Source organism: Ochotona princeps, chromosome 24 (assembly GCF_030435755.1).
Source record: "Ochotona princeps isolate mOchPri1 chromosome 24, mOchPri1.hap1, whole genome shotgun sequence".
NCBI classification, from domain to species: Eukaryota; Metazoa; Chordata; class Mammalia; order Lagomorpha; family Ochotonidae; genus Ochotona; species Ochotona princeps.
This window is the reverse complement of record NC_080855.1, coordinates 26,459,457-26,525,999: the sequence shown is the minus strand read 5'-3', so window position 1 is coordinate 26,525,999 and position 66,543 is coordinate 26,459,457. Positions and strand designations below refer to the sequence as shown.

General features: G+C 56.1%; 7 protein-coding genes across 8 annotated transcripts in view; 5 read left to right on the top strand and 2 right to left on the bottom strand.

The window, feature by feature from the left end:
- The first annotated feature begins 2,324 nt into the window (after positions 1-2,324).
- LOC101524852 (2-acylglycerol O-acyltransferase 3-like) lies at positions 2,325-4,756 on the top strand. Its single transcript, XM_058680484.1, has 7 exons — positions 2,325-2,433; positions 2,646-2,753; positions 2,834-2,904; positions 3,152-3,356; positions 3,607-3,781; positions 4,311-4,513; positions 4,602-4,756. Exons 1-7 carry the CDS (start codon positions 2,325-2,327, stop codon positions 4,754-4,756), a joined length of 1,026 nt encoding a protein of 341 aa, XP_058536467.1.
- A 2,100-nt stretch (positions 4,757-6,856) lies between these two features.
- Positions 6,857-9,307, top strand: LOC105942677 (2-acylglycerol O-acyltransferase 3-like). The gene is made up of 7 exons (XM_058680483.1): positions 6,857-6,965; positions 7,178-7,285; positions 7,366-7,436; positions 7,684-7,888; positions 8,139-8,313; positions 8,862-9,064; positions 9,153-9,307. Exons 1-7 carry the CDS (start codon positions 6,857-6,859, stop codon positions 9,305-9,307), a joined length of 1,026 nt encoding a protein of 341 aa, XP_058536466.1.
- Positions 9,308-16,321: 7,014 nt separating this feature from the next.
- Positions 16,322-18,652, top strand: LOC101526296 (2-acylglycerol O-acyltransferase 3-like). Its single transcript, XM_058680482.1, has 7 exons — positions 16,322-16,515; positions 16,712-16,816; positions 16,896-16,966; positions 17,202-17,406; positions 17,554-17,728; positions 18,203-18,405; positions 18,498-18,652. The coding sequence occupies exons 1-7, from the start codon at positions 16,407-16,409 to the stop codon at positions 18,650-18,652; spliced, it is 1,023 nt and encodes a 340-aa protein (XP_058536465.1). The 5' UTR covers positions 16,322-16,406.
- An 8,353-nt stretch (positions 18,653-27,005) lies between these two features.
- LOC101519987 (2-acylglycerol O-acyltransferase 3-like) lies at positions 27,006-29,793 on the top strand. The gene is made up of 7 exons (XM_058680979.1): positions 27,006-27,218; positions 27,760-27,867; positions 27,949-28,019; positions 28,266-28,470; positions 28,666-28,840; positions 29,315-29,517; positions 29,610-29,793. Exons 1-7 carry the CDS (start codon positions 27,110-27,112, stop codon positions 29,762-29,764), a joined length of 1,026 nt encoding a protein of 341 aa, XP_058536962.1. The 5' UTR covers positions 27,006-27,109; the 3' UTR covers positions 29,765-29,793.
- Positions 29,794-47,983: 18,190 nt separating this feature from the next.
- On the top strand, positions 47,984-50,567 carry VGF (VGF nerve growth factor inducible). Its single transcript, XM_004586958.2, has 2 exons — positions 47,984-48,099; positions 48,606-50,567. The coding sequence occupies exon 2, from the start codon at positions 48,628-48,630 to the stop codon at positions 50,473-50,475; it is 1,848 nt and encodes a 615-aa protein (XP_004587015.2). The 5' UTR covers positions 47,984-48,099; positions 48,606-48,627; the 3' UTR covers positions 50,476-50,567.
- Positions 50,568-51,479: 912 nt separating this feature from the next.
- On the bottom strand, positions 51,480-57,520 carry AP1S1 (adaptor related protein complex 1 subunit sigma 1). 2 transcript variants are annotated; one of them, XM_004586957.3, is made up of 5 exons: positions 57,448-57,520; positions 55,770-55,948; positions 54,576-54,684; positions 53,112-53,249; positions 51,480-52,239 (listed from the first exon to the last, which is right to left on the bottom strand). In XM_004586957.3, exons 1-5 carry the CDS (start codon positions 57,448-57,450, stop codon positions 52,192-52,194), a joined length of 477 nt encoding a protein of 158 aa, XP_004587014.1. In that variant the 5' UTR covers positions 57,451-57,520; the 3' UTR covers positions 51,480-52,191. The 2 variants fall into 2 exon arrangements, with proteins under 2 accessions (XP_004587014.1, XP_058536961.1); XM_058680978.1 differs by lacking the exon at positions 57,448-57,520 and adding an exon at positions 57,024-57,047.
- An 8,296-nt stretch (positions 57,521-65,816) lies between these two features.
- The window catches only part of SERPINE1 (serpin family E member 1), a 5,521-nt gene continuing 4,794 nt past the window's right edge, over positions 65,817-66,543 (bottom strand). Inside the window, exons 8-9 of the mRNA XM_004587183.3 lie at positions 66,170-66,253; positions 65,817-65,921 (exon numbers count right to left, since the gene is read on the bottom strand). Coding sequence (XP_004587240.2) covers positions 65,884-65,921; positions 66,170-66,253 — 122 coding nt within the window. The 3' untranslated portion in view covers positions 65,817-65,883. The remainder of the gene's footprint in view (positions 65,922-66,169; positions 66,254-66,543) is intronic.

Genomic DNA, 66,543 nt, shown 5'->3' with positions numbered 1-66,543 from the left:
CTGTGCAGATGAGGAAACTGAGGCCTGGGACTCAGCAGCTGTGACACCTGCCTTCTGACTGGTGCTGGATGTTCCAGTTCTTGCTGCAATTGGTGGGGGGAGGATGGCAGTGCATTGAGGCTCCCACTGGCTCCGTGACTTGGTGTAACTTCGGGCCAATCACTTTACCCTTTGGTCTCTGGTTCCTGCTGGCCTACTGATGAGGTTGTGAAGCCTCCCACAGGTACAGGATTCCCTCTTGCTGGTCTTTACCTTGCTCTTCTTACCTCTCTGCTCTCTCCCACAAGAGCTGCTCAACCCCAATCCCAGTGCGAGTGTCAGAGAGGGGAAGCAGTGGAGGGGAAGAGGTCCAGAAACACACGGGGAAAGAGCAAGGGCCAGATCCTCTGAGTCCCTGGATGCAGAGACACCCTGTCCACCACCCAGGAGGGCAGGGAGGATGACTCACGGCTCCCATGAGTTCAGTGAGAAGGAGCCAAGTCTTGCAGGGAGACCCCCAAGGACCAAGTACACCACCTGCCAATAGCAAACCACATTAGGTTCAGTCAGGGAGCCAACACTGGCCTGAGAGACCAGTCAGTGACTTTTGGTCCCAGCTGGGCCTAGAATTCCTCCTCCCAGCTTCCATCCCTGTGCCCACATGCATGGGTCTCTGGAATACAACCCTCTACCTCCAACTTCCACCCCTAACTCAGGACCACACCCAGCAGGATCAGCCCACCAGCCTTTGAGGCTGTCAACCTAAAAGCAGATGGCACAGGGACACACTGCTGGGGAAAGGGTCTGAGGATATGTGAGAGCTGGGCAACCCCCACAGGAGGTCCTAGGCAGACCCCAGGAGCTTCCCCCATCCCTGCCACCCTCCCAGTACTGCACAGTTAGAAAAGGGCTGTGTTCTGCCTGTCAATGTCTTAGCCCCTGATCAGGCGGATTGCAGGCGTGCTTCGTCCAGTGCAGGAAGAATGTGGAGCCCTGCCCACAGTGCCCACTCCTAAGAGCCACAGCAGCTACTCCCAGGCCTTCCCGACAGGCTTTGCAGGCAGTGGGGACCTCTGCACAGTAAGACTAGCAGTGCTGGGAGGGAGGACATTAAGGAAGCCAACATTGTCTTTCCAGCACCCCAAGGCGCTCCTGGTAAGTTTCCAAGCCAAAGTTCTCCCTTCACACTAGACCCTGCTATCCAAGATCCTTGCTGAATTCTAAGCCCTGCCCCACACAGAGATCAGATCCCTCACCCCACCTAGCCCCTGGTCATTTCCTGGGCTCTTGTGAGTCACAGCAGGTGAACCCTGCTTCCTAGCTGTATTTGCCATGCCGGGGAGCAAAGAGGGTGGAAACGAGGATGGGACCAGGGCCAGTGGGTTAGGCTAGGAGGGGCGGGGGCTCAGAGTTGTGGGTGCCTCTATGGACAGCCCCTCCCTCCTGTCTCTCTATGGATCTCATTCTTGGGGTAAGATGATCTCCGTGTGCCAGGGATGCAAGTAGATCCCAGCACCAGCCAAGCTGATTGCTGCTTCCTGTAACAGAGATGGCCAATGGATGCTGGGAACCCTGCAGTGTTTTGGGAAGAAGGAGGGATGGAAGGGTCAAGGACCCAGGGAGGAGACGGAGGAGTTGCTGCACCAGCCCAGGTTTCTGCATGTCCACCAATTGCCAGTCTACCTTAGTCACTGCAGTCTCGGCTGACCTGCCTCCATGGGGACAGGGACACACGGAGGGCAGCAGGGTCCAGCCAGGAGCAGGTCCATGTGGAGCAACCCATACAGCAGCTCAAAGAGCAAGTTGTGCTAAATTCCCTGAATGTGACCACATGGCACTCACCTAGGTGCCTGGTAGGCATCTGTCCCCAGGGAGTCTCCTCTACAGAGTGAGGGGAAACCATCAGGAGGGAAGCTCGTATGGCATTTGTAGATTTGTGTGCTAACTGGGGGCGGTCTGGGGAAGTATTGTTGGACACAAAGGGTTGATGGCTCCTAAAGAGACCCAAGAGATCATCACTCAACATCCTACTCGGCCGAGTCACCAGTTGGCTCCTGCACCAGCCTGCACCTGGAGACCGTGGGCGGGCTGACCAGTTGCATGTATCCTCCCTGCACAGTTGCTAGGACCCAGGTACCGCCCCTCTCTCTGCACACCCCAACTCCGCCCTGCTTCTCCCAGGGGCTGGCTAAGACTGACAGACCCAGGATCAGTTCAAATTAAACCTCAGAGAAACCTGGAGAATCTGGGGCTCCATCCAGACAACTCCCATGCCACATGCTGGACACTGACACAGGGGACACCTGAGACCCGGCCTGACCCTTCAGGAAGAGACAGCTGCTGGGATGGACATCCACACAGCACCTCCACCCTCCCACCCCACCAAGACCCTGTGGAAGCAATGGCTGGAAGCACTGGGCGCCCTCCACTATGTGCTGGCTTTCCTGTTTCTAGGTGAGAGGAGGGGGAGGCCAGGGTGCCTAGGGACAGCCCAGGGCAGAGGGACTGAAGGAAGGATGGCTGTGTGGTGGCTGGAACACCTGGACCAAGGCACAGGGACAAGGCCAAAGGAGATGCTTCCGCCAGGTGCTATGTGAATGCAGAAGGAGGAGTGGGCTGAGAAATTCAGTTCTGGGGGACTCATGCTACTTCCTCCCCTACCCCAGTCCCTTGTGCTGCACTTCTACTATATTACCTCCTCTTCACGCGGCTCTGGCCTCTGACTGTCCTCTACCTGATGTGGCTCTACCTGGACCGGGACACCCCCAGCCAAGGTGAGCTCAGGCAGGGTTCGAGGTGGGGAGAGATGAGGAGGCTGTCTAAGGCAATCGGCTACCAGGATTTTGGTCCACAGGGGGAAGACAATGGAAGTGGCTAAAGACCTGGTTGATCTGGAAACATCAGAGGGATTATTTTCCTATCAAGGTGATGGTTACCCACCCCAGAGTCACCTCTTACCTCTTGTCCCATCCTCACCCCTGCACCTGCTCACCTTTCCCTGTCCTGCAGCCTGAGCCCTGCTGCCCAAGGATACAGAGGGGCAGGGGTGGAGAGGTGGACCCTAGGACCATCCCAGAACACTGAGCTCTTAGGTCTGCAGGGACAGAGGGCAGCACCTCCAGCTGTGTCCTGTTCTCTATACCTTCCTTCTCTCCTGCCCAACTGTGCAAAGCTGGTGAAGACGGCAGAGCTGCCCCCCAACCAGAACTATGTGCTGGGATCTCACCCCCATGGGATCATGTGCACTGGAGTCTTCTGTAATTTCCTCACTAATTGCAACGGCTTCTCCCAGCACTATCCAGGAATACAACCCTGGCTAGCCACCCTGGCCGGCCTCTTCCACCTACCAGTCTTCCGGGACTACATCATGGCTGCTGGTGAGCTCCAAAGTTAATGGGGGGAACAGCCCCTGGCCTGAGTGCTTTCTCCAGAAATCCAAAACTCCTGAGGCAGAGGAGACCAGGACACCTGTCCTGAACACTGAGTCCACTCTGCAGGAGCAGGGGAAGAGTGATGGATGGGGTTGAGAGGAGGGAGAAGGGGCTCCCCATCCGTGCTAAAGGGTTGGGTGAAAGACTAGGAACCCCAGGTGCACTGCTGACTGCTCCCCACCTACTCATGCCACAGGACTGCGACCCGTGAGCCGTCACAGCCTGGACTTTGTCCTGTCTCAGCCCCAGCCTGGCCAGGCAGTGGTCATTGTCACCGGGGGTGCCCAGGAATCCCTGTACACAACCCCAGGACAACACTGCCTCGCACTCAAGAGACACAAAGGCTTTGTTCGCCTGGCACTGAGGCATGGGTGAGTGGATTGTGAGACCCCATGCTGGGCTGTGCTCTGTGTGTCCACCCCTCTGAATGCCTGCAGGTGATGCTGGCGTGTCCACAACTGAGCATCACACTCACATCACACATTGGACTTACTTGTCAGCCCCTCAGGTTCTGGTGTCTGCCCTGTGTGGTGCCAAAGTCCCAGCCTCCCTCCACTCTCAGCAAGCAGGACCACTTATTAGAACAAGGCCTGTGGGACGAGAAACTCTGGGTTCTCTTTCTGACTCTGCCTCAAAAGCAAACCCTTGCATTTGACCTTTCCCTGAACACAAGGCTGTGCTGGCCTTGCCCCAGGGCTACAGGTGCAAACCCTGAGTGAGAAGGTGCAGGTGGAAAGCCCGCTGCACAGGCATTTCTCAACAAAGGTGAGGCATCCTTACAGAACCTTTTGTACAGACATGATCTTGAGCTTCCAAGAGAGAACTAAAGAGTGATCTGAGTCCATAAAGTGTCCATTGAAGTGGTCAGTGCAGCACCCAACCATCCCAATCTCTCTGCAGGGCATCCCTGGTGCCTGTGTACTCATTTGGGGAGAATGACACCTTCAATAGTAAAGTTTTTCCAGAAGGCTCCTGGCAGTATGTGTTCCAGGTCATCTTCAAGAAGATCATTGGTTTTCCGCCCTGCATCTTCTGGGGCCGCAGTTTCTTTTCGCCCAACTCCTGGGGTCTGCTGCCTCTTTCCACGCCCATCACCACCGTGGGTGAGTGAACACCTGCAGAAGGGAGAGATCATGGGGGCAGAGTGGACAAGGGCAACCTTGCACTGACCTGTGTCTCACTCCCCTGCAGTGGGCGCCCCCATCCCCGTGCCCCAGCTATGCACACCCACTGTGGAGCAGGTTGACCACTACCACAGGCACTACATGGAGGCCCTGGAGCGACTGTTTGAGGAGCACAAGGAAAGCTGTGGCATCTCTGCCTCCACCCACCTCACCTTCCTCTAGGCCTGCCCTCACCTTCCTGGAGTCCTGAACCTGTGCCCTGAGTACCCCAGCTCCTGCTCTGCCACACCCTCTAATAAAGACTGTGGTGGAAGTGAGCACCTTCAGACACAGTGCTCTACCCAACCTTCCTGTCCTGTCATGCTACAGAATCATACATGGGATTGGCACTCAGGACCCTGATTCCCCCACCAGGGAGAGAGGACTCTGCCACAGGACCTGGGACTAGTCTGTCCCTCTATGAAGAAAGGCTCCTGCTTAGCCACAGACCCTCCAGGGTCAGCAAGGAGTGGTGAGGAATGCTGTGAGGAGCAGGCCTTGAAATGCGAGTAGGATGGAGGTCCTTGCCGCTGGATTTAGCTGGCCCTGACTCGTACAGTCATTTGTGGACTGATTCAGCAGATGGAAGATCTCTCTATATATGTAGCCTTAACTTTCAAAATAATTAAACAAATCTTTTAAACAAAAACTGAGTACCAGGTTTACAGATAGTTGGGGTCTCACAGCCCCCTCCAAATCCCTGTCCATGGCCCCAGTTCTGCTCCTGAACCGAATCTCTGAGAGGTGCACACTCCATACCCACTAGCCCTGGTCTGCATCCTTGGCTGGCCTGGAATCTTGGGCAAGAAGAAACTCACAGGGTGCTCTAGATACATGTTCGTGGTGATATGGCCACCACAGGAATCATTCTGAGGTTACTGTGCTGGGAGGGGTGGGGCTTCGATAAAGACCGGGGGCTACCTCCAACAGGCACAGTCCCAGGACAGCAGGGGTGGGCACCCTTAGCTCAGTGGCATCCTTCTGGACCCTCCTGTTACACTGCTGCCCCCACGTGGTCCTGATGCAAAGGGCCTATGGCCTGGGGGTTCTCCCACCTGGACCTGGCCTGGGGCTGTGCCTGTCCCTACTCTCTCTGATAATCCCAACTCCACCACCACCACCTCCACCTCCACCTCTGCTCATGGGCACGGGTGAGAGCCTCGCCCTCCTCCCACATGGATGGGGCCAGGAAACAACTTCTGGTCCCAGCACTACCTGCACAGTGTCCTCCTTGCTCTTCCCTTCAAAACCCAGCTGCCTGTCTGCTGTGCAAGCCTAGGGCCGTCAAGGGGTTGTGCTGGTTGAGCGAGGCTGAACACGGAGCCCTGAGCCAGCAGGTCCACTCTCAGAAGGGATAGGTGAGTCATTGTTGGAGCAGGGGTAAAGGGAAGCTGTGTCAGGGTGCACCTGAGCTGACTGAGCAGAAATCTCACTCCCCTAGGGCATCCTTGATTTCCATCTTTTCCTTCCAGGAGAGCTAGAGCCTCCAGCTGCTCTGGGACACAGTGGGCAGGGCAGGGCTGGGTATGGGAGCCCTGAGTACCAGCTGAGCATGGTCCGTGACCACTGGGGCTTCCTGCTGCCCGTTGCTGACTGTGAGGGTCTTGTGGAGCATGGACCTCCAGCTCTGAGCTGTAGGAGTGGCTTCTGGTTGTGCTGCTTTACTGGCAGGTAGGTAGCCACCCCAGAGCAGCAGGGTACAGCTGGCACAGGTAGACGCAAAACCCAAGCTCCATGGGGAATGATTTCTTTAGCAGCTCAAGGAGTGAGGTGTGCTAGATTGTTTCTGTCCATGTGCTAGTGGCTCTCACCTAGGCACATGACAGCCACTAGGCAAGCATGAGGAGGGGGTGATCATGGGGCATTTGTGCATTTCTCCGATCAGTGGGAAGAGTCCCTCTGGCCTCAGGGCCAGCAGTAGCTCTTAAGGAGAGTCGAGAAGTCACTATTCAACATCCTACTCAGTCCAGTCCAGTCTCCAGTTGGCTCCTGCTGCCAGTCTGCACTTGGAGATTGTGCGCATACGGGCAAGCTACTTGACCCCTCCCAGTATCTAGGGCAGGACCCAGGTACCGCCTCCTCCCCCTGCACACATTCACCCCTGCCTTGCTCCTCCCAGGGGCAAGCCCAGATTGACAAATGCAGCACATTTAAGATCAGTTCCAGAAGAGATTAGAGATTTGGGGGGCTCAAGTAAAGCCTGCACCCATGCCACATGCTGGACACTGACACAGGGGACACCTGAGACCCGGCCTGACCCTTCAGGAAGAGGCAGCTGCTGGGATGGACATCCACATAGCACCTCCACCCTCCCACCCCACCAAGACCCTGCGGAAGCAATGGCTGGAAGCACTGGGCGCCCTCCACTATGTGCTGGCTTTCCTGTTTCTAGGTGAGAGGAGGGGGAGGCCAGGGTGCCTAGGGACAGCCCAGGGCAGAGGGACTGAAGGAAGGATGGCTGTGTGGTGGCTGGAACACCTGGACCAAGGCACAGGGACAAGGCCAAAGGAGATGCTTCCGCCAGGTGCTATGTGAATGCAGAAGGAGGAGTGGGCTGAGAAATTCAGTTCTGGGGGACTCATGCTACTTCCTCCCCTACCCCAGTCCCTTGTGCTGCACTTCTACTATATTACCTCCTCTTCACGCGGCTCTGGCCTCTGACTGTCCTCTACCTGATGTGGCTCTACCTGGACCGGGACACCCCCAGCCAAGGTGAGCTCAGGCAGGGTTCGAGGTGGGGAGAGATGAGGAGGCTGTCTAAGGCAATCGGCTACCAGGATTTTGGTCCACAGGGGGAAGACAATGGAAGTGGCTAAAGACCTGGTTGATCTGGAAACATCAGAGGGATTATTTTCCTATCAAGGTGATGGTTACCCTCCCACGAAATGCTTTGTCCCTCCTCCATCCCCACCCCTGCACCTGCTCACCTTTCCCTGTCCTGCAGCCTGAGCCCTGCTGCCCAAGGATACAGAGGGGCAGGGGTGGAGAGGTGGACCCTAGGACCATCCCAGAACACTGAGCTCTTAGGTCTGCAGGGACAGAGGGCAGCACCTCCAGCTGTGTCCTGTTCTCTATCCCTTCCTGCTCTCCTCCTGCCCAACTGTGCAAAGCTGGTGAAGACGGCAGAGCTGCCCCCCAACCAGAACTATGTGCTGGGATCTCACCCCCATGGGATCATGACCACAGCATCCTTCTGTAATTTCCTCACTGAGTGCAACGGCTTCTCCCGGCGCTTCCCGGGGCTGCAGCCCTGGCTAGCCACCCTGGCCGGCCTCTTCTACCTACCAGTCTTCCGGGACTACATGATGGCTGTTGGTGAGCTGCAAAGTTAATGGGGGGAACAGCCCCTGTCCAGTGGGCTCCCTCCAGAAATCTGAGACTCATGGGGGAAAGGGACCAGGACACCTGTCCTGAACACTGAGTCCACTCTGCAGGAGCAGGGAAAGAGTGATGGATGGGGTTGAGAGGAGGGAGAAGGGGCCCCCCCATCCGTGCTAAAGGGTTGGGTGAAAGACTAGGAACCCCAGGTGCACTGCTGACTGCTCCCCACCTACTCATGCCACAGGACTGCGACCCGTGAGCCGTCACAGCCTGGACTTTGTCCTGTCTCAGCCCCAGCCTGGCCAGGCGGTGGTCATTGTCACTGGGGGTGCCCAGGAATCCCTGTACACGGCTCCAGGACAACACTGCCTCGCACTCAAGAGACACAAAGGCTTTGTTCGCCTGGCACTGAGGCATGGGTGAGTGGATTGTGAGACCCCATGCTGGGCTGTGCTCTGTGTGTCCACCCCTCTGAATGCCTGCAGGTGATGCTGGCGTGTCCACAACTGAGCATCACACTCACATCACACATTGGACTTACTTGTCAGCCCCTCATGGCCTACTAAATACCTTGTGCATTCACAATTTCCCATGCTTCCAGCCTCCTGACCCGGGCAGGGTCAGTTAAACAGAGCAAAGCCCCCTGTATAGAATTCCATGGGTCTCTACTCCTGTCTCAGAGAAAAATTCTTGGACTTGACCTTTACTTCTACCCAACAGTGTGTCTGCCTTGCCCCAGGGCTGCAGGTGCAAACCCTGAGTGAGAAGGTGCATGGGGAAAGCCCACTGCACAGGCATTTCTCAACACAGGTGAGGCATCCTTCAGGAATATTCTGTACACACATAGTGATGAGCTTCCAAATGACTTGGAGAGGTTAACAGGAAGTCAGAGCAGAAACGTAGAACCCCCAGCGTTCCAGTTTCAGATAGTCCAGGACCTGTCCATAACTCTGCTGTCTCTCTGCAGGGCATCCCTGGTGCCCACATATTCCTTTGGGGAGAATGATGTCTTCAATAGCATGACTTTCACCAAAGGCTCCTGGCAGTATGTGTTCCAGGTCATCTTCAAGAAGATTGTTGGTTTTCCGCCCTGTGTCTTCTGGGGCCGGAGTCTTTTTTCGCCCAACTCCTGGGGTCTGCTGCCCCTTTCCACGCCCATCACCACCGTGGGTGAGTGCCCACCTGCACAGCAGGGAGTGATCATGGGTGTAGAGTGGACAAGGGCAGCCTCTGACTCACCTGTTTCCCTCCCTTGCAGTGGGCGCCCCCATCCCCGTGCCCCAGCTGTGCACACCCACTGAGGAGCAGGTTGACCACTACCACAGGCTCTACATGGAGGCCCTGGAGCGACTGTTTGAGGAGTACAAGGAAAGCTGTGGCATCTCTGCCTCCACCCACCTCACCTTCCTCTAGGCCTGGCGCCCGGGGGAAACCTGAGTCCTTACTCCCGCGCTTGCCTTGTTCCATCCTCCAATAATGACTCCAGGTGCCTTTTATTGGCATGAAGAGCTCCTGTTAGCCCAGCTGTGGGCCCAACTTCCTAGGTTACTGTGGAAATTCAGTGAATGAAGACTGGAAGCCTTAGCACAGAGTTGGGCTCAGGCCAAGAGCCAGGGGACACTCCTACACTCCTGCTGCTGTCATCACTCCTGGGTTACTTGTTCAGATGGGAGAGAATAATGGTTGCAGATCTGTCTCATCAGCTTTGCTCTCTCTCTGACAGCACCTGGCACAGGCTCTTGGAGAAATCCCGTTGCAGGTTCAAGGTCATGGCTCTTGTGTCAGCTCAGGTTCTGCTCACACCTTCATGAAGAGTGGGGGATTGAGTCCCATCAGGACCTGGATCACACACCCAGCTCCCTGCAGATAGCCTGGGAAATCAGCAGCAAATAGCCCAAGTATTTGGTTCCTTACATGGACATGGGAACCTGGATAGAGGTCCTGGCTTTTGGACTTAACTGGCCCTGGCTCGTGCAGTCATATGCAGAGTGAATGAGTAGATGGAAGATCACTCTCTCTCTCTCTCTCTTTGTGTGTGTGTAACAGTCACTTTTAACATGATTAAATAATCTTACAAAAAATATAACACAGAGACAAGAGTTTGGGTCCCACAGCCCCTTCTAAATTCCTTAGTTAGCTCCTGGCACAGGGCCTGGTTCTCAGCTCTCCACACTCACTCCATGCAGTGCTGCCACCTTGGGGACTGATGCCCACACATGGTGTTTAAGGGGATCCAAACCATATGGGAAGCTCAGCTCAGCATTGTCTGACTCCGGTGGCACCCCTTGCTCCTTGGCGCAGAACTCCAGGACTGGGGAGGAAGAACTGGTGGGAACACCCCAAGGTGCTCCTGGAGCCTCTCTGTGCAGTGTCCAGGCCAGAATGCTCCCTCATCCCGGGAGCCGACTCCAGCCCTGCCAACTCCTGGGTCACACCTGGGGCAGTGCGTTGTGGTCACTAGAGATTGCCCTTGGAATCATGTCCCTTCCCCCTCTTGGCCTGGGGGTGTGAAATCCCCCATACTGGCAAGGGAGGCTGCAGGGGCTTCTCCTGGGCCTGGGGTGGGGACGCCAGGAGAGCGAGCAAGGGTGACCTCCTCCTGCCCTGTCCTTGCAACTGACTGTTGGCAAACCCGATGGGGGTAGTGTGGAATAGAAATGGGACATTAGGGTCCATTCCTCCAGAAGTGACAGGGATGGGAGAGTTGCACCAGCTCACACGCCTTACCCTTGGGGTCCCAGTCTGGGATCTGGTCCCTGGGAGGCCCCTGGGCAGCTCAGAGCTGCTTGGCCTGATGGCAGTCTTTGGTTTTCTTTGTGGAAATATCCTTGCTCTCTGTTTGAGAGGCACTGAGACTGAGACAGAGATATGGGGCACTCCCACCCTCTGGGTCACCCCCAAAGGCCCATGAAGGCTTCAGGGAGCCTTGGCCCCCACGACAGCCTGGGAACTCAACCCAGGTCTCCCAGGTGGGTAACAGCAACCCAGTCCTGGGGGGTCATGCCTGCTTCACCCAGACTTGCTACAGGCAGGGAGCTGGGCAGGACTAGAGCAGCTGATTAGTCCAAGTTCTCAGAGCTGGGAAGAAGGAATCTCACACACCAGCCAGAGTCAGTCCCATACCTGGTTCTGTCTGTGCACCTGCTGGGCTCTTCTGTGGGAGACTCCTTGTCCTTCTAAGGTGGGGACAGGGGAGCCCAGACGTCTGGGCTGGAGCCCACTGGGGACTGGATCTGCTCCCAGTCCCTCCCATGTTGTCACTGCTGTGGGAGTAAGGGCAGTAGCAAGCTTTCCCTACACAGCTCCTGTTGCAAAGGTTTGGGTCTCTCATGCATCAATAGCACCACCTGCTGACAATAAACCTCACTGGGCTGTGCAACATCTAAGCCCACCTGGACCTAGAATGCTTCCTTCTCTGGCTTCCATGCCCTGGACCCAAGCTGTGACCATCTGTGGCCCTGGCACAGACCTGACTCCTGACCAGTCAAAATGCAGGGTGCACCCTCCCCAACATCCAGACTCCATTTCCTGGCAATGGGAGCCGCCCCCTTGTGAGAATAGCATTGCTGTTGGTGGGGACCGGCAATGATGACACCAGCCAGGGACTCAGCCACCCTGGTCGCTGCCCGAGTCCTGGGACTCCTCTCTGCTGCCCAAAGCTCCACCTATAGGGCGCTGGAATCCCCTACTGAACTGCAAGCCGAATTGGATGGTCCGCAGCGAGGCCACCTCTGGGTCGAGACCACCTTGGGTCTGTGACGGCATTTTTATGAGTCCCAGTCCTGTCCTCAATCATTCCCCTCCCCAGCGACACCTGCACACAGCTTCCTGCGGCACTCTGCCTCTCCGCCTCCTGCTCCTGCTATTGTCCCCATCCCCACATCGCAGACAGATGCCACAGGGCATCCCTGCCTACACCTCCAGCTCTCCTCTCCTCCCTCGATGATTCCGCCTCCCTGTCTGACTTTCAATCTCCTTTTCGTACTCTCTCTTGTCCTTATCCCCCAACTCTGTCCCACCTGCTTTGCTTGAATGGACTCCTGGGGAGGGTCTGTGAGCTAGAAGTGTGGACTCTACCTCTGAGTAAGGTCACCTGCTCTCAGTCCCTCCGTTTGATCCTCACCCTCACCTCAACCCAATGCCTTTGGCTACAGGCCGCCAATACTGCAGGAATGTGGGGTGCAGAGGAATGGCAGGGCTTTCAGAGTGCCTGGGTCACTTCCACCATCCCGTCCTAACATCCACTTTACCAGAGCCCTGTTCCCCTGCCTGCTAACTCTCCCCACATGCGCACAGTTCAGACCTTCCCCTGGGTTGGCCTTCACTCCCGTCCCTGATCATTTCTGGGGCTCCTGTGACCCCTCCCTTCCTTGGTGGGCCTGCTGTGCAGGGCAGCAAAGAGGTTAAACATGAAAGTGGGACCAGAGCCAGTGGGTGAGGCCAAGAGGGGGACTGCTCAGAGCTGTGGGTGCCCCTGTGTACAGCCCCTCCTGTTAGAGTCCGGGCCAAAGCCCCCTGACGTCAGGGTGCGAGCTAGTCAACTTCTAGAGAATGACAAAGAGTCTCACTGGTAATGCAAACAGCAAACAGAGTTTATCGCGCCAGCATGCTGGGGTCAGACCGCACTTGGGGCACGCAGGCTAGCCAAGCCGGGCAGTCGGACCCCGAACAGCCCAAGACAGTAGCTTATATAGGCCCTTTGGGGTTGGGAAATACATCAAAAGTAACAACCTTAGACATGTTCATTGTTTTATGGCCTTTAGGCACAGGGAGCCTGTTCCGTTCCCATACCTATTATCTTTAAGGCTCATCTCATTTTTACACTCTTATCTTCCTCTTGTTTTTGGGACCAGAGAAGAACTGTGCCCTTGCCTTTACAAAGTTGTAAGGCAGCAAAGAACAGATTTATTGCCAAAGCGGAATCCTCCCAAAGTCCAGGCACCTCCTGGCCTAGCAAAGTAGCAGTTGTTCAGTACAAAGGAATCTCACACTGCCCAACAATAGCATTTTACCTATACTTTAACACTCCCTCTTGTCTCAGTGGGTCTCCTCCTTGTTGGGGTCCTGCCTGTTAGATTTGCCGACCACCAAGGAAGGTATATATCAGCCAAATAAGAATTTAAACGGTTTTATTTCAGGGAACTGTGGTCACGGACTTCACTTCTCCGTGCAGCAGAAAAGCAGACCGAGCCACAGAAGATGGAAAAGCCAGGAAAAGATGCGCAAGGGGGTTTTATAAACCCCTCTTGACACAGAAGTCGAAATGGGGGTCTCCTCGGCCCTTATTTGGTTGGGGGGGGATATGGATTTGTGTCCCTTCTTGGTGTAACGGTGATTTCACGGCCCCAGGCACCTGACAGAATTCTGCCGTCCCTTCCAAGGTTGCCACCTGGGACCAGGTTGGAGGCAAACTCCACCCTACTATGGTTACCATGGTAACCATCACTGCCTAGCCCTACACAGCATGAGCCAGGGTGAAGAAGGAGAGGATACATTAGATATAAAAGGGGCAGAGACACTAAGCATGGATTTTATGGGTATGGGGAAGAAGAGGAAACTGGTCCCAGCAGTTTGCTGAGAGTATCCAATTTCTCTACTGATGGGGCAATCTCTAAAGGCACCTCTCCACCTCCTTCTCATGGCAGACCAGACCCTGAGCCTGCCCAGCAACCCTGGAGAGCATCCTGACCAAAGGGAGGAGGAGGACAGGATTTCAGGCCGCGCTCCCAAGGATCCTTCTCTTCTCTTACACCTGCCACAAGGCCACAACCTTTGATTACTTGCTGCTTTGTTGACTGAACGGTCCAGCTGAGTTCGCTCTGTCTGCTGAGGTCAGAACTGTGCCCATTTCACACTGTTGATCTCCACCCAGAAGAGTCTCTGGCAGGAAGAGTGACCCCCCCACACACACATCTTGGGAAGGCAAAAGGACCGCAGCACTTGCGGTTTCTGTGTGTCCTTTACTTGATGTGGATCAACCTGGACCGGGACACTCTCAGCCAAGGTCAGCCCAGGTAGGGGAGACATGAGGAGGTTGCCTCAGGCATTCTGCCACCCGAATCTCTGCCTACAAGGGGAAGACAGTGGAAGTGGCTTATATACTGTCCAAGAGGGAACAGCAAAGAGATTATTTGCCTATCAAGGTGATGGGTCACCATTCCCAGAGATGCCTCCCCTTACCCCCTTCTCCTCCCTCCCTGTCCCTTGCTCACCCTTCCCTGTGCTGCAGCCTGAGCCCTGCTGCCCAAGGACACAGAAGGGCAGGGGGTGGAGAGGTAGACTCTGAGCCCATCCCAGAATCCTGAGCTGTGAAGTCTGCTGGGGCACAGGGCAGCACCTCCAGCTGTGTCCTGTCCTCTATGCCTTCCTTCTCCCCTCCTGCCCAACTGTGCCAGGCTGGTGAAGACGGCAGAGCTGCCCCCCCAACCAGAACTACTTACTGGGATCACACCCCCCACAGAATCACAAGCACCACACCCTTCTATAACTTTCTCGTCAAGTACAAAAACTTCTCCCAGTGCTTTCTGGGGCTGCAGCCCTAGATGACCACCCTGGCTGGCATCTTTTGTGTCCCCCTGTCCCAAGATTACATCATGTTTATAGCCAAGCCTCATGTTGAACGGGAGGAAACAGGCCTTGGCTAAGTGTTGCCCCTACCACCAGGATCCCCGCCCCATCAAGAACACTGAATCTTCCTGGAACTTTGGTCCCATTCTGCAATGGCCAGCAAAGACAGGACAGAGGGTTGGGCTCTTACTTCTCATGTGATGACTGCTGCTCCCCAACCCCCCTCTTGTCACAGGACTGCATCCCATGAGCCGCCGCAGCCTGGACTTTGTTTCAGTCCTGGCTTGGCCAGGCGGTGGTAGTCACTGCAGGAGGCCAGGAATTTTTTTCTACCTCCCACCGCCGGCAGCACTGCCTCAAACTCCTGAATCACAAAGGCTTTGTACGCCTGGTGCTGGGGCATGGGTGAGTGCACCTGCAGGTATGGATGATGGCCTGTCCTCTCTGTGTCCACTCAGCCGAGTGGCCGCAGGTGGCATTGTGGATTCCCAGAGCAGGTCACTGCTCCTGGCATGCAGCTGGGGATGCCTTGGTCCCTCCCCTGTCCCTATTTCACTTCCCCTACTAGTGGCCCTCAGCACTGTCCCTTAGTGAGGCATATTCAGACTGAAAGGAATGGGGGACCTGGGCCCAGAATCCAGTCTCTAGTTCAGATCCTGTCCCAAAGCCCTTTAACTTGGTTCTGTCCAGCTTCAATACCGTCATCTTTCTGTCTCCATCTTCCTGTCTAGGGGGCAGGGACTTTCCCTCTCATCTTCCCACACCCAGCTATGAGTCTCCGAGGTCTGCTCTCCTATCCAAGGCCAGGCTTGCCCTTCTGCTGTCCAGCCCCAGGGTCCCAGACACCAACATAGCAGCGTGAGGAGCAGTGTGAGGAGCAGCGTGAGGAGCAGCGAGGCCAAGGCCAGGGCTTCACTGGTTCCAGCTACTCTGTCCTTTGAGTTGGGGCAAACAGCTCTGCCCCAACTTCCTGCTGCTTGGGGCTCCAGCCACTGAGTGCAATGCAGCAGTGATTCCTGAGCCCCAAGGCTACCTGATGCCCTTCAGGGCTACCCACCAACAGACCCTTGGTGAGTCCCTGGCCACAATTTGCCCAAGGTGAGCTGTTTCCAAGCTCTGAGCTGTGTATGAGTACAGCCTCCAACCTCAGACCCACTTCCCTCAACTGATGTCTTCCGCTCAATCTCCCTCCCCCTTACTACCTGAGCCTTGAACTCTGTCCTGGTCACTGCTGCCAGCCAGAGCAGCCCAGGTCATTTAAGCTCAATTGTTCCACCCCGGTGCAAAATGCGGTGCTGGGCAGCAGAGCCAGGAGGGCACCCTGGGCACCCACAGAGCCATGGGAGCGCTGAGCAACTCCAAGGTCCCTGCAGCCCAGCACCACACCCTGCCCTGGAAGCCAGCCTTCTCATCCTTCACAAGGCCCTTCCAGAACTACACAGTACACAGAGTGCAGTGGTGCAGGCTGGGAGGGGCTGTGGCAGTGCAGGGGCTTGTGCACAAGGAGAGGCTACCTGTGCCCAGGGCCACACTGGTGCACTAGGCCTGCACTGCCAACAAGGCCTGCAATGGCTGCCCAGGGAGCCCCAACATTCACAGACATCTGCAAAGAGCTCAGCACTCAGGCTGCTCCACAGCCCAGTCTCTGAGGGCTCTAGGGCACCAGCCCAACAACGCCTGGGGCCCTGTGAGCAGACTGGCCAGCCTCTGTTCCCTCCCTGCATAGTCTCTGGACACCCAGGTGCTGCCCCTCCCCTGCATATCCCACCCCCAGTCCAGCTCCTCCCAGGACCAGCCCAGCCTGACAGACCCAGGATTCTTCGAGATCCGTCTCAGAGGTGCCTGGAGACTCTGGGGCTATATGCAGGCAGTTCCCCAGCCACACACTGGACACTGGGATAGGGGACACCTGTGACGCCACCTGAGGGTAAAGGGAGCTGCTGGGATGGATTCCCCCACAGCTCCACCTCCCTCTCACCCAAAGAAAACCCTGCGGAAGCAGTGGCTAGAAGCCCTGGTCTCTGCCTACTATGTGCTGGCTGTGCTGTTCTTAGGTGAGAGAGAAGGCAAGAATGCCAAGAAAATGGAGTGCAGAGTGCATGGCTGTGCTGCTATATGGGACTCCTGGGCAAAGGAGCTAGGGCAGCACTCAAGGAGATGCCGTGCCCCAACATGCCCTGCAGGTAGGAGCCAGGACTGGCTAGGTTGAAAATCCTAGAAAACTCACTCTTCTTTCTCACTTCCCCCCAGGCCCTTGGTCCATCCTTCTCATCTTCCTCCTCTTTACGCGGCTCTGGTCCCTAACTGTTCTCTACCTGATGTGGCTCTACCTGGACCGGAACACCCCCAGCCGAGGTGAGCTCAGGCAGGGCTCCAGGTGGGAGAGACAGGGAGGTTGCCTCAGGCATTCTGCCGCCCGGATCTCTGCCCTCAGGGGGAAGACGGTGGGAGTGGTTAAGGACCTGGCAGATGTGGAAACAGCAAAGAGATTATTTTCCTATCAAGGTGATGGGTCACCCTTCCCAGGAACTCTTCCAAACTTGTCCCTCCCAATGCCCTGCCATTGCCCCTGCTCACCCTTCCCTGTCCTGCAGCCTGAGCCCTGCTGCCCAAGGACACAGAGGCGCAGTGGGTGGAGGGGTTGACCAAGCTCTGAGGTCTGCTGGAGCAAAGGGCAGCACCTCCAGCAGTGACCTATCCTCTATACCTGCCTCCTTTCCTTCTGCTCAACTGTGTCAAGCTGGTGAAGACGGCAGAACTGCCCCCCAACCAGAACTACGTGCTAGGGGCCCATCCCCATGGAATCACGTGCACTGGACTCTTCTGTAATTTCCTCACTGAGAGCAACAACTTCTCCCGACGCTTCCCAGGGATTCAGCCCTGGATAGCTATGCTGAATGGTTTCTTCTACATTCCAGGGTTCCGGGATTTCATTATACTTCTAGGTGAGCCTCAACTGAATGGGAGGAAACAGCCCTTGGTCAGAGTGTACAGAGACCTGGGACCCCTCTTCCCCTGCTAAAGGGTGAAGTGAGGAAACAGGAAGCTCCAGGCAGTACTGACTGCACCCCTCTCCCCCGCTCATGACACAGGACTGCGACCCGTGAGCCGTGCCAGCCTGGACTTCATCCTGTCTCCCGCCCAGCTCGGCCAGGCAGTGGTCATCGTGCCTGGGGGTGCCCAGGAGGCTCTCTATGCAGCCCCAGGGCAAAACTGCCTGGAACTCCTGAATCGCAAAGGCTTCGTTCGCTTGGCACTGAGGCACGGGTGAGTGGGGAACAGCTCCCCAGGCTGGGCCATTCCCCCTAATCCAGCCGTCCAGGTCCCTGTAGGAAAGCACTATGCCTGCATCCCGGCTGCACCTGTCAGCCCTTCCCTGTGGGGAGGTGGGGCCCAAATTGACACAAGGAAGTTTCCTGTCCTAGCGGTCCTGGGTTCTCTTCCCAAGCCCACACAGAGGCAGCCCTGGGCTTGACCTTTCACTCTCCACTAGGCTGGGCCTGCCTTGCCCCAAGGCTGCAGGTGCAAACACTGAGTGTGAAGGCACCTGTGGAAAGCCCACTACACAGGTCTTTCTCAATACAGGTGAGACTTCCAGAACATTCTGTGCAGACACAGTCGTGCATTCCCAAAGGCCTGGGAAGTGGCATCAGTTGAGATGGGGAGGAAAGGGCACTCAGCCCCTGCTGTGCCCATTGTGGGAGTCAGTCCAGGACCTGACTATGGCATTTGTCTCTGCAGGGCGTCCCTGGTGCCTGTGTATTCATTTGGGGAGAATGACACCTTCAAAACTAAGACTTTTCCCAAAGACTCCTGGAAGTTCCTGTGTCAGGTCATCTTCAAAAAAATCTTTGGTTTTACTCCCTGCATCTTCTGGGGTCGCAGTCTCTTCTCACCCAACTCCTGGGGTTTGTTGCCCCTTTCCACACCCATCACCACCGTGGGTGAGTGCCCACCTGCACAGGAGGGAGCAGCCAAGGGTAGTGTGGACACTAGCAGCCTCTGACTCACCTGTGTCTCCCTCCTTCCCTTGCAGTGGGCGCCCCCATCCACGTGCCCCAGCTCAGTGCACCCACTAAGGAGCAGGTTGACCACTACCACAGGCTCTACATGGAGGCCCTTCAGCGACTGTTTGAAGAGCACAAGGAAAGCTGTGGTGTCCCCGCCTCCAGCCACCTCACCCTCTGCTAGACCTGGCCTTACCTTCCCATGGTGCCCCCACCCCTCTGCTGCCCTCCTCTGCCCTCCAATAAAGCCTGTGGTGGAAGTGAGCATGACCAGGCACTGCACCCTACCCAACCCTCCCATCCTGTCCTGTCCTGTCCTGTCCTGTCGTGCTGCAGAGTTGTACCTAGGATTGGGGCTCAGGACCCTGATTCTCCCACCAGGGAGAAAGGACTCTACCACATGACCTGGGACAAGTCTCTCCCTGTCCCTCTGTGAAGGAAGGCATCTGCTTAGCCAGGCACTGCCAAGGGTCAGTATGGATTGGGGAGGGGGGCTGGGGGTGGGGTGGTCGTCATTAAAAGGTGAGCAGGATGGAGGAGGCGCAGTGAGGGTGATGGGGACCCACAGGGCAGGAGCTGAGCCTGGTCAGGGCCCTGCAAGAGGCCGGGAGGGGAGGAACCCAGACCCAGAGCACACAGTGCTTGCTCCTGCACCTGTCCCTCTTGTGGGAGTTCCTGGGACTGGTGGACTGCATGGGTGCAAGACAGACTCTTCCCAGCATTTCTTGTTCCTGCAAGCCCAGCTCTCAGCTCAACCTCCCAGGCTGCTCTGGACAGTCCATGGATGCAGATGCAGAATGAAGGCCCCTCTTGAGGAGATGATGGTAGGACCATATCCCAACTGGTAAACTCCTTCACATCCCAAGGGTTTTGTTGGCAGGTGCTCAACATTGATCCTTCGCTGATGCACATGTCGAGGTCAGCACAAGGTCTGTGTCATCAAATTCATTGTGACCGTCACAGTCACTGTCCTATAAACCTCTCTCAGTTCTTCCCCAAGAGCCAGAGGCACCAAGTACATGGGGGGGGCTGTGAGCAAGCACTGGGGTTTGGGGTTCCTGGGTCCCTCTCTGGGGACAGGGTGGGGCTTTTTTTGTGGAGCTGGGGGAACCTGGTAGAGGATGTAGAACTGACCCTGGAGGCCAAGAGCCTCACCTGGTCTTGTGAGGTTGATTAGAAAGTGGCGGGGTCAGAGGTGAAGGGGTAGAGGGCACCTGGTAGAGAAGGAGCTTTCTGTGAAAGTAGCAGATTTTGGGGAGAGACTCCCTCAGAACCCACAAGGATATAGACAAGGCCCTACTTTGGAGAGAAACTTGTCTGTAATTATGCTATGTGTGCCCCGTTCAGATAAATAACATTTATTAAATGCCTCTAAGTGTGTGGGAACACTTTGCTGCTTTTGGTAATGTAACCCAAGAACTTTGCTAATATTTTAGAACTGCAAGTTATGTTTCCTGTGATAAGGGTTTTACGGTTACATGTAAGTTTATTTTTGACATGTATTTATTTGTGCGTATGAGAGGCACAGGGTGACAGAGTGCTGTAAGATTCGCCGACCACCAGGGAAAGAATAGCTCAGCTGAACATATAAAATGAATTGAGATGGCCTTTATTCCAGGAAACCATGGTCAAGGGCTTCCCTTCCCCGTGTATCAGAAAGAGAGATGTGAAGGAGAGGGACACAGAGGAAGAAGAGCCAGGAAGAGAGGTGCAAAGGGCTTTTAAACGCCCCCTGACATGGAAGCTGAAGAGGGGGTGGCTTCAGCTCTTCACGGTGATTCTACTGCCTCTGGGGCCTGCCAGAATTCTGTGCTTCCCTGTTGCAGCCTGAGTTTGGGCTCTGGAGCAAGCTTAGCCCTTCTCCAGTTACCAGGGTAACCATCAAGTGCCAGGGGAGAAAGCCCTTTGATCTAGTCATTCACTCCAGACATGTGGTGAAGACCCAAGCCAGGAGCCAGGAATTACATCCCTAGCCTCCCTCATGGGTGGCAGAGAATCAAGTACTTGCACTACTCACAGCCACCTACCTGCCCAGGAGCCAGAACTGAGATATGCAATGCCAGAATGGCAACTGAACAGAGGCCTGGAGCAGGGCTGAAATCGTGAGCTGGAAACCCAATCCTGTTCTTGTGTGTGGATGCCAGAGATTCAGTGGCATGGACTCTCACCTCTGCCTTCTAGGATACGCAATGAGTGGATGCTGGAATCAAGAGGTGGGGCTGCATCTCAGACCCAGTCACTGCAACTGTGGGACTCGAGCATGCGCAGGGGAGCCTTGCCCGATAGGCCAGAGACCACTCCATGGGTGTTGGTGAAGGTCAACTCTGCTGAACTACTTGACAACAGAAGTAGAATCGACCAGGCCCCTTCTAGGCACTGCAAAAGCATCAGTGAGAGGCTAGGGCAGCCACTGCTGGTCTCTGTGAACTAGAACCTGCTACTGGGGAGAGGTGTGAGGTAGAGATTCAGGTGTGTCCATGCAGAGTGGTCACACTGTACCTGGGACCTTTGCTGTGGCACAGCACATTAATCTGCTGCCTGCAACGCTAGCATTCCATATGGGCGTTGGTTTGAGTCCCAGATGCTCCATATGCATGCAGCTCCCTGATAATGGGGTTGGGGTAGCAATAGCAGATAGCTCAACCAGGACGGACTGCAACACTCATTGGTTCCGGTGGAGGTCGGGGCTGAGAATAGAACCAACCCAGCGGTTGCAATGTCAATCAGTGAACTCTGCACCAGCCTCATCATACCTGGAATGGCGAGATTGGCAGGGACTTATGACTGGTGAACTATCGGAACCACTTGAGCAAGGATCTCAGAGATGTATAGAACCCATTGTATATAAACTAAAATTGAAATGTCAATGAAGTAGACACAAGATGTGGTTAAGAACTCGCATGTATTTTTAACATATTGGTTACTCAGTACTATGTCAATTACTTCCATAACGTTATAAATTGTTGCTGATGGTATGTTGGAGTTTTTAATTGATCTGGATGATACTCTGCTGGCTCTACCTTCAGACCAGAGAAGGTCTCCCTAACAAGCTGTTGAACATAACTAGACAAGATGCTGGACTCTATGCTTGGTATATGCTTGCAATGAAGGAATCTCAACTGAACCTGAACTGTGGTTATGCAACAAGGTGGAGGAATCCACCATGGGGGAAGGGTTTGGGGAGGGGGTGGGGGGAATCCCAGTACCTATAAAACTGTGTCACATAATACAATGTAATTAATAAATAAATTTTAAAAAATAAAAAGAAGATGGCTCAAGAGCTTGGGCCTCTGTACCTACATGGGAGACCTGAAAGAAGATGCTGGCTCCTGGCATCAGCTTGGTCCAGCCCTAGCTGTTGTTGCCTTTTGGGGGAGTGATTGGGTAGATGACAGATCTCTCTGTGTGTATCTCCCTCTGTCTTTAAAATAAAGAAATACTTTTAAAAAATGAAGAGTGTGAGGCTGGGCTGTGTGTTAGCTAAGGGCAGGGTGACTGGGAACTTGGTTTTACTTACTCAGTCTTCTTGGGTATCCTTGGATAACTGACAGGTCTGGTATCACCATCCCTGTTATGGGGCTGAGGAGGACTTGCCTCTGCGAAGCTCCTACCAACAGTTAAATCTGATGCCTTTGTGTGACTGACAGATGGGCTAGGCATTAAACCCTGGTGTGTGATGGGGCTGGGGAGGTCTGTACCTCACTGGGGGTTTGTCCTGGGGGAACAGTTCTCATGAGAGGGCTCATTAGGATTGGAGTACAAATTCTGCTTTGTGGAGAATCAAAATGGTGGGATAGGGTAAGGACACATTTAAACGGATGGAAAAACATTTAATCAGGATGAAGCAGAGAGGACACATTTCAGGAAATAGGAAAGGACAGAACAACAGCAGAGGGGTACCTGGAGACTGACAGACACAGGAAAGCAGCGGGCACAGCAGTGTGGTGTTGCAGTGACTGATACTCCAGCGGCATTCAGCTAACAGCGATCTGAACTACACCAGCAGCCAGAACTCCACCAGCAACCAGGAAAATAATACCGACTGTGACATCATACAGGTCAAAATAGGTCCGTGTGACACCCAGACATAACGTCCAACAGGTTCCAGCAAGATCAGTGCCACCAACAACCTAGCTATATAGGACACCTGGTGTCTCTCTAATCCTGGGACCTGCTCCAACCGGAAGTGGGAGAAAGGTTGCAGAGACAACGGTGCAGCCTCAGCACGGCATCACAGGAGGTGGAGACTGGTGAGCCAGGAGCTGGGGCTGTGGAGACCATGGTGGAAATCTGACAAAAGAACCCAGACCTGGAACTCGCTGGAGGAAGTGGCACAAGTGGCTGCAAGCAAAAAGTTGTGTACCAACTGCAATACGTAAAATCGCATTGTAGACCTGTGGGTGACACAGCTTAGAAACCTGCCCCAAGGAGAAGACTCTGCTAACCAGAAGTACAATGACCAAGAGCAAAAGAATAGACAAAGGCACAATAAATATTACCAAAAACTCCCCTGCAAAGGAGCAAAACCCTATGCCAACCTCCAAGTTAACTGAGGAAGACATTGGGAAAATGGGGCACACAGAATCCATAAGACTCATTTTAAAGATTCTGATCAAAAATGAGAAGCTCTTGCAAGAGTTCAAAGAAATTAAGGAAGCAACAAAGCAAATCAAGGCTGATATATCAGAAATTAAGAGCACAGTAGAGCAAATTAAAAGTACAATGGAGACTCTCCAAAATAGAATGAAGCAAGCAGAAGAAAGAATCTCAGAATTGGAAGATATTTGCTGTCACCAGGGGGAAGCAAACAAAAAGCTGGAAGCAGAGCTGGATCAGGCCAAAAAAAGTATTCAAGAATTGAAAGACACTATTAAGAGGCCAAATATAAGAGTTATGGGAGTCCCAGAAGGTGCAGAAAGAGAAGCTGAGTTTGCAAATGTATTTAATGAAACAATGAAGAAAATTTCCCTAATCTAGAGAAAGAATTGGGAAACAAGATTCAGGAGGGGCACAGAACTCCCAACAGGCTTGATCAAAAGAGATCTTCACCAAGACACATGATTATCAAGCTCTCTTCAGTTGAACATAAGGAAAAGATCCTTAAATGTGCACGTCAAAAAAATCAATTGACATATAAAGGAATGCCAATTAAACTCACATAAGATCTCTCACAGGAAACTCTACAGGCAAGAAGAGAATGGAGTGACATATTCCAGATTCTAAAAGAAAAAAATTGTCGACCTAGGATAACATATCCAGCAAAACTTCCTTTCGTTTTTGAAAATGAAATAAAATTCTTCCACAGTAAAGAAAAGTTAAGAGAATTTGCCTCTTTCAAACCTGCCCTACAAATAATACTTCAAGATGTTCTCTTGACAGAGAAAAGGAATAGCACCTACCAAAACCAAAGGCAAACGGGAAGAACATCCCAGTAAAATGACAACAGAAGACTAAACCAATGAACAACCCATTCCTAAAATGACAGGACCAAAGTACCACCCATACATAATAAACTCTGAATGTAAATGGCTTAAGTTCAATCAAATGTCATAGATTAGTAGACTGGATTAAAAAGCAAAACCCATCTGTTTATTGTCTGGAGGAGACACACTTCAACAAAGATCAGCGGAAACTGTGTCACATGGGTTTTGTTGTTTTCTGTTGGTTTCATCTCTTCAAAACACTTTCTTCTGATTAAATCATTCAGTGACTCGTAGATCATGCAGTGGCATCATTTTCTTCTAGAAGGTTCTTGATTTTCATTTCTTCAACTACACGTTAGTCATTTAATAGCATGTTATTTAACTTCATGGTGTTGTTAATTTCTTTTTTCTCCCTGATGTTGATTTTGCTTTGTGGCTTTTCATTTAAGGGGATGTATAGTAGCTGTGTAATGGAGACTGTCATATCTAGTAACATGTCATTTAACTTCATAGCATTGTAAATTTCTATTTTTCTTTCTATTGTTGATTTTGTATCATGACTTTTCGTTTAAGGGGATGTACAGTAGCTGCGAAATGGAGACTAACATCCAGATGTGAGGATGCAGTGTGGTATGCATTTCTACTTCCAGACAAAGATGGACTTACAATGAAACTGTTTACTACATCTTGACAATAGGATTCTGGACTCTCTCCCATTGTCCATGCCTGCAATGATGGACATATGACTGTGTATGAAGAACTATATGTTAGTAATGACATAGAGGAACTAGGTGCGGGGGTAGGGAATTGGGGAGGGGATAAGGGAATATGGAAATGTATCATAAAATGATGATAATAATAATAATAGAATGTTTTAAAAAAACTATTGTGGAAAACAGTAAAAATGAAATATAAATGAAAATCCTAATAAAAATTAAAAAAAGAAATCTTTGCTTTGCTTGTCTGTATCAATCTCCCTATGTCCATCTCTACCTCTGTCTCTGTTTCTCCCTTCATCTCCGTCTCTGTCTTCTCTCTGCTTCCTATATCCTGCTTATGATCATCCTTCTTCATCTACCACGACCAACACCTGCCCAGGTGAACTATGACCCCACAGACTGTAGGCTGAAATTAGCCTTTTCTTTCCCAAGAATCTCCTCTCAGATATTGAAAGTATCAAAATGCAGATGAATACCTGGGCCAAATGTAGAGTCCCTCTTTCTTCCGTGACACACTCATTGAGTAACAAGAGGTAGGAAGATAGCTGAGACATCCAAAGAGTTCAGTGTGGGAGTGGCATGGTGACCTAGTGGGGTTCAGCCTCTGCCAGAACCCTGGTTATCCTTATAGGCACCAATTGGGCCCCTGCTGCTCCACTGCCAAACCAGCTCCCAGCAAACAAACCTCACTGTGCTACATGTGCCAATGGCCACTCCCGTTGGCCAGCGGGTGGCCCCACCAGCAGTGAAATTTCTGCACCCATCACTCGCTGTTCCAGCAGGTGATAGGTGCAGGTCATGCACAGACAAGGAGAGGGAGACTTCAGACACAGCAGGGGTTGGGCCTACAGTAATGCCATAGCCTCCTGCCAGCCCCACCTCCTGTGCCAACCTCCCCCGCAGGGCCTCCCTCTGTGTCCACTCTGCCTTTCTCCCTCCCCAGGAGAAGGGAGCGTGTCTCCTGCTTTCTGTTTATGGCACTCCCGGGGTGAGGGAAGGTGTTGCAGGCCAGGATCTGCTGAGATCCAGAGTCACGAGGTATCTTATCTGGGACTCCCTAAGACACCTCTTCCCACCCTCCCCCACCCCTTGCGGCACTGCCCTGAGTGCCTTTGTCTCCTGCCCTCTGGATCTGTCCTTTTCCTTGCCTCTGGGGACACTCTGTGTGTTGGCCTGGGCCTTTGCCTCAGTGTCCACCTCCTCCAAGGGCACCAATGCTTCCATAAGCTCAGCTAGAGGCCGCTGGACTGGGAAGGAAGAGCCAACCCCATCTTTAAGTTGCCTCACCTGGGGAGCTTGAGGACCCTGGAACCCGAGTGTCCCCCCCACCCCCTGTAACAGGGAATGGGAGAGACAAGAGCTCCAGGGAGCAAACAGGGCGAGTGGGAAGCTCAGGTGACTTCCAGTCTATGGGCTATCCCTTCACCCCTTAGGTGCTGGGGGGCGTTGCTGGGGTCTTCAGGGAACTCAGCTTGAGGCTTGCCTTTCCCAGCACCCAGAAACAATTGGTCCAGGCTGCCTGGGGTTGTGGATGAGCCCAGGAAGTAAGAAAACCATGGGGTTGCACCTCCCACATGCTGTGTGCTCTCCCCACCCACCTCCTGCCTGGCTGGTGACCTTGACAGTCCTTTTTGCAGACCAGTGTGGGTCCTCCTGTCCTTCTTCGGGCTAGACCTCCTTGCTCTGGGTCTCTGTCTGAAACACCACAGTCCCACCCCCATCCCTGCCATTGTGAGCCTCTTGGACAACTAGGTCATCCAGCCCTGAACTCTGTCCTGGTCACTGCTGCCAGCCAGAGCAGCCCAGGTCATTCAAGCTCAGTTGTTCCACCCCAGTGCAAGCTGCAGTGCTGGGCAGCAGAGCCAGGAGGGCACCCTGGGCACCCACAGAGCCATGGGAGCGCTGAGCAACTCCAAGGTCCCTGCAGCCCAGCACCACACCCTGCCCTGGAAGCCAGCCTTCTCATCCTTCACAAGGCCCTTCCAGAACTACACAGTACACAGAGTGCAGTGGTGCAGGCTGGGAGGGGCTGTGGCAGTGCAGGGGCTTGTGCACAAGGAGAGGCTACCTGTGCCCAGGGCCACACTGGTGCACTAGGCCTGCACTGCCAACAAGGCCTGCAATGGCTGCCCAGGGAGCCCCAACATTCACAGACATCTGCAAAGAGCTCAGCACTCAGGCTGCTCCACAGCCCAGTCTCTGAGGGCTCTAGGGCACCAGCCCAACAACGCCTGGGGCCCTGTGAGCAGACTGGCCAGCCTCTGTTCCCTCCCTGCATAGTCTCTGGACACCCAGGTGCTGCCCCTCCCCTGCATATCCCACCCCCAATCCAGCTCCTCCCAGGACCAGCCCAGCCTGACAGACCCAGGATTCTTCGAGATCCGTCTCAGAGGTGCCTGGAGACTCTGGGGCTATATGCAGGCAGTTCCCCAGCCACACACTGGACACTGGGGTAGGGGACACCTGTGACACCACCTGAGGGTAAAGGGAGCTGCTGGGATGGATTCCCCCACAGCTCTACCTCTCTCTTACCCAAAGAAAACCCTGCGGAAGCAGTGGCTAGAAGGCCTGAGCGTTCTCCACTATGTGCTGGTCGTGACATTCATAGGTGAGAGTGGGAGTCAGGAGTTCCTGGGTCTGCCAGGAAGAGGGACTGCAGGGAGATTGGCTGTAATGCTGGAATGTACCCCTGGATAAAGAGACAAGGTCAGGACCTGGGAATTAGCCTGCAAGAAGTTCGGAGGGGGCGGAGGGGAGGTAGGAGATGGGATGAAGAGCTGTGTGATTCCATGGAGAAAGGATTTCTACTTATTTGAAAGGCAGATTCACAGGTGAAAGGAAGACAATTAAGAGGTCTTTCATCCACCGGTTCACTCACCAAATAGTGGCAGTAGATGGGACTGGGTGAGGCCAAAGATAAGAACTAGGCACTTCTTCCAGAAACCCATGAGACCTAGATGGCAAGCACCAGGCAATAGGCATTCTTTAGCTGCTTCCCCAAGCACATGAACAGGGAGCTGGATGGGAAACAGAGCAGCCAAGAATGAAACAGTGTGCAAATGGGATGCCGGTGTAGAAGGCAGCAGATCAAACCACTACGTCACAATGATAGACTAAGGAACTCAATTTTCTTTCTCACCTTTCTCCAGGCCCTTTTTCCTTGTTTCTTCTCTTCTTTCTGCTCTACACACCACTCTGGTTTCTGTCTGTTCTCTACATGATGTGGCTCTACCTGGACCGGGACACCCCCAGCCAAGGTGAGCTCAGGCAGGGCTCCAGGTGGGGGGGAGGTGGAGAAGTTGCCTTAGGCATTCTACCACCCAGATCTCTGCCCGCAGGAGGAAGATGGTTTCAATTTCACAGGACCTGGTGGATGTGGAAACACCAAAGAGATTATTTTCCTATCAAGGTGATGGGTCACCCTTGCTTGAATGCTTCCTCCTCTCCACCAGCCCCTCCCCTGCTGCTCACCCTTCTCTGCCCTGCAGCCCCGAGCCCTGCCGCCCAAGGTCACAGAGGAGCAGGGGGTGGAGCGGTGAACCCTGAGCTCATCCCAGGACCCTGAGCTCTGAGGTCTTCAGGGGCAGAGGGCAGCACTTCCAACAGTGACCTATCCTCTATACTCACTCCTGTCCTCCTACCCAACTGTGCCAAGCTGGTGAAGACAGCAGAACTGCCCCCCAACAAGAACTACGTGCTGGGGGCCCACCCCCATGGGATTCTGTCCATAGGAGCCTACTGTAACTTTCTCACCGAGTGCAATGACTTCTCCCAGCGCTTCCCGGGGCTGCAGCCCTGGTTTTGTACACTAGCCGGCCTCTTCTATGCACCCGTGTACCGGGACTACATCATGGCTGCTGGTGAGCCTCACGGTGAATGGGGAGGAACGGATGATTGACTCCATCCTCCCAACAGGACCCGGGGACTTGCTCTAACTGCTGTTGGGGTTTGAAGGAACAAGGTGTGAAACTCACACACCCCAAGCTGAAGGGTAGGGGGAGAAAATAGATAGTCCCACATGGAGTGGTGACTGCTCCGATCTGCTCATGACACAGGACTGCGACCCGTGAGCCGTGCCAGCCTGGACTTCATCCTGTCTCCCGCCCAGCTCGGCCAGGCAGTGGTCATCGTGCCTGGGGGTGCCCAGGAGGCTCTCTATGCAGCCCCAGGGCAAAACTGCCTGGAACTCCTGAATCACAAAGGCTTCGTTCGCTTGGCACTGAGGCACGGGTGAGTAGGGAACAGCTCCCCAGGCTGGGTCATTCCCCCTAATCCAGCCGTCCAGGTCCCTGTAGGAAAGCACTATGCCTGCATCCCGGCTGCACCTGTCAGCCCTTCCCTGTGGGGAGGTGGGGCCCAAATTGACACAAGGAAGTTTCCCGTCCTAGCGGTCCTGGGTTCTCTTCCCAAGCCCACACAGAGGCAGCCCTGGGCTTGACCTTTCACTCTCCACTAGGCTGGGCCTGCCTTGCCCCAAGGCTGCAGGTGCAAACACTGAGTGTGAAGGCACCTGTGGAAAGCCCACTACACAGGTCTTTCTCAATACAGGTGAGACTTCCAGAACATTCTGTGCAGACATAGTCGTGCATTCCCAAAGGCCTGGGAAGTGGCATCAGTTGAGATGGGGAGGAAAGGGCACTCAGCCCCTGCTGTGCCCATTGTGGGAGTCAGTCCAGGACCTGACTATGGCATTTGTCTCTGCAGGGCGTCCCTGGTGCCTGTGTATTCATTTGGGGAGAATGACACCTTCAAAACTAAGACTTTTCCCAAAGACTCCTGGAAGTTCCTGTGTCAGGTCATCTTCAAAAAAATCTTTGGTTTTACTCCCTGCATCTTCTGGGGTCGCAGTCTCTTCTCACCCAACTCCTGGGGTCTGCTGCCCCTTTCCACACCCATCACCACCGTGGGTGAGTGCCCACCTGCACAGGAGGGAGCAGCCAAGGGTAGTGTGGACACTAGCAGCCTCTGACTCACCTGTGTCTCCCTCCCTCCCTTGCAGTGGGCGCCCCCATCCACGTGCCCCAGCTCAGTGCACCCACTAAGGAGCAGGTTGACCACTACCACAGGCTCTACATGGAGGCCCTTCAGCGACTGTTTGAGGAGCACAAGGAAAGCTGTGGTGTCCCCGCCTCCAGCCACCTCACCCTCTGCTAGACCTGGCCTTACCTTCCCATGGTGCCCCCACCCCTCTGCCCTCCAATAAAGCCTGTGGTGGAAGTGAGCATGACCAGGCACTGCACCCTACCCAACCCTCCCATCCAGTCCTGTCCTGTCCTGTCCTGTCCTGTCCTGTCCTGTCGTGCTGCAGAGTTGTACCTAGGATTGGGGCTCAGGACCCTGATTCTCCCACCAGGGAGAAAGGACTCTACCACATGACCTGGGACAAGTCTCTCCCTGTCCCTCTGTGAAGGAAGGCATCTGCTTAGCCAGGCACCCCCAAGGGTCAGTATGGATTGGGGAGGGGGCTGGGGTGGGGTGGTCGTCATTAAAAGGTGAGCAGGATGGAGGAGGCGCAGTGAGGGTGATGGGGACCCACAGGGCAGGAGCTGAGCCTGGTCAGGGCCCTGCAAGAGGCCGGGAGGGGAGGAACCCAGACCCAGAGCACACAGAGCTCAGTACAGTGCTTGCTCCTGCACCTGTCCCTCTTGTGGGAGTTCCTGGGACTGGTGGACTGCATGGGTGCAAGACAGACTCTTCCCAGCATTTCTTGTTCCTGCAAGCCCAGCTCTCAGCTCAACCTCCCAGGCTGCTCTGGACAGTCCATGGATGCAATCCAAAAGTGCTTAGGACAGAGATGAGCTCAAAACACGAGCCAGGAAGATGCTGCCACATCCCTCACTGTGGTCTTCATTGCAGGATAGTACTGGGGAGGGGAGCAGAGACACTCATATTCCCAGAGTTTGTCTTTATCAGTGTTATACTGTAACCAATGGCCCAACACAGGCTGAGAGGACAAGGAACTTGGTTCAGCTCAAAGTGTTGCAGGCCAAACCCACAGCAGCTGTATCAACTCAAGTTGTGATTGTTACTCCCTGCACAGGGGTGGATGGCAATTCCGTCCATCCAGGATCACAGAGATACTGGAACTGTACCTTTAAGGCCCAGCTAATCACCTGCAGCACCCTTCCCCCAAGGCCCGGCCTCCAAACACTGCCCCTGGGCAGACTGAGGGACCACAACACAGCAAGATGTTTAAGGAAACTCAAACCACAGGAAAAAAACACAGCAGAGCATCCCTTGGCCTCTGCCAGCTCATGCGGACCCCTTTGGTTTTTGCTAGCACCCAGGCCAGAAACCAGAACTGACAAGAAAATCTCGAGAAGGCAACCCTGCCTTCCACTGTCTAAGGAATTCTTTCGGTGGAAGATTTTTCTCTCCTCTCTCGAGCCGACTGATGACTCCTCTGGGTGCCACCCCGGGAATAAAAATCTGCAATTTGCTGTACATTGTTCATGGAGTGATTTCTTTCAAAACCACACTCCAGGGCCCGGCGGCATGGCCTAGCGGCTAAAGTCCTCACCTTGAAAGCCCCGGGATCCCATATGGGCGCCGGTTCTAATCCCGGCACCTCCACTTCCCATCCAGCTCCCTGCTTGTGGCCTGGGAAAGTGGGAGAGGACGGCCCAAAGCTTTGGGACCCTGCACCCGTGTGGGAGACCCGGAAGAGGTTCCTGGTCCCGGCATCGGATTGGCGCGTACTGGCCCGTTGCGGCTCACTTGGGGAGTGAAACATCGGATGGAAGATCTTCCTCTCTGTCTCTCCTCCTCTCTGTATATCCGGCTTTCCAATAATTATAATAATAAAATCTTTAAAAAAAAAAAAAACCACACTCCAGTCTTTGTCCAGGACTGGGATTTCTCTTCTGCTAGTAAGGGCTGCCTCTCAGAGCTCACCCACTCCCACCACTGCCCGCCATCCGGCTAGAACCAAGAGTGGAAGTCCGGGAGGCGGGGAGTAGACAGGGGTGAGGTCACTGAGGATGACAGGGCTGGTGTGGCCCCCATGCAGAAGATCCATCAAGTCCTCAATGTGCCTAGAACGTGGAGCTCCTGGGAAACCACATCTCTAGCTGCCAATTTTTTGTCTTTGCTAAATTGATTTTGGAAGGCAGAGTTACATAGAAACAGGGAGATCTTCCATCGCTGATTCACTTGTCAGATGCCTTCCATGGCCAGGACTGGGCCCGGCTGAAGCTAGAGGTCAGGAGCTTCAGCTGGATCTCCCACTTACGTCTTTGGTTTTCTTTGTGGAAATATCCTTGCTCTCTGTTTGAGAGGCACTGAGACTGAGACAGAGATATGGGGCACTCCCACCCTGTGGGTCACCCCCAAAGGCTCATGAAGGCTTCATTGCCATCACCACCACCTGGGAACTCACCCCAGGTCTACCAGGTGGGTGACAGCAATCCTGGGGGTCATGCCTGCTGCCCCAACTTGCTACAGAGAGCTGGGTGGAGCCAGAGCAGGTATTAGTCCAAACTCTCAGGGCTGGGAAGAAGGAATCTCACACACTAGGCAGAAAATCAGAAGAATTTCAGCCAGACCATTCAGAAATCCCAGACAGACTTGGTTCTGTCTGTGCACCTGCTGGGCACCTCTGTGGGAGACTCCTTGTCCTTCTAAGGTGGGGAGCCCAGATGATTGTGGCCTGGAGCCCACTGGGGACTAAATTTGCTCCCAGTCCTTCCCATGTTTTTCCTGTTATGGGAGCAAGGATGGTCACAGAGCAGACACTGCATATTCTTGCTGGGTACTTGCCCCAAAGGCTGGGCTGTTGGAGTTCTTGAACCTGCAGCATGGCTGCTGATCCTGTCCAGGTGGCCCTGCCATGTGGAGGCAGGGCTCCCGCCTCCCAGGGTTATCCCCAAAGCTTCTCTGCTTTGTACCTAAGCTCCGGGTTCTTGCCCAAGGGGCAGAGTTCAGGGGGAAGCTGTGAGCTGGGGATGGGTTAGATGCCCTCCAGCCCTGCCCTCCTCCCTGGGAGTGGAGGGGGCCAGGTGAGGATTGGGAGAGTGTGGAAGGGAATTCCCTTCCCATCATGCCTCTGTGTGAGGTCCATGTCCACAGGGGCGGGGTGTGGGAGTGGGGCTGGGCCTGTCCTTAGGTTGGGGTGGAGTTCAGAAGGCAGGTAGCCCAGGAGGGAGAGAGAAGCCAGGAGAACATGGTGGAGGAGAGAGCAGAGTTGACCTTGAGGCCCATTCAGGCTCCTAACTGGACAAGTTCATCCGGGAGGTGAGTGGACAGAGAAGCAGGACTAGGAGGGAGCCAGTCTTTGTGGAAGCTGTGGACGCAGGCAGGTGTGAGGGGAGTAGACCATGGCAGGAAGTAGGACAGTGGAAGAGGTCAGACCAGAGACTGGCGCCTGTGCTTGTGTAGCTGTGGGGGTTTAGGGACCAGATAGGCAAGTAGCAGGTGCCCTGTGACTGGTAAGGGTGATGCCAGAGGGTGCTGGGTAGAGTTCTGTTCAGACTGCAAGAGACCTCAATGGATTCCTGCCTCAATGCCCCATGGTTCACATTCACCAGACAGGGGGCACAGTCCCCTTCATCACAGCGCTGGGATTGGAGGACTCTGACCCTGGGATTGCAATCCCAGGGGAAGCCCTCAGAGAGGCAGAGGAGGGTGGGAAGAGGCATGGCCGGCAGCCAGACTGGCAACCATGCCTGGTTGGTTGGTCAATTGGTGTCACTTGGTCTGTGAGCAAGACCAGGGCTTCCACTCTGGGCAACACTGATGGGGCCCCCGGTGGGAATGGAGACCGCAACCTGGGCTGAGCATTGTTCACAGCCACCAAGATCCAGCCTGGGATTCATCCCCGCATTTCAGAATGCGGTCAAGCTCCAACTGTCCCCCAGCATCAACATCTGAACACCTGCCACATTTTGTGGGAGCCCCAAATAGCAATCTGGGCCCCCAGATGTGGCCTAGTCCACCCCCACTGTTGCAGACAGTTGGTGAGTATGGGAGCAAATGGGGGAGCTCTTCTTGTCTGCCTCTGTTCCTCCACCTTAAAAAAAAAATGTGAGCCGTAACAGGAGTCTGTGCCAGGAGTCAGGGCATGAGACCCAGCTCATCCTGTTCTTGCCTCCTGGGCTTGGCCTCTCACCTATCCTAGGCCACCAGCTCTCTGGTCACTGGGACAACTGACCAGAAGCAGAGCCAGAGGGGGCAGGTGCAAAGCCCTGTGTCGAGGCATGACGCAAAAGCCAAGGTTGGAGACCGGTACGGGGCCTGAGAACCGTCTCAGCAAGGACAGAGGACACCCACACGTCAGCCCACCTGTGTGCCAGCCCCACTGACCTGGAGCTGAGCCTGCCCCCTAGCTCACTGACCTCAAGCTGGACCTAGTCACTTCACAGCTCCCAGGCTCAGTTCTCCCCCTGGCAACAGAGAGCTACCTACCCCACAGCATCTCTGTGTGTATGTTAGTTTTAAGCATTTATATGTTTATGTAAAAGTCAGAGTTACAGAGAAAGGCAGACACAGAAAGCTCTTTCACCTGCTGCTTCATTTTTTTAAGATATATTTTTTATTTTTATTGGAAAGGCAGATATGCAGACAGGAAAAGAGACAGGAAGATCTTTCATCTGCTGATTCACTCCCCAAATCACCGCAACAGTAGGAGCCGAGCCGATCCAAAGCCAAGGGCCCGGAGCCTCTTCCATGTCTCCCACACAGGTGCAGGGTCCCAAGGCTTTGGGCTGTCCTTGACTGCTTTCCCAGGCCACAAGCAGGGAGCTGGATGGGAAGCAGGGTGGCCGGGATTAGAACCAGTGCCCATATGGGATTCTAATGAGTGCAAGGCAAGGACTTTTGCAGCTAGGCTACTGCGTCAGGCCTGCTGGCTCATTTTTCAATGATTGGAGTTGAGCAGATCTAAAGCCAGAAGCCAGGAGCTTCATCCGGGTCTCCCACATGGATGGAAGGACCACCGAGGACTTGGGCCATCTTCTTCTGCTTTCCCAGATGCTTAACAGGGAGCTAGATTGGATCTGTAACAGCCAGGACTCCAACCGGCTCCCAGATGGGATGCTGGCATCTCAGGTGGTGACCTTACTATACTACAGCAACATCAGGAGATTTAAAAATTTTAAATGTCCCTTATGTGGTATTTTCCCTGCTTCTGAAATTGTTAACACATGAACTAACAATTATACCTTAGGTGTGAAATGATATTGTTATATGTGTTTTTTATTATGTATCTGTGTATTTGAAAGGCTCCAGTGACAGAAATCAAGGTAGAAACACAGAGATACAGAGAAAAGCAGTCTTTAACCTGCTGGATGCTCCCCAATGACTCCAGCAGCATCAGGAGCCAGTCTCCCCCTAGTGGTGGACTGAAGTACGTAAGCCATCATCTGCTTCCTGATCCGAAGTGAAGTAGGGGTCAGCATGGTGGCTCAGTACACTACTCCTCTGCCCTTGTGGGTGCCAGTTCGAGTCCCAACTGCTCCACTTTCAATCCCGCTTTATGTTAATGTGTCTGGGAAAGAAGAAGGGGATGGTCCAAGTGCTTAGACCCTCATAGGAGTTCCAGACATTGTTCCTGGCTCCTGACTTCAGCCTGGGCCCAACCTCAGTGGTTGTGGTCATTTGGGGAGTGAACGAATGGATGGAAGATCAGTCTCCTCTCTCTCTCCTTCTTTCTCTCTCTCTCTGTAACTCTGTCTCTCAAATAAATATATCAATCTTTTAAAAAGAAGAAATGAAGCAGCCAGGGAGGGTTCTGATAAGGGATGCCATCTTCTCAAGTGCTGCTTAACCCAGCAACAAATGGGCCAGGAGCCAGGACCTCAACCCTACTGTCCTTTTGGTGTCACGGCAGCTCAACTGCCTTCCAAGATGTGCATCAGCAGGAAGCAGGATATATAGACTGGAGCCACACGACAAGCCCAGGCCTCAGGATGCTAAGAGGGCCTAACTGGGTAGGCCCCCCACACAGAGGATCATTTCCAATGATCAGCTAGGGTGGGCTGCTGGAAAGCAGATGGGGCATTGGTTAGATCCCTCAACGGGCCACTGTAGTTTTCAGAGTAAAACAGCCAGGAGAGGACATGACAGACAGCATTGGTCTCCCTGAACTGGGACAGGGACCTGCTGACGGGGAGAAAGCAGAAATTCAGGTGCACCCCTACAGAGGGGTCACACAGGTGACTTTTCATTCATGTATTTGAAAGGGAGAGTGACAACATGAGAGCAAGAGAGAAAGAGATCTTCTATCTACTGTTCAGTTCACTCCCCAAATGGTTGTGGAGCCAGGCCAATTCAGCACTGCACCATCCTCCACTGCTTTCCCTTAACACCTTTGCAGGGAGTTGGAAGGAAAGTGGAGCAGCTGGGACTTGAACCGGCACTCCTAGGGTGTACCGACAATCACAGGCAGTCACTTACCCTGCTGTGTCACAATGTTTGGACACATGTGGGCTTGGGCTGCCTATTAATTTGGGTGATGGTCTGGTTTTCTTCTGCCAATTTGGTGACCTTGGGCAAATGCCCAATCTAGTCTGAACAGGATTCATGGTACCACATCTGCAAGACTGGTGGTGAGAGGTGACCTAGCTGGGGTTGCCAGGGCAGCAGCTGGAGAAGGCCTGCAGGTCACTGGGGGGCTTGCCACATGATCCTGAACTGTAACCTTCAAATTGTAGGCTGAAATCAGCTATTTCTTTCCCGAGAATTAGTATTTTAGCATGAGTCCAGAGAGGCAGATGAAAGCAGGTGCCGGACACAGGTAAGTGGGAGTCTCTCCTTCCCCCACCACACACTCAGTGAGCTTGTACTTGTGTGCAGAGAGCCCAGCTGAGAACGAGAGACATCCTGTGCCTGAAGAGTTCCAGGGCAAGGTTGGTGGCATACCCACTTCCTGTCCTCAGAGGTTGGCTGCAGGATGCGGGAGAGGCTTCAGTGCATGGATTGGGATATAGGGACAATGACGCCCCCTCCAAGTGAGAGCCGCCACCCTCAGTTGGTCAGAGCATTTAACCTTCCGTGAATCTGATTTCTAGACAGAAATGCCATCCTGGGAACCCTACACACAGGGCCTTCTTCCTGCTGATTGGAAGTAAGGAGCAGGTCCTGAGGAGGGAAGAGACTGGGTGAAGCAGCGGGGGGTGAGATCATGGAAGCTCTGCCAGCTCCATAACTTTACAACGGCACCTGAACCCTTGAACCCTGGTGATGAAGCCTGCGAGGCCTAGAGAGTCAGAGGAAGAGGAGGGAGCAGAGATGAGGAGGCCTAGAACCGCAGGGGCAAGGAGCAAATCCAAATCCTCTGAGTGCCTGGATGCAGAAACAACCCCCCCACCCCCGCACACACATACACCTAGGGAGGAGACAGACCCTGGGCTCCTCCAGAATACAGATGCAGGGAGCAGGGGACAGGCAGCAGAGGACCAGCACTAGAGCATGTCTCCCCCAATGGTCACACTGACCCCTTGTCCCACCATGTGAAATTTGCAGAGTGGGTTCCCAGGCTCGAGTCCTCTCCACCTCTGGGGTCTCTCCTGGGTCACTGGGGGTCTCCTGCCCCACCTGTGACCACGCAACTCTGCCACCCAGGGACGGAGGAGACATTCCAGAGAGTCCTGTAGGTACAGGGGGCACAGAAACTGGGGGGCCAAGCCAGGCCTCCTCCCTCTCCCATCCCCAGATCAGAGCACAGGTGAGCATCCCTGCCTGCTCTGAGCCACCCCTCTGGGGAGGGACAGCTGAGACACCAAAGCCACCTTTGACATCAGCACTGCCCACCCCCTGTCCTGGGGAAGCCGGGGGGGCGGGGGGACATTGGCTACCCCCAGAAGGGTGGAAATATTGGGCAGCTTTACTTTCTGATTGTCTGGAGGACCTGGAGGTGGAGAAACGTTGGACCAATCCAAGACAATCTGGAGGCAAAAGGTGAGGGTTCAGGTGGAAGGGGCGGGATCACAAGCTGATTGCCTCTCCCTTGGGCCAATAGACTTTCCCCTGGGAATCTGGAACTTGGTGAGTGCTTTCCCCTAGGGCTGCACTCCCCACTCCACCCTTACTCGGGTGAAAGGTAGAGTGTGGCCACTCCCGGAAGTCAGAGAAGGGGAGACATGACACAGGAACAGGCTGAGAGACTGGTCCATGACTCCTGGCCACACCTCCTTCGGCTTCCATGTCTGTGGCCATGCTGTGGCCATATGGGGGCCTCTAGGACATGAACCCGCAACTCCCACCCCATCACAGGACCATGCCCAGCAGGATCAGCCCACCTGCATATAGGACTATGGACCTAGAATCAGATGGCAGAAGGACGCACTGTGGGGAGAAGGGGCTGAGGACAGGTGAGAGCCGGGCAGCCCGTACAGGAGGTCCTGGGCGGACCCCAGGAGCCTCCTCCATCTCTGCCACCCTCCCAGCACTGCACAGTTGGGAAAGGGCTGTGCCTGTCACTGTCCTGGGTCTTGAGCAGGTGCAACCACAGGTGTGCATCCTCCCCTGTGGGTGGGGTGGAGCCCATGCATTAGGCAGTAGAACTGCTGTACTCACTGGAGTTCCACGTCCACCCTTATCCACTTCCCCAGAACTGACAAGCCCCAGATTGAACATACTCGAAAGGGAGGCGATGGGCAGGAAAGAGACAAAACCGGCAATTCCTCTTGCACCAAAGCCCAGCCAGTGCCACCTGACAGTGTAACCCCAGGCCTGCCTGCAGCCCACACCGCCACCCACTCCAGACCCTTGCAGATGCTCCCCGGGTTTCCACTATCTCACTGCTTTCTCCACTCCCTGGGAACCCACAAGCAGCATGGCTGAGTTCAATGTGAATGAGGAGCTGAGAGCCCAAACGGCTTCCCATGTGTCACCATCACTGGACCCGCGCACCTTGCACAAGGTAGGAGCCCCCACCCACATCCACCCCCCCCCCGGGTGAGGTGGCAGGTCGGGAGCGTTTGCCCCCTAAGTGGGGAGGGAACACCACAGCGCTCCATGCCTTGCTATCATCCCCTTCTCCCAGACCCACACTCAGCCTCAGGGATCCAGCTGTGTCTTTCCATCATCCACCTTCTCACTTCCACCACCCCCCACCCCCCCAGCGCCATTTGGCTTCCTTCCATCTTGAGGTCCAATGCCCAGGGGCACTCCGGCCCAGCAGACCGCTCCCATGGCGCCCCCTCAAATGCTCACTCGTGAAAAGGGACGCAGGGGAGCCCCCACGTGCACCCTGGGGACCCTGTGGGACGCTCCTCCCCTGCCTGACGCTCCACACCTCCATTCCCATGGCCTCTGCTCTCAGTCTCCCCTTTCCTCCTCTCCTCCCCTCGGGAAAGGGGTGTGTTGCCCACTTTCTGTTTTTGGCGCCCCTGGGGCAGGGCTGTACGGTATGATCTTTGTGGGTTTCCTGGGCCGGCAACCATGAGTTCTCTGGGCCCGCTTGGCCTGCTCATCCCCACGACCGGGGTAGCTCTGTCTCGGACCACCTTTGTCTCCTCCCTTCTCCTGCGTTCTGTTCCATCCAAATCTCCCTGGTCCCTGGGCGCTTTGTGCCATGGCCTCTTTGTCTCTGCCCCTCCGCTCTCGGCTCCTCTTTCTCCCTTTCCAGCTCCCTGGCCCCAGCCTAGGCTCCAGGCAGCCCCCATGAAGGGCAGTGCCAGTAGGGTGCGGACATAGACTCCCAATGTCCCTCCTCCCCAGAGCTATCCTTCCAGACAGGGACCCAGGGTGGGGTAGGGAGCCCGCTCCTGGGGCTGGTCCAGGAGGAGCCTGAACTCCCCTGTACAGGGCCCACCCAGAGTGCACCTGAGCTTCCCAGGGGCCTGGCTGGAGGCTGCTGGGCTGGCAGGGAAGGGACAAGGCCTACCCATGACCTGCCTTGGACCCTGTCTCACCTCCCCAAGTGCTTGAGGATCCTGGAACCTGGTCTGTGTCCCCCTGCCCCCCCATCAAGGGGTATGGAAGAAGAAGGAGCTCCAGAGAAGCAAAGATGGGGTGAGTGGGCACAGAACCCGCTCTTCCCTGCCACCCCCCCCCCGAGAGCTCTCCACCCCCCATCTGCCTCTCCCTGAGACTCAAGGAGGGAAGTTGTGGGCTGACACCTCATTGGTGGTCAGGTGACTTTCCAAGCCCCGCAGCTGAGCCTGCTCATAGGGAAGGGGGATGAACCAAAACACAGGAAGAGGTCCCAGGGTGGTCCAAAAACAAAACCTGGGTATTCAGTGATGGTGAGACCAGGGCCCACAGCTGCTCAGGCTTGTGGGTTTTTTTGTTTTTTTGTTTTTTTTTTTTGGTGGGGGGGAGTGATGGCATGGCTACACAGAGGGGATCCTGGGTCCCTTATTCCCCACTCCTGACATATGCCCTGGGGTGATCTGGGGCCTTGGCAGCAAAGAGATTGGGTCTGGGTTTCTGCTCCTTTCTGGGGAGCCCTCCTGTAGGCAGGATGAGGCCAAGGGAGGAATCTCCCCTGCCATGTCCCCCAAGGCCTCTTCCCCTCTAAGCTCCTGTGGGACAGGAAAGACAAGTGTCTGTGCAGGACAGCTTGGAGGGGATATGAGGAGGGTGGCAAGGCAGGAGTGTATATAGGCACAGAGCAGAGCCCTTGGGTTGAATTCTTTCTCTCTCTCTTTAAAAGATGTGGCTCTCTAGATACTTACTTATTTATAAAGCAAAGTTACAGGAAGAGAGGGAGATGGGGTGGGGGTGGAGGAGAGGACCTTCTGTGCACTGCCTCACTCCCCAAATGCACGCAATAGCTGGGGCTGAGCCAGGTGGAACCTGGAGCCAGGAGCTTCATTTGAGCCTCCCACATGGCTACCAGGGACCCCAAGCACCTTAGCTACCACTTGCTGCCTCCCATGGTACACATTAACAGGGAGCTGAAAGAGGAGAGAGTGGGCCAGGGCTGGAAGCAGACACCCTGGTACTGGGGCCTGCATGCTCCTAGCACCCCTCAGATTCTTTCTCTTCTTTCTGCAGAATCACGAAACTGGATACTGCCCTTCAACCCTAATCAGAAGTCTTGCCACATACAGAGCCCAACTCTGAGCCTGAGAGACAGGCCAGGTCCAGAACCGGATCATGGCTAAGGGCTGAGGCGTGAGTTACTGGGACTCAGCCTCAGTCGGGGTGAGGGTCCCAGGCACAGGCTGAGCCAATGGACTTTGTATCAGCCAAGGAATGGGAGTCCAAGGAGGTGCTGGCTCCTGTGGCACATTCTGCAGGAGTGTAGACTACCTCTCCCCACATCCAGGCACCCAGAGGAGAGGTGAGAGCCAAGGCCCAGGTGCCCAGGGATGGGGGTGAAGGGTGAGGAGCAGTGTCAAGATGCACAGGTCTCAGAGATGACCTGGGCCTCTGTTTGTCCGAAATCGAGTAGTCAGGCACAGGCAAATCCTGCTGAAGGGTGGACATGGAGGACTATCAAGAGCCAGAGCCTTGGAAATCCATCTGGAGCATGTCTAGTGGAGGGGGAGCAGGGGTAGGAATAGGACCCTCGAGTGACAGAGCTGTCCCACACAGGGAAACTGGAGAGCTGGAGCAAGCTGGGGCTGGGAGCCCAGCTCAGAGGAGGCGGGGTGGTAAGGTGCCAAGGGGCGTGGTGAGCACATTAGGGTGGAGCCCATGAAAGGGGGCGTGATGATGAGCCCAGGGATCTGGCAGAGGAGCAGGTGGAGCAACCCAGAGGTATTGGGAAGTGAGCATGAGCACATGCTGAGAGCTCCCTGGGCAGGGCCGTGTGACCTGGCACTGCCTCCTGCACCAAGATGACCCCGGTGTGCCTGATGGGGTGGAGATGGCAAGGAGGCCGCCCTCACGGCCTCAGTCTGCAGCTGGCACTGGAGTTGGTGAACTGGAGAGATGGAGCAGGTGGAGAGACTTGGCATGGTGCCCAGAAGTCCTACGAAAAGAACGACCCACAGGGCCCCCGCAACGTGGAGAGATAGCCCTCATCATCAGGCAGGTGAGGAAGAAGAGGAAGGAGCACCCGGGCCCGGCCTCTCCGTGCAGGCACACCGGACTGTGCACCTATGCCAATGCGACATGCTCACCCCTTCTTCTTCCTTCAGGGCGGGGATGGCACCGCATGGTGATCTCTCCGTGTTGACACCTTCCTTGCAGTGGTGACACGGTGCAGAGCCAGCCAGCTGCCAAGCTATCTGCGAGGCTGGGTCCCGCACCTTGCCGGCTCCACTGCATGCGCCAGCTCTTCCGACCACCGTTGGTTGATTCTGCCAGGCAGGCCTAGGACTTCAGCTGAACAGGGTCTCTGAGACCTTCCCCCATGGATCCCCAGCCAGCCCTGGTCCCTCACCTCTGGCTGCGAAGCTCACTTGCAACCCGTGCCTGTTCACAGCCTTCCCCTCTCCCTGCTGTCTTGGCCCAAGTATCCCCAAACTCCCCTAGTGCCCGTGCCCTGATTGGGGTCACCTAATTTGAGGGAAAGGTCCCTCCCAAGGAACCGATTTCTTCCCCCTGCCCCGCTTTTGGGATGGGACGCAGCACCTAGCTGGCCTGGCTTATCCCTGCTGCGCCCTGGTGGCAGCCTGGGCCAGTGCGTGGCCACCTACTCCCAGTTTCTCTTTGTCCTTCAGCCAGTGAGCAAAGCACTCGGCCCCTTGCCACTTTCAGCCAGACCCGTGCCATGCCCCCCCATACCTTTCTGTCCCTCCCCCCCCCCAGCTCCTGGAACCTCCTGGATCGCTATCCTTCTAGGCCTATCTTCCTGTTCCCCCAATACCAAGAAAGAGAGATCCCGACAAGGACTTGCATTTGTAAGTTCCCCCTCGGGGAGCTCCTGTGCACCTCAGGCGCTGCACTTCTTGGAGCCTGACTCTCCAGCTGGGTTTCCTCCACTTTTGCTCCAAGATGCTATTTCGCAGGTCGCACCCCCTCCCCAGTTTCCCCCAGTGTGTTTTGGCTGCAGAATTTGGGGTAGTGCAGGATAGGTTCCCCACCACCACCACCACCGCCTGCCAGCCTGGCAGTCTACTGTTTCCAACATGCTGCTTTCTGGTATACCACTGGAACTCCCACTTGCAGTATTTTTGGATGGAGCTGCCTTGCTTGGGATCGTTTGTGCTTTCTGGACTTTGCAAGTCATCTATTTAAGCGCAAGTAGTAACAGCTGCATCAGTGACGCCACTGCGTGTCCCACCCGGGATCCCATCCACCAAAGGAAGGAGACAGACTCAGAAAAGAAGCACGGGACTTCTTCCAAGCCATGCACAGTAGCTGGGCTGCTCCTGGGGGCTAGAACCCAGGTAGTCCAAGCCCAGAGTCCATCCCAGAACCTCACTGTGTGTGCTGGTGTGAGCTGGAACCTCTGGCTAGGAAAATGCTGACCGCAAGCAGAGACTGGCAGGAAATGGGATCCAAGATGTGGACGGGGGAGGGTACCAGGAGGCGGGGGGGGGGGGGGGGGGAGAGGCAACAGCCACTGTCCAAGGTGCTAGCTGCTCTGTCTCCTGCGCCCTGCAATTGCCACCTTCTTGTCTTTTGGACAGTTCAGTGGACCTTGTGCCCATCTTCAGCGTCTGTCTCACTTCTTCGGGGGCGAAGGATGAGACATACCTCCCTCCTTTCTTCCCCAGCAGCCTGTATTAGAGAGGATCTCTAAGCCCTGTGGCAAGAAGGCTAATGACTTGCTAAGGGTGGGGTCGGGGGAGGGCGGCTGGCCCTGGCGCGCCCGGACTCCCACCTCTGCCAAGCAGCCGCGGCTCAGAACCAGGGAAGGCAGCGGCGCTGCGGACTCACCCTGGAGCCTCTCAGTCCCCCGGACCTGCTGCCCACCTTCGGCGAGTTCTCCGAAGTTCCCACCCCCAACCCGAGTCCCGGGATCCAGGAGTGTTGCTCCCGGTTTGCGGCCCACCGCGCTCGCTAGCCCCATTTCAGAGGTGGGCGACGCATTGGGGGAAGGGAGTAGGGTGGAAGGAGGTGGCAAGGATCCTGGGCACCGCCCCCCGGGAACCGAGCTGGGGACGGCGGAGACTGCGATCCCGAAAAGTAACGCGCGGGGGCGCCAGGACGTGAGCGGACGCGGGCGAGGCGGCACAAGGTGGTTTTGGTCCGCGTGAGTGTGTCCATGGGCGTCTTTGTGTGTCTGTGTTTCTGTACACGTATGTGGGAGCCGGGAGGGTGTCTGGGCAGGATGTACTCCGGACAGCATGGTTAGGGTACCCCATCCCTACAAACAGGCACCCCGAGGTGACCCTCTAAGAATAAGGGTTGATGTGTACTGTGTATGTGGATAGGAGGCAGGCAAGTGGTGTGGCTCGGAGTGTGTGCACGATGTAGCCTCTGGGAGGTGGAGACCCCACTGGGGCTTTCTGGGGAGGGCATCTAGACCCCCTCCTTCCAAGGCTCTGGAGAAGGGAGTGAGAACCCGGCCGCGCGTTGCTCCCTGGCCTTGGCCACTTGTGGGTGTGTGGGTGCCACCCCTGCTCAGCCTGCCTCCTCTTTGCTGTTGTTAGTGGGTGTGTCTCGGCCCCAGAGCTGAGTGCCCTGCTGGGTGAGCCTGGCAGGTGGGTTTAGAAGGGGGCTGGTGACCTCTGGGAAAGTGCACACAGTTCCTTTCCATTGGTGGGCAGCTCCTTCCTGGGATGTGTCTCTGTGCATGTGTGTGTGTGTGTGTGTGAATCCCTTTCTCCGTCTCTCCAGGACTTCTCACACTCTCTCCATCTTCATCTCTTTCTCTCTCTTTCTGGGTGACTCATCTCTGCGGTGGTGCCCTCCCCCGGCTTGTGAGGTCTCCCTTCCCCCACTCAGGAGTGGTAGGGGGTCTGAGGGGATGGGACCCTAGGACTGAAAACCAAACTGGGCACTTCTTTCCCACAATTCTTTATTGCAGATCCCCCAGTGAACCCCAACCCTCTCCCCATTCCCCTTCCCATAACTACCCACCCCCACCCTCCTGGGGGATAAGTAGGGGGTAGCCTAACTGTGTGTTCTCTGCAAGGTGATTTTCAGGAAGGAGGGGTCTGCAGCAGCTGCTTTCAGTTCATTGTAGAGACCCCTGCCCCACTCCAAATGTGCCCCCTCCCTGCCTGCACCCCCACCATGGCTGACGCAACGGAAGGCTGCAGAGGTGACTCACGGATGGGGGGAGGGGAAGGGGGACTGAGCTGCAGAAGCCCCAGCCCCCTACCTCTTGGTTCTCAGGGAAACGACCCAGTGCTCAGCTCCCCTCCCCTAGATTTCCAAATTTTCAGTTTGGATCACTACTCTTGGGGACCCCGTCTTCTCCTGCTCCCCTCATGGAGAGTGTGGGGGAGACTCAGAAACAAAGAGAGATGAAATCACACAAACAACTCAGAACCCACACCAGACAGCCCCGCCGCAGGTCCCCATTTCAGATCTGCCTCTTGTAGCGTTCCCCCATTCCTATATCTTCCCTGCCAACTCCCTCCTCACCCGAATTCAGGCACCTGTCCCAAGTCCAGCTTCTTCCAAAGCCCCTAGAGGCAGCAGGGAATAAAGGGCATGGTTCATCCTGAGAAAGGTGTGTGTGTGTGTGTGTGTGTGTGTGTGTGTGTGTGTGTGTGTGTGTTTACATGCACATCAGCCCAGGTAACGAACTGAAGAGAGAGGCCAACCAGCCCAGAACCCACGCAAACATGAGGGATGGAGACCCAGGTGGGGAAACCACCAGATTCCATTGTCTTGGATGCCCCCTGCCCACCCTAGTTTCCACCTGGCTCCCCTCCCCCAGCCCAGGACTGAAGCTCTGAAATTCCCCTCGGCTTCCAAGCTCAAGTGGAGGAACAGATGGGGAGGCTGAGGCATCAGGGGGAAATAGGGAAGTAGGAGAACCCTGTGACGGTAAGAGGGGTAAGAGGCGAGGACCCAGCTTGTGGGGGCTGCAGGTGACTTGCTGGCATTCTGAACTTCTGTTACACAAACACCCTCGCACAGTGGTGAGTAGGGGGAGGCACAAAGCCCAGGAAGCATGGGGACACTCACACACCTTATGTACCACCGACCCAAACAGCAACTACCAGGTGCCCACAACTGGATGCACTCAGAGACCGAAAGCTGTTTAGGCATTTGAGAGAGCTCGGAGACCCACACAACCATTTAGCCACACAAATTGGGAGAGAAGACCACATCTATTTAATTTGGAAATGCCACTATGCCCACCCACTCTTGATGTGATTGAATACACAGCTGGCCTGGCCATTTCCTCCCTGCCCCTGCTAAGAATGTCATCCATCTCTGCACACACACACACAATCAGCACAGCGACTATTTCTCTTGAGTACCCGTGTATCCCTCCTCTTTCTTGGTCTCTTAGCCCCACCAGCCGCTTAGTCGGTCCCCCCCATTCTTACCCCCCAACCCCGGCCACGCGCTCCCTCCCTCTCCCTTCCTCTCCCTCCGATGCTTCCCCTCCCCCTCTCCAGATGTCTGAGCCATCTCTCTCTGATTCACCCTCCTCTGAAAGGTAATGTGACCCCTCCCCACTGCTCCCTGTAACCAGGGAAGACGGGAAGAGGGAGAGGAGAGGTGGCGGGGTCTGGAGGGGGTAGCAGGGAACCCTGTGGGGAGCGGTAAGCCACCTGCTTGAGGGTCTCCTGCCCCTTCTCCTCCATCATTTCTTTGGAATCCCCATAGTCACCTTGTGTTTCAAGGGTGGCTTTTTTTTTTTGCCTCCTTCTACCTGCTCCAGGTTCCTCCTCTCCTTGCCCTGCCCCCACTCTCTCCTCACCACCTCTTTCCCTGCGGAGCTGATGGGCTTTCTTCTGGGAAAGTCAAGCCATTGATGGAAGCGAGAAGCCACTGCTGGCTCTGGGAGAGAAAGCACGTGAGTGTGAGTGTGAGTGTGTGTGTGTGTGTGTGTGTGTGTTAGAGAGGGGGGGAGTGGAGGGAGAGAAGGGGTTGACAATAAGGGTCTGTCCTTGGAAGAGGTGAGGAGGGGGCAAGGATTGGCCAGGAAGGAATCTCCAGCCCAGATGCCGGCACCCAGAGGCCCAGAGTGGGTGTCCTGCGTGCGCCCATGAGCACCCTGTGTCCGCAGTTCTTGTGTGTCTGCTGTGTGTCATTGTCACTCCCCCCTTCCCTGCCCACGCCCCCGCACTGCTCTCTGCCTGCACCGCAGCCCCCTCCAGCCTCCCTCCCCTTCATTCCTGCAGTGGCTGCTCCCTGCTACCCTACCCTTTCTTCTACCCCCTCCCCATTTCCGTCCCCCCCCTCCCGCCCACGGCTGGTCTCCCTTCACCGGACTCGGCTGGCTGATGGATTTTCTTTGCGCAATCTGTGCGTCATCGCCCCCCACCCTCCGGAACCTCTAGCTGCCCAAGCCCCCAGCCCCAACCTCTCAGGCAGGAGATGCGGTCGAGGGGGTCTGGTGGTAGAGAGGGGCTATTTCTGACGTTGCATGCCCTCCCTCCTTGCGCCACCGTCGCTTCAACCTTCCTTTTGGAGGGTGGAGGGAGCCGGGGTTGAATCAGCCCCCACCTGCGCAACCCCCTCCCCACCTGGTCCGGCCTCGCCCTCCAAACGTCCTTCGAGGGTGTAGCAGAGGCCAGGTAAGAAGCGGGAGGAGCAAAGGGAGAGGTTGGCTGCAAGGTGGGCACCGCTGAGACCCCGACATTTGCGCCAGAATCCGCTGGACAGAAAGACACACCTTTTTCTCCAGACACGCACCGGTCGTGAACACACACGCACCGGTCGTGAACAGACATGTCCTCCATCTGCCCCCTTTCTCTGCCGACACGGACCCTTCTGCGAAGGGATTAACCAAACTGCAAGCTCCACGCCTCTGCCCCAGCCCAGGCCCGCACCCCGCCCCGCGGCTCAGCAGCTGGCGTCCGCGGGCGCGCAGATCGTCCTGTCTCAGGTTCACGCCGTCCTTGGCGTGTTCCCCATGGGCGATGCGATCACGGACCGGGAAGCTGGGCCTCCTCGCCGGTGTCCACATCCTCGCTCCCCCCGCCCGGCACCTCAGTCGGACGCTGGGGGTGCCCCCTTCTCGTGCCGCTCAGCAACACGGACTCTCGCATCTGACAGCGGCTGTGCTCCTCCACGGCCACCCTCCATTCATTCTCCCATTCATTCATTCATCCTTTTCTCCTCGTCCCCCCCCTTCATTCATTCATTCATAGCCCCCCGGCCCCGCCCGCCCCGGCGTTTCATTCATTCATTCATTCATTCATTTCCCGGAGCTCTGGCTCGCGCACGCCCCTCCGACCGAGAGCTCCAGCGCGCAGGCGCAGGCCGGGAGCGGCGCGCACCCTCCAATCGCGGGGCGCTCTCCCGGCTCCAGACGCCCGCCCCGCTTCCCCATGAATGAACCTTGACGTCAATGGGGCGGGGCGCTCCCACGTGACCCGGCGCCCTCCTCTTTATAAGGCGGCGGAGTCGCGGGCGCTGTCCAGCGTGCTGAAGCCGGAGCGAGCGAGCGGCCCGGAGCCGCGCCAAGCCCTCGGGACACCAAAGCCCTCGACCAGCGCTCGGAGCCCCAGCGGACGCGTCCCGATCTTGCCCTGTCCTCACCCCACCCCGACCCTCCCGCGTCCTGACACCAGCTGGTAAATACTCCGCCGTCCTCCCCGAGCGCCCTCGCCCCCCGTGGGCGTTGCGAGGGTTGCTCCTTCAGATGGGCAATGCGGAGAGCTTAGCGGGGCGCTCCCAACCGGTGAGGGTCCCCGGGACTCGGGCGGGCGGGGAAGTCACAGATTTTTCTGTTGCCGTCTAAGTCGCCCACGCGTCATCCAGGGAGTCCTGTGGGGAGGGAGCGGAGGGTTCCCCTCCTCTCCTCGCTGCTTAGTACGTGGGCGCTGGCAGATTGCTCAGGGACGGGGGCGAGGAGGCGCTGAGTGAGCAGGGGTGGCGGGCGCCCTCGCCCCATTTACACGGCTCCAGAGGTCGGCTCCGCATCGTCCTCCCAAACGTCCCTCTTCTGGGTAAGGCTAGGAGAATTAAGGGAAGCCGGGGATTTCCTGCTTAGAGCTGGGGAAGGTAAGTGTCATGATCGGAATCCTTACAGGGAAAAAAACATTTTTTTTTTTTTTTTTGGCTCTCCTCTGTTTTCCAGTTTCTGGCAGCTCCCTGTGGTCATGACACCCATCCGGTTACCGGCGTCTGCCCTCCTCTGCTTCTTCCTACTCCTCCAGGGGTTAGGAGCAGCGCCCCCGGGGCGCCCTGAGGCTCAGCCCCCTCCCTTCAGCTCTGAGCATAAAGAGCCCGTGGCTGGGGACGCGGGTACCGAGCCCAAGGATGATAGCCCCCCCGAGGTCCGAGCCGCTCGCAATTCCGAGCCGCAGGACGAGGGAGAGCTGTTCCAGGGCGTGGATCCCCGGGCGCTGGCCGCGGTGCTGCTGCAGGCTCTGGACCGCCCCGCCTCGCCTCCAGCAGCGGCTGCGCCGGGCGGTTCCCCGCAGGGGTCGGCGGACGAAGCCGCGGAAGCCCTACTGACCGAGACTGTGCGCAGCCAGACCCACAGCTTCCCGGCACCAGAGCCTCAGGCGCCAGTCACAGCGTCTCGCCCCCAGACTTCGGAGAGCGGTCCCGAGGCGGGGGACCCCTCCGAGGAGCTAGAGGCGCTAGCGGCGCTGCTCCAAGAACTGCGAGATTTCAGCCCCAGTAACGCCAAGCGCCAGCAAGAGACCGCCGCAGCGGAGACGGAAACCCGCACGCACACGCTGACCCGCGTCAATCTGGAGAGCCCCGGGCCGGAGCGCGTGTGGCGCGCCTCCTGGGGAGAGTTCCAGGCGCGCGTCCCGGAGCGCGCGCCCCTGCCACCCCCTGTCCCTTCGCAGTTCCAGGCGCGTGTGCCAGAAAGCGGGCCTCTCTCCGAAACCCGCCAGTTCGGGGAAGGAGTGTCCTCCCCCAAAACACACCTAGGCGAGGCCTTGGCACCCCTGGCCAAAGCGTACCAAGGATTGGGCGCGCCTTTCCCCAAGGCTCGCCGGCCGGAGAGCTCCCTTCTGAGCGGCTCCGATGCGGGAGAGCGCCTCCTGCAGCAAGGGCTGGCTCAGGTGGAGGCCGGGAGGCGGCAGGCGGAGGCCACGCGGCAGGCAGCAGCGCAGGAGGAGAGGCTGGCCGACTTGGCCTCCGACCTGCTCCTCCAGTATTTGCTGCAGGGCGGGGCCCGGCAGCGCGGCCTGGGGAGCCGGGGGCTGCAGGAGACGCAGGAGGAGCGAGAGAGCGAGAGGGAGGAGGCAGAGGCGGAGCAGGAGCGCCGCGGCGGGGAGGAGAGGGTGGGGGAAGAGGACGAGGAGGCGGCCGAGGCGGAGGCGGAGGCGGAGGAGGCAGAGAGGGCGCGGCAGAACGCGCTCCTGTTCGCGGAGGAGGAGGAGGACGGGGAAGCCGGAGCGGAGGACAAGCGCTCCCAGGAGGAAACGCCGGGCCACCGGCGCAAGGAGGCCGAGGGGGCCGAGGAGGGCGGGGAGGAGGCGGACGACGACGAAGAAATGGACCCGCAGACCATCGACAGCCTCATCGAGCTGTCCACCAAGCTGCACCTGCCGGCCGACGACGTGGTCAGCATCATCGAGGAGGTAGAGGAGAAGCGGAAGCGGAAGAAGAACGCCCCTCCCGAGCCCATGCCGGCCCCCCGGGCCGCCGCGCCCGCGCGCTCCCCGCAGCCCCCGCCCCCCGCCCCCGCTCCCGCGCGAGAAGAGCTGCCGGACTGGAACGACGTGCTCCCGCCCTGGGATCGGGAGGAGGACGAGGCGTTCCCCCCCGGGCCCTACCACCCCTTCCCCAACTACATCCGGCCGCGGACACTGCAGCCGCCCCGCCGCCGCCACTACCACCACGCGCTGCCGCCCTCGCGCTACTCCGCCGGCCGCGAGGCTCAGGCACGGCGCGCGCAGGGGGAGGCGGAGGCCGAGGAGCGCCGGCTGCAGGAGCAGGAGGAGCTAGAGAATTACATCGAGCACGTGCTGCTCCGGCGCCCGTGACCCGCCCCCGACCCGCCCCCCTCCGTGTCGCCCGTCCCTTCCCCACCCCCTACCCCCGGGGCTTGCATGCGCCCCGCCCTGCCCCGTCCCGGCGCCTGCCGGTCCGAGGCTCCGACTCCCCCAAGTCACTCGCGGCGGCGTAGAGGGGCATGGATACCCGGTCAGTCCAGTCCGGCAGGTGACTGTGCTGGTTCCTGCCTCCTCTGCCGCGCGGGACGCTGTCCTCACCTAGTCCCTCTCTCGGGACATCCCAGTCCGAAACGGGAAAGCAGTTCCAGTTAATTGTGTGACCAAAAAAAAAAAAAAAAGTGTCTGTCTCCTGCCCTTCATGCCTCCCCCAGCCCTTCTCCGGGGTCGCTGTGAACTCACGCCCCCGACTCCTTTCTCTGCTGTAAATAACCCCCACGGAGGAAATAGTTTTGCTAAGAAATAAAAGTGACTATTTTATTAGGACTTTGTTCTCCCTTATTCACCCGTCCCCTTGGGCCTGCCTTGGGCCTTTCCAAGGGGCGGTGATGGAAGCTTCTGTCCCAAGGCCGCACCTAAGCAAGGACTGCAGCATTCCACTGCGGGCTTGGGGGTGGCGGGTTTTACAGCAGTGATCCTTGCACCTTGTAGCTAAAAGCACTGGGTGCCCTCCCCCCACCCCACACAGCCCCACCCAGTTTCCTGAGCTGGAGGCCTGGTCCCCCAGCCCCACCCCAATCCTCAGGTATTTATATAGACCTACAGCCAGAGGGCGGTTTTGCAGGTGCACAAGCGCTGGGCTGTGGTCTCTTAGTTCTAAGCACTAGGAGAGTGCCCGATTCTTTCCCCCGCAAAAACACAAAACCCATGAATGCAGTCTTCCAGGGAGAAATCTGAGAAGCGGGGACCCTGGGGTTGGGGGAGCAGGCAGCAGGAGGGGCCCATCTAAGGGTGCCTTTCCAGGGGAGATCCAGGGCCCCCAACAGGTGTTCGCAGCCCCGCCTCCCCTCAACAGAACAAGGCCTCGGCAGCCAAAGTGCAGAAATGTTTGTCCTTTTATTTCAGAAGAAAGGCCAGTGCCTCCCTCCGCCTCCCCCAGAAGAGCAGAGTGAAGGAGGGGGTGGGGGCTGATGTCCCAGAAAGCCTGCCCTCCCCCCACCCTTCTTTCCCTCCAAGTGGCAAGGTTAGAAAAAAATTAACTTTGTTCCTCCTCCTCCTCCCCTGGACACTGGACTGGAGGAGGTCCCAGTATGGCCCCGGAGGAAGTGGGGGGTACAAGGAAAAAGCCCTCCCCACCTCAGGCAGAGTGGCTGCCCTGGCTGGTTGGGGTTGGGATGGAGGTAGGTTGTGGGGCATGGGGGAGCCAGGAGCCCTGAAAACCTCCCCTCCCCCCAGAACCTGGCATATTTATATATTTACAGTGGGAAGGGACAGGAGGAAATTTGGGTGATGTTGTCCTTGTTGGTTCTTCAAAGGCTGGGAATGCAAGCCAGACAGCACCCCCATCCTGGTCACATCTTCCTGCCCCTGGAACTTTCGGCAGAACATGGGGGTTTGGGGGTGCAGGAGGCCAGTGGGGCAGAGGGAGGGAATGTGCAAAGGACCGGAGCCCACAGCTCACTCCAGAAGAGGAGGGCCACCGGGGCTGAGGAAGGGGGCCCCAGCGAGAAGGACCCTGGGTGAGGTGTGGGAGAGGCGGCCACAGCGGTCTGCTCCTCCTCGGCTCCTCAGGGCCCAGCCCGGCAGGGGCTAGGCCAGGCCCATCTCCTCCAGCACACTGCGTGGAGACTCATCCTCCTGATGGTGACGAGGGTGACGCAGACCAGGTGGGCAGCAACCAGGAGGCAGGACAGAGGGAGGAAGGCAGAGGGAGAGACGGTGGGGGAGAAACCAATGTGAGCCCAGGGCTTCCTGGGGCCACCCCCAGCCCAGACTCCAGCCAGATTCGAGTCCATGGCCACCCAAGGGCTGCAGGAGAGGATGCAAGCTTTTCAGGGGCATAGGGGACATGCTGGGGAGGAGGGGCAGAGGTGTGCAGACAGCTGGGCCCTACACCCTGTGTGTGTGTGTGTGTGTGACTGTGTGTTTGTAGCTGTGTATATGGGTACACAGGTGTATGTGCGTGAACACTCGTGCACAAACACACACCACCAGAAGCCAGGCCAAGTTCAGCTCTGCAGGGACCTGCCCCTGCCCCCCACCACTCCCCCTCCTCAGAGCCAGCTCAGGCCGGCATGCTCATCACTGCAGATTCCGGTGACTCATCCCCCTGCACCAACGCTCAGCAGTGGCACAGCAGCGAGAGGGGGCTGGCAGACACGGGGTGAGGGTGGGGGTGCCGGCCAGCAGAGAGAACCAACATCCAGGCACCCTTCGCTGTGGCACCTGCACCCCCAACCTCCAACGCCCACAGTCTTTGCTACCCAGAAGCAGTGGCTCTGGGGATCAGGCATGGGCCCCTTCTCAGACTCTCCAAGAAGCGTGGGGCGCAGAGCCCAGCAGGTATGGAGAACTGGTTGCCTCTCCAGCCCACCTCACCCCAGGATCGGAGGGGAAGCTGGACAGCCCAGCATGGGGGAGGCCAGACAACACAGGACCGCAGGCAGCCCCAGGGCAGTGCAGCCCCCATGGGCTCTGGGGCTCCTCCTCCTCCCTGTCCCTGCCCCTACCTCCTGTAGCAGGTCGGCCTGCTCGATAGCCTTCAGAACACTCTTTTTCGAGGTGTCCTGGACATCTCCGCCCATCAAGAACTCATCCAGGATGAAATAGGCCTTCTCAAAGTTGAAGATGATGTCCAGCTCACATACCTGGGGGAGGGGGACAAGGCAGAACTGAAGCGAGACATCACGAGGAAGGCAATAGATACCATGCCTATGTCTCCCTGAGATCCTGGCGGGTCATTCTCGTGACCTCCTCGTGCAAAAGAACCCGTCCTGATCAAGGTCAGGGTGGCCTCCTTCAAGGAAGAGCTCACCTGCCTGACCTCATCCCAACCAGGCAGGCGTGTGTTTCCACCCCCAGGAATGGTGAATTTCAACAAAGGATCTGTTTTCCTGAATACTGACAGGCAAGGGGGCGCACACAGCTACCACTCTGGAAGGGAGTCCTGGATGATCCCGCTTGAATGGCGCACAGCCAGGTCAGATGGTTCCATGTCCCCACACTTCATTGACCGCAAGCCTCTTCTCTCTTAGCAGGCAGACTCATGGTTGGGGTCTTGTGTGTCCTTTCACAGCATGTTGGGATCTTCTGGAATCTTGAGGGTCTGGCTGCTGAGAACAGGCTTGTCTGTCTGTCTCTCTCTCTCTCTGTAGCTGCCATGTCTCCTACAGCTTTGAGTTCTGCCCACAGGCGTTATATCCTCCTGTCCGTCTCTCAAGCCTTGACTGTTTTTTCTCTTCCGCCTCTAACCTTTCTTCTCTATGAAACATTTCTTGTCCTAATCTACCACCCCTCCCTGCCACTAAATCCATGACACTGCTCCCACTGGAGGCTGAGCTGGCATCCCTGCCCAGGCACTGAATGACAGGGCACAAACAGATCCAGCATCCGCAGAGGGCTGATGGATACCCATTCCACGTAGGGCTCGGCTGTTCACGGCACTGGATGCCTCAGCCCAGAGCAGGGGGTTTACTTACAGGACAGACTAAGGGTACAAGAAAGAGAACGCAAGGGCAGCTGGTCCACGGTGGGGTGGGATACACCTGCTAGAGTTCCCCATCTAAGATGGGAGCAGCCCACCCTCTCTGACAAACTAATCTGGAGTCTCTGGGACGCAGCTGGGCTAGGAGCCTTGCTATCTAGTTATCTAGGTACTTATTTTAAAATAAACCTCTTCAGTGCAAAGCCAAGGACAAGATAAGGTCTGTGTCTTTGGGAGAAAAGAGTGAGGTGGCAGAGTTACAGGGCGCCCAGATCCCATACCCCATTCAATTGCTTCCTCCCCCCACTCCACCTCTCAGCTTGAGGGCTCATTAAGGGACTGCTAATAGGCTTAGAGTTTTAAAAGCGAGATTAATTGGTTCTTACTGCTACCGGCTTCACTTCCCGGCAGGGAGCAGTGGGGGTGGCAGTAACTGCTGGGCAGGGAAATGGGGTGGGGTAGGACAAGGAGTAGAGGGGGTAAAACTTACACTGCCAAAGTATTTGTCCAGGAGCTCCACGTACCGGTGGATCAGCTCCAGAGTGATGAGCTCATTGTCTTGGCCCTCGATGGCACAGCAGAAGTAGAGACTGGCATATCTGGGGAGCGGCATGGGAGGAGACTCAGTGGGAAGATGGCTCTGGGACACTGGCACGTGGGCTTCAGCTACCCACCAGCCTGGGGTCTCTGCTCTGATGGAACACAATGGGCTCAGGGCATGCAAAGAATAACTGCCTCCCTCACTTCTTGGCAACCAGCAAAGACACATGCTCTCTGCTCTCCTTCCCTCCCGCCCTCTGACCTGCTTGGTTTGACTCAGCAAAAACCTGAGCCAACTAACAACCTGCTCTTGCAGGTGCAGGTATAGGGGTATGTATGAGCGTGTGTGTGTGTGTCTATGTGCGTACACGTTGGAGAGGAGTGGGCCGTGTGTGTGTGTGTGTGTATACATGTTGGAGAGGAGTGGACCCCGTGTGTGTGTGTACACGATGGAGAGGACCCTGTGTGTGTACCCATCGCAGAAGAGTGGACCGTGTGTGTGTGTGTGTGTGTGTGTGTGTACACGATGGAGAGGACCTTGTGTGTGTACCCATCGCAGAAGAGTGGACCGTGTGTGTGTGTGTGTGTGTGTACACGATGGAGAGGACCTTGTGTGTGTACCCATCGCAGAAGAGTGGACCGTGTGTGTGTGTGTGTGTGTGTGTGTACACGATGGAGAGGACCCTGTGTGTGTACCCATCGCAGAAGAGTGGACCGTGTGTGTGTGTGTACACAATGGAGAGGACCCTGTGTGTGTACCCATCGCAGAAGAGTGGACCGTGTGTGTGTGTGTGTGTGTGTGTACACGATGGAGAGGACCCTGTGTGTGTGTGTGCGTACCCGTTGCAGAAGAGTGGACCCGTGTGTGTGTGTGTGTGTGTACACATTGGAGAAGAGTGGCCCCCATGTGTGAGTGTGCATGTGCGTTTATGTGCATGTGGGAGAAGAGTGGACTCTAGGATGTTTAGCTACAGTGGAAAGATGGGGTCTGGAGCAAGTCGCCATGTCGAATGTGAACTGCTGGAAAGGCTGCTGCTGCCAGTCCTTCATCGGTGTTCAGCACCTGGCCCTGCCTGACCAAGAAGGCCACCTGTTTCTCAGCCTGGCAGGATCTGGGCAGGTGTGGCGACAGGTGGGGCATCACCTCTTATAGACGACTTTGAGGTCCCGCCATTCCAGGAAGCTGCACATCTTGGGCTTGCGAGCCAGCACCACCTGCATCAACTCCCGAACCATCTTCTTCCTCTCCTTGTCCGACGTGGCCAGATACCACTTCTGCAGCCGCAGCTTTCCCTGCCGGCTGAACAGCAGCATGAATCGCATCTGGGGGTGGAGAGGGAGAACCAGAACAGAGATTGGCTTCCCACGTCTTTTTCCTCCATAAACACATACAGCTTGCAACTTCCACAGCCCCGTTCCACTCCTCACCCCACTGTTGCTGTCAATTTGCAGTGGCGGGGGCGGGGGGGCAGTTCCTCTAAGCAGCGGGTACCAGTCGGAAGCTCTGCAGAAGTTGTCATTCTGTCCTGGCCCTATATATAGGTCAGAGATGGCCTCGGGCAAATGACTTTAAGTCTCAATCCTGAGATGGCCCCAGAAGGTCCCTGGCTTACAGAGCTGTCTGCAGGGATTCAGCAAACTCATCGGCACCTATGGTGACTGGCACACGGTGGGCAAGATAATGGGCTGGGCGTCAGTACTGTGACTTCCTGGCCTCCCCATTTGCTAACCTCAATTCCCAAAGTAAAATGCAACATGACAATGACAAATGGGCACGCTCTCTGGCCCGCTGCTGTCATCCACACCGGGCTGTTCAGGGCCTCCAAAAGCCAGCTCCATTCTCCATCCTCTCCTCGCTGCTGTCCCAAGCCCCTGCCTCTGGTGCCAGGTCTGTGCTTGTGCCCAAGGAACACTGCACCCACTAGCCCACTTGGTGCTGGGGTGCTCAGCTCCTTTGCTCCCCTCTTTGCAGCCACCAGGTGCCTCCTGCTGGCACTTGTCCCCTACCTAGTTGGTGTGTAGCCCAGAAGAAAGCTTAGGTCCCTCAGGGGTGGCCAGCAGGGCTCTCAGCACCCAGGCACTCCGGGTGGAGGGCAGTCTAGGGTCACATCCTGGGATCTTCTCTTCCCCTGGTCAAGATCGGCTCTGGGAACCCTAAGTTTGTGCAGCCAAGTACTAGCTCTGTGAGCCAAAAATCAGACCAGGGTGTTTCGGGGGAGGGGATAGTGTGTGGCTAAGATACACAGGTGGAGAAATGAGCAGGAAGACGGAAGGCCTGAGATCCGGAAAAAGAGTGGAATGGGGTGGAGGGTGGAGAGCAAACAGTTGCCAGAACTGGGAAACTCCCACAACCTGGGGTCCCGCCCTGTCCCCCTCCAGGCCAGAGCCCTCAGCCCACTGGGGCTCTCAGACTCAACCCAGGCTCCGGGACAAGCGTGGCCAAGAAGCCAGGCAGGACGTTCACCGCCGGACCCGGAAACTACTCCCTCCGCCCACTCCGCGCGCGTCCCACGGGCTCCCTGGCGCGCGCACACGGCCGCCCGCGTCCCCTCAGCCTCGCCCCCTCAGGCGGAGGTCCGGACCCTGGCACGGAGCCTGCAGGGCGCCTCCCGGCTGCCGACGATCCCGCCACCCCTCTCCCACGCACGCGTCCCCTCCCGAGGGCCCTGTCCAGCTCTCCGCTCCCGGGCCGGCTCGCCCACCCGCCCTGTGGACCGGAGGGAAGCAGGAGGGCTCGGCTCCGAGGGCGGCCCCCGAGGACCCCCGCAGGTGCAGCCCACGCTCCTCAGGTCCCCCCTCCCCTCCCTCTTCGCCCAGCCTACCATCCTGCAGCCTCCGGCTCGGCGCGTCCCTCGTCGGCCACCGTAGGCGCCGGTTCCACTCCCTTTCGGCTTCTTTCTCCTCCTTCCCTCCCTTTCGGTCCAAGCCCCGCCCCCGGAGGGCCACCGCGGCCGGTCTGCGCACGCGCCGTAGCCGGGGGCCGCGCGGACCGGGGCTGGAGGCGGAGAATCGGCTACCATGGCAACCAGGTCCTTGACTTGGGCTTCGAGAAGCTCGGTTGTCATGGTAACAAGGCTGCCCTGTGGGCTGGTGGGAGGATGGGGGAGGAGGCCAGCTTGGTCTTTCCTGACTCTTTGGAGGCTTGTAGTGGGTAGGAGTGGAGGGGGGGAAAAGGCGGGAAGAGGGGTGACAGGTGGGTGGGTGGGGCGAGAAATTGGAGCGGGCGAGGAGGCAGGAGAGTGGGCGTGAGGGCCAGGGTGGCCATTAGGTGTGGGGAGGACAGGGCAGTGACAGGCAGGTGGGAGCGCAGACGGAAGAAAAGCTGCTAGCCGTGGCCCTCTACACATGAGAGAAATACGCGTGGGAAAGGCTGAAGTGAGAATCAACCCAGGGAGCGGCGGGGGGGAGTTCCTTCAGGATCCAGGAAAAAGACCGTAAAGCCTGGGTTGGGTCCGCATTAGAAAGTTATCAGGTAAAAACTTGGAGGAGGCGCACATTGTAACAGGTGTGTGTGTGTGTTCACCAAGGGCGGGCTCAGAGAAGACCTTAGAAGCGAGGAATGACCCATGAGCCTGGGACCCTTCATTTTCTAGGATAGCGCCTCTACAAAGGTGAAGCCCTTGGTGTGCGCTGCCTCCTTTCCCCAGACCCACCTGGCTGTGATGAAGTTCTAAGCTGGGCACAGGAAGGGGTGGGGAGCACTCAGGAAAGTGGACAGCTGGAAACAGTAAGCTGGGAGGAAGTGGCCCTGAGCACTGTGCCCGCCTTTCGGGGCCCCGCACCCGTGGGACCATGAGGCTCATAACCGAGACAGCTATTACATGACTAACCCATGAGTGGGTAGTGTCATTCGTAGTCATCTTCTTTTTTTCTTTTTCTTTCTTTTTTTTTTTTTTTTTAGATCTTTTATTTTTGCCTAAGCAATCCACGGGAACTTATCATGTGCTGTTCCTCAGAGGCCCGAACATTCGAGTGCTTTCTGCGTGGTGGGCGTTTGTCATTCTTTTTCACCTCCCAGGCTCTCTCAGCCCCCAGTTTCGAGTTTGGGGATCCCCCGCCTTACCTGGCTAGGAGGAGAGGCACCCCCTCCCAGCCGCCTCCGCCCAGTGGAGCCTCCCTTCCGCAACCTTCTTGGTGGCCACAGGAAGGAGGACGTGTGTGTAGAGCTGTGTCCAGCCACGCCTGCCACCTTCATGAGCTTAGGTCTGGGAGGGAATGGGGGCTGAGTGTGACATGTGGAGGGTAAGGTCTGATGTCGACTCAGGTTCCCAGGACAGCAGCAGTTACACCCAGTGGAGCGGGGCGTGAAGGGCACAGATGCAATGGGGGCATTGTTCACAGATGAGTCCTCCCTCCATCCTGGTTCTCAGTCTGTCCCAGTAATTCCCTGTGCACCCCCACCCACCTCTCTTTCTGTCTGTGCTTTGCCAGCTGGAGTGGGTTCCTGTCACCTGTCAGCAGGAATCCTGCCCAGCTGACTTGAGGATCCAGCCATGGTGTCCACTGACCGTGTGACTCAACCTTTGTCTCTCCCCTGGATTCTCTCTCTGTTTTAAAAAAAAGATGCAATCATTTTTATTAGAAGGGCAGATTTACAGAGAGAGGGAGAGACATAGAAGGAAAGATCTTCCATCTGCTTGTTCACTCCCCAAATGGCACTCAGCGAGCTGACTGGTATCAGCTGTGACCCAGGCGTGATTTCTCTGGTTACTGTGTACCGCCTAAAAGTTCATGCATTGGGAACTCAGTTCTTCACTGTGGTAGAGTTGGGAGGTCACTAGGAGGGATCCATGCTTCTCTCTCTCTCTCACTCTGTTCCTCATGTCTGCTTACCCTTCCGCCCTCACAGAGACATAAGGCCCTCAGGAACTGAGCACATGCAGGCAGAGGAGCTCCCAGCCAGGAACAAAACATCAACCTCTCTCACACTCACAGTATTTTTTTAATTATCTAATCGTGGTATTGTATTACAGTTACAGTAAAATAAACTCAAACAGATGACTGCATCCTCAATCTCTTCCCAACTACGCTGTATTCTCGCTCCCACCTGCTAGTCCACTCCATCTGCTGGGCCACTCCATCTGCTGGGCCGCTCCCGAGCCTACAGTGGTTGGGCCTGGGCCTGCTGAAGTTAGGAGGCAGGAATCCGCTTCAGGTCTCCCACGTGGGTTCCAGGAACCAGACTACCTGCCTCCCAGGGTCAGGAGCTGACGACTAAAGCCAGCTACTCCAGTGTATGAATGGCATCCTGGCCTACCTACCCTTTAGTGTCATGCTTTGTGTTACCCATTTCCTCTTTGCTATTGCTGATAGCTGATAAACAACCTTCTTTTGCCAACTTTGCAGGTTCCAGACACTGCCTCAGTGTTTGTGAAATACTGCATTCCCATTGGAAAATTCCATATCTCCGACGTTGCAAAAGAAGGTTACTACTTCCTCCTTACTTCCCCTGAGCCCGTCCCATCTCTTGGTTTCCCGTTGTGTGGTTCATGTCATCGTCTTTTCCTGGGACAGGAAGGGCAATGTGAAAGCTTGGGTTTTTAAGGGATGTCAGTAATACTTGCCTAATAAGGAGCTGATGCAATGTCACAGCGGGCTGATCCTCCACCAGCAACCCATATGGACACTGGTGTGTGTCTGGCTGCTCTACTTCCAATACAGCTCTCTCCTGATGGCCTGGAAAGGCGGTGAAGGATGGCCCAAGTCCTTCGGCTCCTGCATCCACGTGGGAGACCCAGCAAGAAACCCCTGGCTCCTGGCTTCAGATCAGCTCAGCTCTGGCTGTTGCATCCATCTGGGGAGTGAACCAGCAGATGAAACACCTCTTTTTGTCTCTCTCCTCTCTTTGTAATGTCTGCCTTTCAAATAAAAACAAAGCTTTTAAAAAGCACCTGCTACGTAGATGAGGAGAGGATGTGTGGAAGAGGTGAGAGGGAGAGCGGGAGAGCGAGCGCTGACTGGGTTGTCAGAGGCAGGGAGAGCCATGTGGGGCTTGGTCCTCAAGTTTGCACTTTGCATCTGCCTTTCGCTGTGATGCATGCTCTTTCCTGGCGTGCCCTGGGGGTCCCTCCCTCCAGACCCAGGTCCGTCCTACTTTATCTCGAAGGTTTCCATCAAACAGCCATTCCTCCAATGGGCCTTTAGGTTCTGGTGTAGACCATAGATAGTGCTCATTTCTAGAACGTTCCTTTCAGTGGTTTTCTGCAGCACCTTGCATAATTTTCAGCTCATTACTGTCTCCGTAGGTGCCTGATACCTTCTTAGCTTTCATGAGGCTGGAGTGGTGGCATAGTGAGTTAAGCCACTGCCTGTGACAGCAGCATACAGTGTGACAACATGAGTTCGAGTCTAAGCTGCTAACACTTCCTATCCAGCTCCCTACTAATACTCCTAGGAAAAAGCAGCAGAGATGCCCAATTCTTGGACCCCTGCAACCACATAGGAGACCCTGACAGAGTTCCAGGCCCAACCCCAATCATTGAAGCCTTTGGGGGCATGAATCAGCAAATAGATATTCTCTTTCTGACTTTCAAATATGTATAAACCATCTTCTAAAAAAATGTCTCAACCAGCATAAACTTCAGCCTGTAAAGCGATATTTGTCCAACTGAAGGACATTCAGAAGGGGCCTGGGTTTGGTTCCGGGAGGAGCTTTCCTTTGGCATCAGAGCGACCCCTGGTGGCTGTGGGACAGACGGTTCCCTCCAGGAAGTACCTGATTCATGTGGGGGGCCTGGACCGACAACACCAAAGGTGTTCAGGGCAGACTCTTTCCTGCTCTGGGAGAGAGACAAGGAGCGAAGGGAGGAAACCAGGGCCTCAGGCAGGGGTCAGCAGCAGGCTGCCCACATTCTTTAAGCTTCCATTTCAGTAGCTGCCTCCCCTCGTGCTGCCGCTGCCACAACCGGGCTCACCTGAGGAACTGCATGTTAAAGATTGTTGGGAATTGGACCTGGCGCGATAGCGTAGTGGTTAAAGTCCTCGCCTTGAACACGTCGGGATCCCATATGGCCACTGGTTCTGGCCCCGGCAACCCCGCTTCCCATCCAGCTCCCTTCCTGCCTGTGACCTGGGAAAGCAGTTGAGGACAGCCCGAAGCCTTGGGATCCTGCACCTGTTCCTGGCTCCTCGCTTCGGATTGGGTTGAGGTCACTTTGGGAATGAATCATCGGACGGAAGATCTTCCTCTCTGTCTCTCCTCCTCTCTGTACATCTGCCTTTTCAATAAAATAAATAAATCTAAAAAAAAGAAAAAAGATGGTTGGGAAAATAAATTTATCCCTGATTTATGTCATTCTAATAGCATTAATTTTTTTTAAATTTATGTAAAATCCGGAGTTAGAGCAGAAGAACAGAAAGAGACCTTCCATCTGCTGTTTCACCCCCATGCCCAAAAGGGCTGCAGTGGCTGTAACTGGAGCCATAGCCAGGAGCCTGGAACTCCACTGGGGTCTCCCAGGGGAGTAACCCAGGCCCCAGGACTCGAGCCAGTCTTCTGCTTTCCCAGGTGCATTAGCAGGGAGCTAGATGGGAAGTGGAGCCTCCAGGACTTGAACTGGCACTACTATACGATGCTGGCATTGCAGGTGGTTGGCTGCACTGCAAGGCCAGCCCTATTATGTATTTATTTAGAAAGAGTCGTAGTGAGAGAGGAATTCACCAGCTTATTTTTCACATCGAAGCATTTCCAACGCTCACACTGCTTGCCAACCACCTCTCCCCCAACCCCCACCACGCACACACAAGGAGAGATCAGTCGTTTCTCCAAGCGAGGTTTTGACAAGAAATGTGCAGCCGTAGTTGGCTGGAGGCATATTGGGTTTAGTGTTTCATCTTTCAAGAAAAAGAGAACGCCAGAGAAAGTGGGAACAGTCCCAGAAGGGGGCCCAGGCGAGGTCACAGCCCAGAGACCTCCTACTGGGAGGTGGGCTGTCTTTGTCCACAACAATCTCTGAGTGCTGGGAAGAGGGGTGGCACCGCCTGGAGCCCCCTTCTCTGGGGTGAGGGGGCATCTGAAGAACTGTGTCATCCCTGGTCCCCTCCCAGCAGGTGTGTGGGCGCTCTGAACTGCACATCGTACACACAGAATCAGGGCTAACTCGCACCCGCTTTGTGATGGTGTTCTGTGTGGAAGGAGGCTTCTAAGCCAATCTGTTACACCTGGGCGAATCTCCAGCCGCTAGCCTGGGGCCTTGCCATTGTTGTTATTTTTAGGACAGAAGGAAATCAAAGGCTGTATCTAGGTCCCCATGTCCCCGTTGTCTCTGTGACCCCAGCCCCGCTCTGGGAGCCCACAAGAGCCAGCCAAGAGGAGGCATGCTTCACGGGCAGCCGAAGGTCCCGGCGAGGGGCCTGCAGTAGCTCTTGTGTCTTCTCTGGGCTCAGCTGGCTGCTGCAGGCTGGGTGGTCTCAAAGCTAGTTCCACAGCCATATCTTGGTCTTCCACACTAGCCAGTTGCAGAGTGAGGCTGGGAAAGGAGAGATGTATATGCACTGAGTACAGAAACACACACTCCCACCCCACCCCTGCCCCAAGTCCAGGCTCTCGCAGGCTTTTTGAAGAGAGGGGTTCTCATTCCCAGGCTAGACTGGACTTTGAAGTGCCCTCCTTTTATGACTCTAAAGACAGGCTATATGTGGGAAAGTTCTACAACCAACGCCTTGAGACTGTTGTGTAACATGAGAGAGAGCCAAGAATGTCCCAAGTGGCCCTGGAGAGGGACATCGGGGGAGCGGGACCAAGGTAAACCATGCTTGAGGTGTCTGAACACCCTCCTGGATTTGCCCTCAGAAATGTAACAGGCAGGGGCAGGCTTGGGACTCCCACTTTCCACTTCTCATGCCAGAGGACCTGGGTTCGAGTCCCAGCTCCTGAGCTTTCCATCCAACTTGCCAGGAGGCAGCAAGTGAAACTTCAGTGCTTGGGTCCCTTCCCCCCACGGGGGAGACTCAGAGTTCTTGGCTCCTGGCTTCGGCCAGGTCCAGCCCTGGCTGTTGTGGGCATTTGAAGATTGTGGCCATTTGAAAAATGAAGCAGCAGATGGAAGATTCTCTCTCTGCCTTTAACATAAACAAATCTTGTTGTTTCTAAAGAAATGTGCTGGATACCCAGAGAGCTGTATCTTTCAGTGCTATCATTAGGGGGTTCTGGAGGGTGCAACTAAAGAGTCCAAGTCAAGTCCATTGGTTTCCGGTTGAAAAATCATTTTCGAGGGTAGGAATGGGGACCAATTCAAGGACGTGTGCCCTTGGCCAGGACGACACAGATAGCACACATCACAGAAGAGCCTTGTTTTCATGTAGCTGAGAGCCAGGTGGGGTTGGGGAAAGTGAGACACAGGTGAGTACAGGTGCCACTGCATGCCAAGACACAGAAACACAACCAGATGGAGCCGGGAACCAGGCTGTGGGCCAGATTTGCAAGGAGAGCCCTGGTGGTGGGCATGGACCTGGGTCTGGGCTTGGAGAAATGGAACACGGAGGCTGGGGGCTGGGAGGGGCAGAAGGAATGGTGTGACTGGCAGAGACAGGCCCCCCACCACATGAGAAAAAAGAGAAATGCATGTCTTTGGGCCGTGTGAAAGTAAAGAGAGAGCGTGTTTCTGCATATTATTTATAATTTATTATATTATTTTTAGGAACATTTTCCGTGTTTATATATCAAAAGTGAAAAAAGGCACATGATTCCACACAGTGTCAAGAACAGTAGAAGCTGAACAACATTCAGGGACCCCTGAGGGGACCCGTCCAGTGCATCCTGAAAAAAGGGGGGGAAAATCAAAACAACAACTGAAGGCAAAGGGTGAGGGTCGCTTGGGGAGGAGCTCGGTGGGGGTGATGAGGCCTCATCGGGGTTGGCGCCACATGGGGAGGGGGCGGCAGTGGGTGAGCTGGCCTGCAGACTGGGTGCCTCTCCCTAGGGCCCGCGAGAGAACTCAGGGGGTTGAGCCCCCAGCTTACTTTGCCTGCCTTCTTCCTCGCCCCCTCCCCCTCCCTCCCCGCCCTCACGTGTCCCCCGCTAGCACTCAGCAGCCGGAAATGACACACTGGAGTGAGTCACCAAATGTGGCAGTGAGTCACTCTGTAATTGGGGAAAGTTCTGTCCTGGCAGGTGCTCCTGCCCCTTGCAATGTCTGCCCCTGCATCTGTTGGGAAGCTCTCAAGCCACTCTGCCCCCACCCCCCCACAAGTGCATCCTCTTGGTCTCTGAGATGACCTGAAGTCGGGTCATCTTGTCCTTCCCACTGCACCCCCAACTAGGGGAGGGTGGGGGGATGTAGCATGGCTCAGCCAAGGAGTGGAAAAAGGGAGGCGTGCTGGAACTCCGGCAGCCACCAGGTGGCAGTGTGGACCCCATCACGCGGGCGGTTCAGCGGCCAGACTCCTGAAGGGTGAGGCCACAGACCACAGACCATGAAGGAATCCGATGCAGACATTTAAATAATACATTATCTTTGATAGTTCTCTCTTTCTCTCTAGCAAGCACACAAGGATAAGGATATGATAAATAGTCAGCAAGCACACCTCTGGCATCCCACCCCAGCAGGGAGCTGGGGAGCAGGAGCCAGGTACACATTTAACCTCTGTTCCTGTTTTTGTGCAAATCAGGGTTGTGGGAAGCAGACACCTGCTTCTACCAGTAAACAAGTCACCTACACTCCAAGATAGCCGTATGCACGTAGTTTCCGAGGAGGGACAGGGCCCTGTTGGGAGGCAGGGATGGTGGTGGTGGCAGTAGGCATTGTGTGTTGGCCCCACCAGTTCACAGCCCTGCTGAGCCGGGAAGGTGGCTGATGCCAGCATGGAGCTTGAGATGAAAGGATGTCTCTCTTTTTGGTCTGGTCTGGCTGGTCACCAGCCTCCTTGGTAACAACAGCGTAAGAGTGACCACAGCGTGACCAGAACACGAATTGTGGCTGCTGCTGCTGCTGCTGCTAACCTTCAAGATCCCACCCTGCCGGGGGCCTGACACCCCCCCAACAGGCAGAGATGAGCCAATATGCCTGCACCTGCTGGTCTCCTTGGAGACTGTCAGGGACTTGGTCTTGGGGCCGGCATCCAGGCTGCTAGCAGGAAGCCTGGCTTGCGCCGCAGTCAGAGGCCCGGGGAAGCAGGTGGAAAAGATTCCGTGTTGTTGCTATCATTTTGTTTTAAAGAGAGACGCATGACTTTTTTTTTTTTTCCACAAAGAGTCCTCCAGCAAGTCTTCTCTGACACAGCCCCAGTTCTGTCCCAGCCGAGGGCTCCTCTTCCCCCCGTCAGAGTTCCATTACTTGGCCCAGGAAAAGGATGGTACCTGTGAACAGGAAACCCAGGGGTGAGGTGGCAACGCTCTGAGCATGTGCACAAGCCAGTTAGCTGACTGCAGTCTTGGCGGCTGCCCCTGTGCACAAGCTGGGCCAGGGACTGGGCCATGGATCGCAGAGCTGTGCCTCCTCACTGAATGCTGTGGGCAGGGGCTGGGTTGGGGTTCCCTACCCAGAGTCCTCTGGTGGTGAAAAGATGGGCATGGAGCCGGGGAACATGGCGGGGTTCCGGGCTCACCTGTGGGATTATGCCGAACCACAAACAGGAAGGGCCTGTCCATGATGATCTCCTCGGGGGCCATGCGAGCTGTGACGAAGATGGCTGCAAGACAAGGGATTGTGTTGGAGGCCAGGGCCTGGTGGGTGAGGAGGGCCGGTGGGCAATGTCCACAGCTGGCCTTCAGGAAGCCCCAGGATGGGTGTCTTCAGAGCTCAGAGACCACCCCTCACCACCACCAGTGTCATTGGAATTTGCTGGTAAGCAAATTCAAGCTCATTCCCCACCCTGGGAGCAACTCGGGGCTCCCATGCAGGAACCCCAGGGCCCCAGCAAAAGCCAAGGAACAGGAGGGGTAGGGGTGGGTGCAGCTCTTGTTCTTGACCCCGGAGTGA

Bases quoted from the DNA above. Each gene is read 5' to 3' on its own strand.
- LOC101524852 (XM_058680484.1), top strand. From the start codon at position 2,325: ATGGACATCCACACAGCACCTCCACCCTCCCACCCCACCAAGACCCTG. The intron at 2,905-3,151 runs GTGATGGTTACC...AACTGTGCAAAG, and splicing joins GGGATTATTTTCCTATCAAG to CTGGTGAAGACGGCAGAGCT. The intron at 3,782-4,310 runs GTGAGTGGATTG...ATCTCTCTGCAG, and splicing joins CGCCTGGCACTGAGGCATGG to GGCATCCCTGGTGCCTGTGT.
- LOC105942677 (XM_058680483.1), top strand. From the start codon at position 6,857: ATGGACATCCACATAGCACCTCCACCCTCCCACCCCACCAAGACCCTG. The intron at 6,966-7,177 runs GTGAGAGGAGGG...CCCCTACCCCAG, and splicing joins GCTGGCTTTCCTGTTTCTAG to TCCCTTGTGCTGCACTTCTA. The intron at 7,437-7,683 runs GTGATGGTTACC...AACTGTGCAAAG, and splicing joins GGGATTATTTTCCTATCAAG to CTGGTGAAGACGGCAGAGCT.
- LOC101526296 (XM_058680482.1), top strand. From the start codon at position 16,407: ATGGATTCCCCCACAGCTCCACCTCCCTCTCACCCAAAGAAAACCCTG. The intron at 17,729-18,202 runs GTGAGTGGGGAA...TTGTCTCTGCAG, and splicing joins CGCTTGGCACTGAGGCACGG to GGCGTCCCTGGTGCCTGTGT. The intron at 18,406-18,497 runs GTGAGTGCCCAC...CTTCCCTTGCAG, and splicing joins CACACCCATCACCACCGTGG to TGGGCGCCCCCATCCACGTG.
- LOC101519987 (XM_058680979.1), top strand. From the start codon at position 27,110: ATGGATTCCCCCACAGCTCTACCTCTCTCTTACCCAAAGAAAACCCTG. The intron at 28,471-28,665 runs GTGAGCCTCACG...CTCATGACACAG, and splicing joins GGACTACATCATGGCTGCTG to GACTGCGACCCGTGAGCCGT. The intron at 29,518-29,609 runs GTGAGTGCCCAC...CCTCCCTTGCAG, and splicing joins CACACCCATCACCACCGTGG to TGGGCGCCCCCATCCACGTG.
- VGF (XM_004586958.2), top strand. From the start codon at position 48,628: ATGACACCCATCCGGTTACCGGCGTCTGCCCTCCTCTGCTTCTTCCTA.
- AP1S1 (XM_004586957.3), bottom strand. The intron at 54,685-55,769 runs GTGATGCCCCAC...GCCGCTCCCCAG, and splicing joins CTCAAAGTCGTCTATAAGAG to ATATGCCAGTCTCTACTTCT. The intron at 52,240-53,111 runs GTAGGGGCAGGG...CGTCACCATCAG, and splicing joins AGGCCGACCTGCTACAGGAG to GAGGATGAGTCTCCACGCAG.